We start from the raw sequence: 72,089 nt of genomic DNA on the forward strand, positions 1-72,089 counted from the left end.
CAAAACACCACACTTATTGCACAGGGTCCCCATGGAAAGAACCCCTGTCAGCAGGACAGCCACAGATTCCCCCACAAAAGGGCAGCAAGGTGCCCTCCTGCCTTCTTTCCTGCCTGGGTGGCCACCAGGTTTTTAAATCCATGCACCCTACTAAGTTTCCAGGGTGCAATTCGTGGACCCTTCCCTTTCCCATCCCAGCAGGTGGTCAAGGACCCGCTGGCCTGCAAACTGCCAGTAGCAGGGCTGGGCCAGCCGGCCAGAGTGCGGGCTGTGGAACCCCAGCAGGTGAAATCACCAGGCAGGATAAATCCCTTGGACTTCCTGGGGACCTCGCTGCAGGCACTAGGCTGCTTGGGAAAACCGCGGGTCTGAGCTTTATGCGAAGGGGTAAAGTGGTAAAGGCTTTGACGCCAATGGCGAGGCCTTTCTGCGACCGCCAAGTTAGGGGGCTCCGAAACTCTGCCAACAGAGAGGGCAGAATATGTGGTTCCCTGCTCCACCCTGCGCCACCGAGCCCCAGTTCCCTTACCTGTGGTCCGCACCCCTCCGCTCCGCTCACTGGATGCCGATTGATGGGGAACCAGGAGCCCACGAAATGGGCGTTCCCTGCCGCAATGGAGAGCCCTGAGACCTGGGCCCCCACTGCCTAGGAGCTCGGAGGAGGCGCGCTCCGCCCCCGAAGCGGGCCAAGTATGCTCCGCCCACACGCCGACTCCCAGGAGAGGCCTGAGGCCCTCTCTACTGCCGCCAGGTGATCTACTGCCGCCAGGTGAAATCCATCCAGGAGCGAATCCACCGCACCGAGACAACCCAAGCTTTTTATCAGCTGTGAAGTGAAGTCGCTCAGTAGTGTCTGACTGTGACCCCATGGACTGTAGCCTACCAGGCTCCTCTGTCCATGGAATTTTCCAAGCAAGAGGAAATGGGTTGCCCTTTCCTTCTCCAGGGGATCTTCCCAACCGAGGGATCGAACCCTGATCTCCGGCACTGCAGGCAAACGCTTTACCATCTGAGCCACCAGGGAAACCCCACGCTAGGTACCTGGAAAGGGGGAGGAGGGCGAGGCGCAAGGCTCGCCCCGCGGGCCACCGCCCCGACGTCGACCCCCACCGCGTCCCCGCCCGCGGCCGCCCGCGGGCCTGGGCGCTGCCGGCCCGTAGGCATGGGGGCCCCATCGGGCGCCGGTCGACTGCCGCCCGAAGGCCCACGCTGACGCCAGACGACCACCCCTACATCCCCCCGAAACGGGGCAGAGCCCTCCTCCACCACCTCGCACACCCGTACGGCTGCCCCCCGGACCCCGTCCTCTCCCCTCAAACACCGGGGCCCCCTACCCGCGCCCGCTCCCCAGGCACCCTTCTCCCCCCACCACCAAGGGCAGAGGGAAGGGGCTCCGACAGGAAGCGTGGCGCCAAGCGGGCAGGGGACACGACAGAGGTAAGGGGGGCGAGAGAACCGGACAAGACAGCCGCGGGAGGCGTGGGGAAGGGGGGTTGGGAGCAAGCCCCGAGGCTCGGAGGGCGTGGGGAGGCGCCTGGCGACCGCGCGGCAGGCCCAGAGCAGCGGACGACCGACGACCGGCCGAGACAGACAGGCCCAGGGCCAGCGGCAGGAGGCAACGGGCAGGCAAGCGGCCCCGCGGCGGGGAGCCGCCACCCGTCACGCCGCACAGCCCGCGAGGCGCGACCGGAGGATCCCGGCCCTGTGGTCCGCGGCGGGGGCGTGTGGAGAGGCCGGCGCCACGGGTAAAGGCGCGTGGTGTGGGGCGGGGAGGCTCTGAGCACCCCTTCCCCCCACCAACCCTCGGACCCAACCTCGAGGGAACGTGGCGGGGAGGTCGGGCAGAAGAGGGACACGGGAGACGACGCCACCGGGCGCGGGGCAAGAGTGCCGGGCGGGGCGCCAGGCCGGGGATGGAGGGGCGGGCGGGAAGGCGGAGGAGAGCGCGTTTCCCACCCGACCCCCACTCTGCACGCCGCCCCCCACCTTCTCGCGCGGCTCCTCACCCCCTTCAACCAGAAAGGCCACCGGACCGGACCGCCCGCCCCAGGGGCAACTCCTTCCAGACGTCTTTCCCTCCCTTCCTTCCCATCCCACTGGTGCAGAAGAGGCTCAGGGGCGGGGCGGGGCGGGGCCGGGCGGGGCGATGATATTCTATAGAACCAGAGAAAATTGGTTAAAATAAAATTTTTTCTTGCAAACTGTAAAGCTGGTTCTTTTGCATATGCAATTAAAAACAATTAGCTTGTTAAAAAGGCCTGCCTAGGGCAAAGCTTGAAGTTAACCCTTTCCTTGGAAAACACTGCCCACTTTGCCTGAGACTTCAGCCTTGGGCAAATGAGAGCTTCAAGCTCCCCCCCCCCGCCAAAAAAAGGAGGTCAAAGAGATATTTTAAATCTTAGGCAGAAAACTAGAAGATCTCTGTCTGTCTGTGTGGATTTATGTATGTCTCAGAGTGAGTCTTCTGTTTTTTGATAATATTGCTGAAGTTGTGAGTTCTTATTTAAATAATCTAAAGAAAAGGAAGCCCTTACAAATCAAACAGTTCTAAATACAAGAAAAAATTGACCTAAATGAATTTTAGATTCATATGAACTGGGAAATAGTCAATATTAAATATCTAGTATTTATTTTTTTTTTTTTGCTCCTCTAATATAGACATGTCTAAGAGTCATTAACATTAAGCATAAAATTTTCATAGTGCCTAGGTTTATTATAAGTTAAATATTGCTATAGTGTTATATCTGTCACAAGCTTGTCAACAAAGTTCCTCTAAAAACAAAAAATCTCCTAAAAATGCAAATGTGATATGAGTTTTTAGATAAACTATTAAAAATATTTATACTTTAAAATATCTATCTATAATAGTCTTGATTGAAGGCAGAGGAGAAGGGGACAACAGAGGATAAGATGGTTGGATGGCATCACTGACTCGATGGACATGAGTTTGAGCAAGCCCTGGGAGTTGGTGATGGACAGCGAAGCCTGGCATCCTGCAGTCTGTGGGGTCACAGGACATGGAACAACAGACTGGTTCCAAATAGGAAAAGGAATATGTCAAGGCTATATATTGTCACCCTGCTTATTTAACTTATATGCAGAATACATCATGAGAAACACTGGACTGGATGAAGCACAAGCTGGAATCAAGATTGCCAGGAGAAATATCAATAACCTCAGATATACAGATGACACCACCCTTATGGCAGAAAGGGAAGAACTAAAGAGCCTCTTGATGAAATTGAAAGAGGAGAGTGTAAAAGCTACCTTAAAGCTCAACATTCAGAAAACTAAGATCATTGCATCTTGCCTCATCACTTCATGGCAAATAGATGGGAAAACAGTAGAAATGGTGGCAGACTTTATTTTGGGGGCTCAGAAATCACTGCAGATGGTGACTGCAGCCATGCGATTAAAAGAAGCTTGCTACTGCTGCTGCTAAGTCACTTCAGTCGTGTCTGACTCTGTGCGACCCCATCCCTGGGATTCTCCAGGCAAGAACACTGGAGTGGGTTGCCATTTCCTTCTCCAATGCATGACAGTGAAAAGTGAAAGTGAAGTTGCTCAGTCATGTCTGACTCTTAGCGACCCCATGGACTGCAGCCTACCAGGCTCCTCCATCCATGGGATTTTCCAGACAAGAGTACTGGAGTGGGTTGGCATTGCCTCCTCTGAAAAGATGCTTACGACTTGGAAAGAAAGTGATGATCAAACTAGACAACATATTAAAAAGCAGAGACGTTACTGTGCCAACAAGGATCCATCTAGTCAAGGCTATGGTTTATCCATGTGTCATGTATGAATGTGAAAATTGGACTATAAAGAAAGTTGACTGACAAAGACCTGATGCTTTTGAACTGTGGTGTTGGAGAACACGCTTGAAGGTCGCTTAGACTACAAGGAGACCCAACCACTCCATCCTAAAGGAAATCAGGCCTGAATATACATTGGAAGGACTAATATGAATCTGAAACTCCAATACTTTGGCCACTTGATGTGAAGAGCTGACTCATTTGGATGTCACTTTGATTTCCCTGTGAGTGTGGGAACCCGACCTAGGCGCAGGGCCTCAGGGGCTATTGCCACTGAATAATGACATTAAAGCAAGTGCATTCCAGCCCTCTGTGACTCTCAGCACACAAGAGACTAGGAAAGCTGTCTATCTTGGAGGAAGGAAAGGCAGGCAACAGAATGTGTTTTCAGGGGTTTGGCTCCTCAGAGGTCGGACCTCCAAGCCTGCTCCGAGGGCTTCAATTCCCAAGTAAGGGCCGTGTGTCACCCTGCATGTTCTGAGCCTTGCAAACACATTTCTAGGTCAGCGCAGTACTGCCCATGAGGAAGGAGGCTGCAGGAGTGTGTCTGAGGGGGCCAGGTGCCATGCTGGGGTCACATGGCCGAGGGCACCTGGCACCTCCAATGGGCCCCTGGTGAAGACTGGCAGGTCAGCACCTAGCTTGCAAAAAACTGAAGCAGGTAGCAAAGCTAGCTCTGGCAGGAGGAAGCAAACAGCCATGGGAGGCCTTTGCAAGCAGTTGCTGGGCAGCCCTGTGTTAGGGCTCCTCAGGCGAAAAAAGCCAGTTTGGGACACAGGTCCAGGCTCCAGGGGGGCACCCAGGGTATTCTGCCCGCAGGAGCCAAACACAGTGCAGACAGGCCTAAGCTCACGAGCTCGCTCCTTCAGAGCAAACGTGACGGAACAGCCATGTGGAGGTTGGCTGGACGTTCCCTGGGAGTGTGGGAGCCCTCCCTGGGCACGGGGCCCCAGGGGCCATTGCCACTGCCAACTGACCTCCCAGCCAGTGCTTCCCAGGCAGGGGTGACTCTCAGCCCACAGGCGGCTGGGGACGCTATCTTCCTTGGAGGCAGGAAAGTCAGCCCCAGAGAGTTTGTTTTCAGTCCTCTGTCGAGCGGCCAGTGTGTGGCTCCTCAGACGCCAGACCTCCAGGCCTGCTCCCGGGGCCTCAATTCCCGAGTCAGGGCCGGCTGTCTGCCTGCACTTTGCGAGGCTTGCAAACACATTGTTAGGTCAGCGCGGTCCTGCCCATGGGACAGGGGACTGTCCCATGGGGAATGAGGCTGCGGGAGTACGTCTGAGGGGGCCGGTTGCCATGCCAGTGTCACCTGGCTGAGGGCACCTGGCACCTCCCACAGGCCCCTGGTGAGGGTTGGCAGGCTGGCCCCTGGTGTGCCAAATGGCAGAGCGGGAAGCAAAGCTAGCTCTGGCAGGAGGAAACAACAGCCACGGGAGGGCTTTGAAAGCAGTTTCTGGGCCGCTCCCCAGGTGAAAAATGCCAGTAGTGCCCCTAGGCCCGGGTTCCAGGTGGGCGCCCAGGGTGTTCTGCCCGCAAGAGCCGAGCACGGTGCAGACAGGTCTAGGCTTGCAAGCTCGCTCCTGCAGAGCAAACATGACGGAAAAGCCATGTGGAGGTTGCCTGGACGTTCCCTGGGAGTGTGGAAGCCCTCCCTGGCTGCGGGGACACAAGGGCCATTGCCACTGCAAAGTGACCTCCCCAAAAGCGCTTCCTAGCCAGGGGTAACTGTCAGCCCGCGGGCGGCTGGGCCACTATCATCCTTGGAGGCAGGAAAGGAAGCCCCAGAGAGTGGGTTTTCAGGCCTCTATTGCGCAGCCAGCGTGTGGCTTCTCAGATGCCAGATGGCCGGGCCTGCTCCCAGGGCCTCAATTCCTGAGTCATGGCCGGGTATCTGACAGCACTCTGTGAGACTTGCAAACACATTCCTAGGTCAGTGCAGTCCTGCCCATGGGGAAGAAGGCTGCGGGCGTGCATCTGAGAGGGCCAGGTGCCATGCTGGGTTCATCTACCCGAGGGCACCTAGTGCCTCCCATTATCCCCTGCTGAGGGGTGGTGGGACAGCCTCAGGGGTACCCAATGAAGGAGCGGGGAGCAAAGCTACCTCTGACAGAAGGGAGCAAACAGTCATGGGAGGCCTTTGAAGCAGTTGCTGGGCTGCCCTGCGTTAGGGCTCCCTGGTGAAAAATGCCTGTTGGGGCCCCTAGGCCCAGGCTCAAGGTGGGCACCCAGGGTGTTCTGCTCGCAGTAGCCAAGCAAAGTGCAGACAGGGCAAGACTCAAGAGGTCTCTCTGGCAGAGCAAACCTGATGGAAAACCCATGTGGAAATTGCCTGTACGTTCCCTGGGAGTGTGGGAGCCCTCCCTGGGCCCTGGGACCCAGGGGCTATTTCCACAGCAAAATGACCTCCCAGCCAGTGCTTCCCAGCCAGGGATGACTCTCAGCCCGCAGGCAACTGGGGATGCTATCGTCCTTGGTGGCAGGAAAGGCAGGCCCAGAGAGTGGGTTTTCAGGCCTCTTGTGCAGCCAGTGTGTGGCTCCTCAGATGCCAGACCTCAAGGCCTGCTCCTAGGGCCTCAATACCTGAGTCAGGGCCAGGAGCCTGCCTGCACTCTGCAAGCCTTGCAAACACATTCCTAGGTCAGTGTGGTCCTGCCCATGGGTGAGGAGGCTGTGGGGGTGCATCTGAGGGGGCCAAGTGCCATGCCGGGATCACCTGGCACCTCCCATGGGCCCTCGGCAAAGTGTGGTGGGCTGGCCCCTGGAATGACCAATGCTGGAGTGGGGAGCAAAGCTAGCTCTGGCAGAAGGAAGCAAACTGCCATGGGAGGCCTTTGCCAGCAGTTGCTGGGCTGCCCCACATTAGGGCTCCCTGGGCAAAAAATGCCAGTTGGGGCCCCTAGGCCCAGGCTCCAGGTGGGCACCCAGGGTGTTAGGAAATGCCAAAGAATGTTCAAGTTCAGTTCAGTTCAGTTGCTCAGTCATGTCCGACTCTTTGTGGGAGTTTGAGCATACTTTGGCATTGCCTTTCTTTGGGATTGGAATGATAACTGACCTTTTCCAGTCCTGTGGCCACTGCTGAGTTTTCCAAATTTGCTGGTATATTGAGTGCAGCACTTTCACAGCATCATCTTTTAGGATTTGAAATAGCTCAACTGGAATCCCATCACAATTGCACTCATCTCACATGATAGCAAAGTAATGCTCAAAATTCTCTAAACCAGGCTTCAACAGTATGTGAACCATGAATGTTGAGATGTTCAAGCTGAATTTGGAAAAGGTAGAGGAAACAGAGATCAAATTGACAAATCTGTTGGATCATCAAAAAAGAAACAGAGTTCCAGAAAAATATCTACTTCTGCCTTATTGACTACACCAAAGCCTTTGACTGTGTGGATCACAACAAACTGTGGAAAATTCTTAAACAGATGGGAATACCAGACCACCTGACCTGCCTCCTGAGAAATCTATATGCAGATCAAGAATCAACAGTTAGAACTGGACATGGAACAACAGACTGGTTCCAAATCAGGGAAGGAGTATGTCAAGGCTGTATACAATCACCTGGCTTATTTAACTTATATGCAGAATGCATCATGAGAAACGCTGGACTGGATGAAGCACAAGCTGGAATCAAGATTGCCGGGAGAAATAACAATAACCTCAGATACACAACAACACCAGCCTTATGGCAGAAATCAGAGAAGTACTAAAGAGCCTCTTGATGACTGTGAAAGAGGAGAGTGAAAAAGTTGGCTTAAAATTCAACATTCAGAAAAATAAGATCATGGCATCCGGTACCATCACTTCATGGCAAATAGATGGGGAAACAATGGAAACAGTGAGAGGCTTTATTTTCTTGGGCTCCAAAATCACTGCAGATGGTGACTGCAGCCATGAAATTCAAAGAAACTTGCTCCTTGGAAGAAAAACTATGCCCAAACTAGACAGCATATTAAAAAGCAGAGACATTACTTTGCTGACTCAGGTCCATCTAGTCAAAGCTATGGCTTTTCCAGTAGTAATGTATGGATGTGAGAGTTGGACTATAAAGAAAACTGAGCACTGAAAAATTGATGCTTTTGAACTGTGGTGTTGTAAAAGACTCTTGAGAGTCCCTTGGACTGCAAGGAGATCCAACCAGTCAATCCTAAAGGAAATCAGTCCTGAATAGTCATTGGAAGGACAGATGCTGAAGCTGAAGTTCCAATACTTTGGCCACCTATTGCAAAGAACTGACTCATTTGAAAACACCCTGATGCTGGGAAAGATTGAAGGCAGGAGGAGAAGGGGATGACAGAGGATGAGATGGATGGATGGCATCACTGATTCAATGGACATGAGTTTGAGCAAGCTCTGGGAATTGGTGATGGACAGGGAAGCCTGGTGTGCTGCAGTCCATGGGGTCATAAAGTGTTGGACAAGACTGAGAGACTGAATTGAACTGAAGCTCTTCCTAACTAAGGTCTTGGTGATGACTTTACCTAAGGCCCAGACACTGTCATTAATAACCTAACTGTTTCCCTATATAACACCCTAATTGCGGCCCTAACTCATGACCTGACAATGGTCCTATTTCTCTGATCCTGTTCCTTCATAAGGTCAAGAACCTCCTCCTCACACAGGCCCTGACACTGTCAATAATAATGACCTGACTTTTTCCCTAAGTAACACCCTGATTTTGTCACTAACTAATGCCCTGACACTGGTTCTAACTACTGCCCTGATGCTGGTCCTATTGAAAGCCCTGAGATACCCCTAAGGAGCAACCTTACCTGAAGCCTTGACCCTGTCCCTAGCGTAGGCCTTGATGCTGTCCCTTATAGTCTATGCTGTCACTAAATATCCCTCTGATTCTGTCCATAAACAAGGCACTGAATATGTCCCTAATAAAGTCTCTGAAGTGTCCCTTATGAACAGCCTTAACTGACTCTTACTAAGGCCATCAAGTTATCTCGGAGGTCCTGACACTGTCTCTAAGGCCCTGATTCTGGCTCTAACGGCCTGACGCTGACCCTTACTAAGTCGTTGCCCAGGAGTTTTCCCAGGCTGCTGGTCAGCTTTCTGTTCTCCTCATCTCTCGCCAGCTGCTGGCCATTGGCCATTCTGAGATTCTGTGATGCGGTGGACCCACATAGGGTGTGCCTGAGGAGGCTTACCTACTGGAGGACAGTCACGGCCATTCTGAGATTCTGTGATGTGGTGGTCCCACATAGGGTGTGCCTGAGGCGGCTTACCTACTGGAGGACGGTCACGGCCATTCTGAGATTCTGTGATGCGGTGGTCCCGCATAGGGTATGCCTGAGGAGCCTTACCTGCCAGAGGACAGTCATGGCCATTGTGAGATTGTGTGATGCGGTGGTCCCACATAGGGTGTGCCTGAGGAGGCTTACCTGCCAGAGGACGGTCACGGCCATTCTGAGATTCTGTGATGTGCTTGACCCACACAGGGTGTGTCTGAGGAGGCTTACCTGCCGGAGGACGGTCACGGCCATTCTGAGATTCTGTGATGCGGTGGTCCCGTATAGGGTATGCCTTACCTGCCAGAGGACAGTCATGGCCATTGTGAGATTGTGTGATGCGGTGGTCCCACATAGGGTGTGCCTGAGGAGGCTACCTGCCGGAGGACAGCCACGGCCATTCTGAGATTCTGTGATGCGGTGGTCCCACACAGGGTGTGCCTGAGGAGGCTTACCTGCCGGAGGACAGTCACAGCCATTCTGAGATTCTGTGATGCGGTGGTCCCACACACGGTGTGCCTGAGGAGGCTTACCTGCCAGAGGACGGTCACGGCCATCCCACCCTCCAAGGGACAGTGGCTATGGGTGGGAATCTCTCAGCAAGTGTCTGACCTCAGGTTCTGTGTTGCTGTTTGCTGTAAAACCCTTGGAGTTACTTCAGTAACATTTTTAAATGGATCTCCCCCTTGGCATATTTATAAGATAAATTTTTACTGAATTAAAATTCAGGAACATTATTAGAATGAGCAGGAAGACAAAGGATGTTCCCCAATGATCTATTACTTGGAGGATTTTACAATTCTCATGAGAAAACACTCACTCTCATCACCCTCTAGGCATCAGTATGAGATAGGAATCATCTGCATTCTTTATTTATCCCTCTGAATCTTTCAGAACCTTTCCTTCAGGAGAAATCTCTGGGCTCTTCAGGAACTGTGAGTGGCGATGTCAGGTAAATCTGAGACTGAAAAGCAAGAGGAAAAGAGAAGGTGAGGAGATGAGAATTCTTGATGGAGAAGCAGGGGCATCCATGTTCAATCTCAACCTAAGAGTCTGAATTAGTATCCAGTGAAAGGAAGGACCACCAGGACTTGGCCCCACTGGCCTTGTCACCTGGTGTGAGGACTGGAGACACCCAAACTGTCCTGGCCCCTTTCAGAGAAATAAACACCATGGGAGAACACCATGGGACCCACATTGGAAAAGGTCATTGCTATGAAGTAAGATGTACTTTTCAAGAAAGTGAAGGATGATCCCTTGGTTCTCAAAGACTTGCAAAGATTCCGTGTTGTTCTGGAGACATGTTGAAGCCTCCAGTCTTTGAGGGCAGTGATGAGAAGGAACTGTGCTCAAAACCATCCAGCACTCACTCCTTGAGGGTGCTGAGGATGACCAGTGTCCAGCCCAAGGGTGTTGTGTGCCTGAAACCCCCTTATCATCTGGGATGGAAGGGGCCCCACAGGCACCCCACTGGGTCAGCGGGGTCTCGACTTGTAGGCTACAGACCTTTTTCGCGTACATGATCTGCAAACATCTTGTGCCATTTTGGATGGTGGATCTTTTTCCTTATTCCTTTTGTGCACAACAACTTTTGTTTTGAAGAAGTTTAATTCATCTCTTTTGTCTTTTTTTGTTTGTGGTTTTGGTAGCAGGTCTAAGAAATCATGACCAAATCCAAAGTCATGAAGTTTTTCTCTCATGTTTTCTTCTATGGGGTGTATAATTTTGGTTCTTACATCTAGGCCTTTGATCCATTTTGAGTTGATTTTGAATAGTGAGGGAAGTAGGGGTCCAACTTTGTTCTTTTGCATGTGGGATCTGGTTGTTCCAGCACCTGTACTAAATGTTGGGGAAAATATTTGCAAATGAGGCCACCAAAAAGGCCTAATTTCCAAAATACACAAACAGCACATGCATCTAAAAAAAATAAATAATTAAAAAATGGGCAGGTATAAATAGACATTTCTCCAAAGAAGACATACAGATGATCAACAGGCACATAAAAAGACCCTTCACACTGCTAATTATTAAAGCAATGCAAATCAAAACTACAATGAGGTATCACCTGATAGTCATCAGAACGGCATCAATAAAATGTCTACAAATAACAAATGCTGGTGAGGGGGTGGAGAAAATGAAATCTCATACACTGTTGGTGGGAATTGATGCAGCCACTGTGGAAAACAGTATGGAGGATCCTCAAAAAACTAAAAAGTTGCCATATGAATTAGCAATCCCACTCCTGGGCATATATCCAGACAAAGCTATAATTCAAAAAGATACATTCACCACTATGTTCATAGCAGCACTATTCACAACAGCAAAGATGTGAAAGCAACCTACCTGTCCAACAACTGATGAATGGATAAAGATGCATGTGTGTGGCTGTGGGGTGTGTGTGTGTGTGTGTGTGTGTTTATACAGTCCATGGGGTTGCAAAGAGTCGGACACAACTGAGCGACTTCACTTTACTTCACTTCACTATATATATATGTATCTGCCATACACACATGAGGTACACACATTATTTAACTTATTTGTGCAACTATGTGAAAGTAATTAATATCACAAAACTGCATACTTAAAATGAATTAAATGGTTAGTGCCACATTTTGTATTTTTAATGACAATGAGAAAAAAGTGTAGTGGTCATAATTGTTACAACATAAATGAATATTAAAAACACCCTTAGTGAGAAAAGCCATACCATAAAAGGTCACCCAAATCCCATATTCATCTTGTCTGCTTTAAATCCATCCATCACGGTCGTCCAAATGAGGGGAAACTCAGGAATGGCTCCAGGAAAAGAAAACTGGATCAGGATGGGAAAAGGTACCTTCACACAGTTGGGGCAGCAGGTGAAAGTGGAAGTGGGCCTGTGTATTAAACTATGACACAGAAGTCATGATTTCCTCATGGGGGCTAGGTGTTGGTTCCTCAGGAGAGTGTTACTGTTTTGGGTAAAACACACTGAACTGTGTGAATTGGCAAATATGAGTACTTTTTACCATTATAAAAATTTTCTGTACATTTTAAATTAGTGGAAAGTGAGTTACTTTTCAAAACAACCATGACAATATCATTCAAGAAATCAGGTGAGACAGGCATCAGACTTTGTTATAGAGGCCAAGACTTACCAGACCAAGTTCAACCAAAGTTGTGACACTTATTTCCCTTGTAGGGGTCCATATGTTATTAGTATTAAGAGGCATCGTGGGAAGAGGGTGTTAGTAGCCACTAAGTAGTGGGTCCTATAGATGATCTGGATTGCAGGAGAAACAGTGAGATTTTAGCTTCACAATCTTTCACATTATTTAAAAAAATATGTTAAAAGATAAATTCAGCAAAAAAAAAAAATTACACAAAAATCAATTTTTTTCTATACATGAATAACAAACCATCAAAAAGAATAAGAAAACAATCCTATTCACAATTCAAGAAAAAAAAAAAAACTAGGAATAAATTTAACCAAAGACATAAAAGACCTATGATTAGAAAATTATAGGGCTCTGATAAAGATAGTGAGAACAGAAAAAAAAAAAATATCCTATACTCATGTATCAGGAAAAATATTTTAAAAATATTTTCTACTGAGCCCAAGAGCCTAGAAGCCCATGCTCCACAGCAAGAGAGGCCACTTCCAAGGGAAGCCCACATATTGTAACTAGCAGTAGCCCCACGACCACAACTAATAAAAGCCCAGGCACAACAAAGACCCAGTGTAGCCAAAAATAAAAATAAAACAAAAAATAACTTTTTTATTATTATTATTATTTTTTTTTTTCCAGTGGGTTTTGTCATACATTGATATGAATCAGCCATGGATTTACATGTATTCCCAATCCCGATCCCCGCTCCCACCTCCCTCTCCACCCGATTCCTCTGGGTCTTCCCAGTGCACCAGGCCGGAGCACTTGTCTCATGCATCCCACCTGGGCTGGTGATCTGTTTCACCATAGATAGTATACATGCTGTTCTTTTGAAATATCCCACCCTCACATTCTCCCACAAAGTTCAAAAGTCTGTTCTGTATTTCTGTGTCTCTTTTTCTGTTTTGCATATAGGGTTATTGTTACCATCTTTCTAAATTCCATATATATGTGTTAGTATGCTGTAATGTTCTTTATCTTTCTGGCTTACTTCACTCTGTATAATGGGCTCCAGCTTCATCCATCTCATTAGGACTGGTTCAAATGAATTCTTTTTCATGGCTGAGTAATATTCCATGGTGTATATGTACCACAGCTTCCTTATCCATTCATCTGCTGATGGGCATCTAGGTTGCTTCCATGTCCTGGCTATTATAAACAGTGCTGCGATGAACATTGGGGTGCACGTGTCTCTTTCAGATCTGGTTTCCTCAGTGTGTATGCCCAGAAGTGGGATTGCTGGGTCATATGGCAGTTCTATTTCCAGTTTTTTAAGAAATCTCCACACTGTTTTCCATAGCGGCTGTACTAGTTTGCATTCCCACCAACAGTGTAAGAGGGTTCCCTTTTCTCCACACCCTCTCCAGCATTTATTGCTTGTAGACTTTTGGATAGCAGCCATCCTGACTGGCGTGTAATGGTACCTCATTGTGGTTTTGATTTGCATTTCTCTAATAATGAGTGATGTTGAGCATCTTTTCATGTGTTTGTTAGCCATCTGTATGTCTTCTTTGGAGAAATGGAAACAAAGGACCTATACATAGAAAACTATAAAACACTGATGAAAGAAATCAAAGAGGACACAAACAAATGGAGAAACATACCGTGTTCATGGATTGGAAGAATTAATATTGTCAAAATGGCTATTCTACCCAAAGCAGTCTATAGATTCAATGCAATCCCTATCAAGCTACCAACGGTATTTTTCACAGAACTAGACCAAAGAATTTCACAATTTGTATGGAAATACAAAAAACCTCGAATAGCCAAAGTAATCTTGAGAAAGAAGAATGGAACTGGAGGAATCAACCTGCCTGACTTCAGACTCTACTACAAAGCCACAGTCATCAAGACAGTATGGTACTGGCACAAAGACAGAAATATAGATCAATGGAACAGAATAGAAAGCCCAGAGATAAATCCACGAACCTATGGACACCTTATCTTTGACAAAGGAGGCAAGGATATACAATGGAAAAAAGACAACCTCTTTAACAAGTGGTGCTGGGAAAACTGGTCAACCACTTGTAAAAGAATGAAACTAGAACACTTTCTAACACCATACACAAAAATAAACTCAAAATGGATTAAAGATCTAAATGTAAGACCAGAAACTATAAAACTCCTAGAGGAGAACATAGGCAAAACACTCTCCGACATAAATCACAGCAAGATCCTCTGTGACACACCTCCCAGAATATTGGAAATAAAAGCAAAAATAAACAAATGGGACCTAATGAAACTTAAAAGCTTTTGCAGTACAAAGGAAACTATAAGGAAGGTGAAAAGACAGCCCTCAGATTGGGAGAAAATAATAGCAAATGAAGCAACAGACAAAGGATTAACCTCAAAAATATACAAGCAACTCCTGCAGCTCAATTCCAGAAAAATAAATGACCCAATCAAAAAATGGGCCAAAGAACTAAACAGACATTTTTCCAAAAAATAACTTTTTTTTTTTATATTAATAACATTTATTTCTCTCATGAAGTTACTTTAAAAAAATTGGAATTTAGAAGAGATAAAGGTAAAACAAGGAGTGAAATAACTATAAATGTTCTTCTACTTCAAAAATTGCCTGACATCTGAGCCAGAAGACTTCTGCATTCATCAGTGATTTCCTCTTCATGTGTCATAGAAAGAGTTCAACATGCTTTACAAAATCCATTATATTTTAAGACCATTTCCAATATCTGCTATCATAAATCAAGAAATCCATTTATTCAAGGTTACTTATGGGGAATTAATCACACAGAAAATTTTAACAACTTCTTTTTCAAAAATTAAAGTATAAGTACTTTACTGTATTTGGCATTCCTATACATAATGATGTGAATTCAAAGACTGAAAGCATTAAAGGTATATAATTAAAATTCTTGGGCTTAGACATTTAAAAAGTTTTAATATTTAGAATTCTCACTAACAAATATTACAGAAAAACAAATCAGAATATAAATACAACGTACTCTCCTTCAGATTTCTCCTCTGATTAAGTGGCATTATATAACATACAAAGTTGTTCCAAAATACTTGTACATACTTGTTATACCCTCATAAATATTTTAAAAAAATCTGAAAAAATTGAGGCAAAGTTAACTACCAGCACTATGGACAAAGAACAAAAACTCATGGATTCCTCCACTTCTAAGGACTTCTAAAACCGACCTTCCTAATTTCAAGGAAACATTTACTCAAAAGAGAAAAATTAAAAACAGGTCAGCCATACATTAATAGCTTTGATAGGGTATAGCTATTATGTCAAAATTCAGCCATCAATATACAACCTCATTTCCCATCTAAAGTTAATGAGAATGTATTTTACTTTAAATGGGACATAGTGGCAAAGTGCCAAGAATTAAAGAATAACCTTAAAGTCTTAATTTCATACTTCAAATACCACAAAAAGCAGTAATTCCCAAAATCATGAAAGCATAATGAAATAACTACAGAGAAAAAATGGACATTTAAGTCATTTCACTCTTTCTTAATATCATATAGTGAGAACAGATGTATTTATAACTTCAGCATACGTCATAAAATCATTATTCATTGAAACAGACAAATGTTTATGAGGAACATTTAACTTAAACTTAATAGTTGCTTATAAAATGGCTTTGAAAGACTGACCTAAGCAAATAAGAGTCTGGTCAAGAGGCAGTAAAATATAAATATAAAATATACTACAATGTTGCTTGGGATTACATGTACACACTGCTGTAAATGTATGCATAAAGGTAAAACGCATAACCAACAAGGACCTACTATATGGGAGAGGAGTTTGGGGGAGAATTGATTCATGTATATGTAGGGCTGAGTCCCTTCCCTGTCCACCTGAAACTATCACATTATTAATCAGCTATACTCCCATACAAAATAAAACATTTAAATATATATATATATATACACAGCAATGTTAAAAACCTCATAGTGTTCTATAGGAAAACCAATAAAGATAACAATCTTTCTGGAGGGAAAAGTTTTTACCATTATGAATTTCAAATGCAAGTTTTATACATGAATTCAATAAGGAATACATTTAAACCTTACAGTGCCACATAATCATCATCCATTTTGTGGAAAACAATAAAAATTATGTACTTTTAAAATATGTGTACATCAAAACTGAAAGGTTAATTTTTACTTTTTCCTTTATTGGCAACTTTGGATGCATTTTTAGGTTTTGGTTCCCAAAGGGCATTTTTTACAAATCTTGAAGCCGCACCCCTGTCCAGCTTGCCAGCCTTTTTCTTGTCTGTTATTTCCTTGACTCTGTTCATGTATACTCTGATTCTCTCCAATTCCTGCTTTACTGGATGTTCCTTGGGATTGACTCCCTGGGTTGCCAAATAAACCCAAAACATTGAATTTAGTGTGTAAGCAGAAACTAAATCCACTTTTGCCTGTTCAAGTGGGTCCAACTTCTGCAACAACTCATTTCTAGAAACAGACATCATGGTCTTCAGCATTTCATCCACAGCACCAATGGAATTCTCAAATGCTGATAAATATTCATGAATTTCTACTGGATAGTCTTCATTAATTCCTTCACCTGCCATTACGATCAACTCACGGGCCTTCGACGTCTGCCTTCCGGAAACCAAAAAATAACTTTTAATAAAAGTCTATCAACAAAAGAAAAAATAATGTGGACTTTATAAAATTAAAAATTTCTACTCTATGGAAGACCTTATTCAGAAAACCAAAAGACAAAGCACATATTGTATGTATTCTGTTACTTCAGTCATGTCTGACTCTTTGTGACCCTATGGACTATAACCTGCCAGGCTCCTCTGTCCATGGGATTCTCCAGCCAAGAATACTGGAGTGGGTTGCCACACCCTCCTCCAGGGGATCCTCCCAGCCAAGGGGTCAAACCCACATCTCCTATGTCTCCTGCATTTGCAAGTGGGTTCTTTACCACTAGTGCCATTTTCAAAACACATATCTGAAAAAGGATCTGACTTGAATTATACTAAACAACCTCTTTAAAATTTGGTAAAGATTTAAATACACACCTGGCCAAAGAAGATAGTAAATAAGCATAAAGAGTACACTAAAGATGCTGGTGGAATGCATGTACAGTCAACTTTGGAAGACAGTTTGGCACTTTACTCCAAATCTAAACAGTCTCACCTCAGGATCCAAGAAGTATACCTCTTGTATTTAGACAACTGCTTTGCAAAACTATGAAATAAAAACTAGTATCAAGTAATGTAATAATTAAAAACTTAAAGATATCAGGATGTCCTTCCATAGATGCATTCATAAGTAAATTAGGACACAGACATGTCAAGGGGAGCACAATACAGCACACCCAAAATATGCACATTTGACAAAAGGATTACTTTGGACTGATTAATTTTAAAAAACAGCAGCACCAGGAGAATCTTGGAAAACCAAGTAGAAATGCCATTTTATGAAGCAGATTTACATTTACTAAGGATATCTCCATCTGTAAGGGTGTGTCCCTCTCTGGGACAGGAACTGAATGATGATAAATATCAAGAAAAGCTTGTCTAAGCTGGATGTTAGTCTGCAAAACCACCATACCCTTATTTACCCTTATTTACTGTGATTCACCTTATAAGTAAATTCCCTTAAATGTCTTCTTCCATTCCCTAACCTCCTTCTTTCATTCTTAGCTGATGAAAGTGTTTAAGGTAAAGTCTTGGACCATTCCTTGGACCAGTCTTGGAATACAAAAGTCAAGAGATACCAGGAGTAACAGGCAAACTTGGCCTTGGAGTACAAAATAAAGCAGGGCAAAGGCTAACAGAGTTTTGCCAGGAGAACACACTGGTCATACCAAACACCCTCTTCCAACAACACAAGAGAAGACTCTACATATGACCTACATATGACTCTACATATATGACCTACATCAAATCCCTTATGATTATCCAGTGGAAGTGACAAATAGATTTAAGGCATTAGATCTGATAGACAGAATGCCTGAAGAACTATGAATAGAGGTTCATGACATTGTACATGAGGCAATGATCAAGACCACCCCCAAGAAGAAGAAATGGAAAAAGGCAAAATGGTTGTCTGAGGAGGTCTTACAAATAGCTGAGGAAAGCAGAGAAGCTAAAGGCAAAGGAGAAAGGAAAGATATACCCATTTGAATGCAGAGTTCCAAAGAATAGCAAGGAAAGATAAGAAAGCCTTCCTCAGTGATCAATGCAAAGACATAGAGGAAAACAACAGAATGGGAAAGACTAGAGATCTCTTCAAGAAAATAAGAGATAGCAAGGGAACATTTTGTGCAAAAAATGGGCACAACAAAGGACAGAAGTGGTATGGACCTAGCAGAAGCAGAAGATATTAAGAAGAGGTGGCAAGAATACACAGAAGAACTATACAAAAAAGATCTTCATGACCCAGATAACCACAATGGTGTGACCACTCACCTAGAGCCAGACATCCTGGAATGCAAATTCATGGGGGCCTTAGGAAGCATAACTACAAACAAACTTGTGGGGGGTGATGCAATTCCAATGGAGCTTTTTCAAATCCTAAACGATGATGCTATGAAAGTGCTGCCCTCTATGTGCCAGCAAATTTGGAAAACTCAGCAGTGGCCACGGGACTAAAACACATCAGTTTTCATTCCAATCCCAAAGAAGGGCAATGCCAAAGAATGTTCAAACTACCACACAATTGCACTCACCTCACACACTAGCAAAGTAATGCTCAAAATTCTCCAAGCCAGGCTTAAACAGTACGTGAACCATGAATGTACAGATGATCAAGCTGGATTTAGAAAAGGCAGAGGAACCAGAGATCTAATTGCCAACATCTGCTGGATCATAGAAAAAAATAACAGAATTCCAGAAAAATATCTACTTCTGCTTTGTTGATTATTCCAAAGCCTTTGACTGTGTAGATCACAACAAACTGTGGAAAATTCTTAAAGAGATTGGAATACCAGACCACCTGACCTGCCTCCTGAGAAATCTGTATGGAGGTCAAGAAGCAACAGTTAGAATCAGACAATGAACAAGGGACTGGTTCCAAATTGGGAAAGGAGTACATCAAGACTGTATATTGCTACCCTGTTTATTTAATTTATATGCAGAGTACATCATGTGAAATTCTGGGCTGGATGAAAGACAAGCTGAAATCAAGATTGCTTGGAGAAATATCAATAACCTCAGATACACAGATGACACAACCCTTATGGCAGAAAGTGAAGAACAACTGAAGAGCCTCTTGATGAAAGTGAAAGAGGAGAGTGAAAAAGGCTTAAAACTCAACATTCAAAAAACTAAGATCATGTCATCTGGTCCCATCACTTCATGGCAAATAGATGGGGAAACAATGGAAACAGTGAGAGACTTTATTTTCTTAGGCTCCAAAATCACTGCAGATGGTGACTGCAGCCATGAAATTCAAAGACACTTGCTCCTTGGAAGAAAAGCTATGACCAACCTAGACAGCATATTAAAAAGCAGAGACATTACTTTGCCAATAAAGGTCCATCTAGTCAAAGCTATGGTTTTTCCAGGAGTCATGTATGGATGTGAGAGTTGGACTATAAAGAAAGCTGAGCACTGAAGAATTGATTCTTTTGAACTGTGGTGTTGGAGAAGACTCTTGAGAGTCCCTTGGACTGCAAGGAGATCCAACCAGTCCATCCTAAAGGAAATCAGTCCTGAGTATTCATTGGAAGGACAGATGCTAAAGCTGAAACTCCAACACACTGGCCACATGATGGGAAGAATTGACTCATTTGAAAAAACCCTGATGCTGGGAAAGATTGACAGCGGGAGAAGGGGACGAGAGAGGATGAGATGGTTGGATGGCATCACTGACTCAATGGACATTAGTTTGAGCCAGCTCTGGGAGTTGGTGATGGACAGGGAAGCCTGGTGTGCTGCAGTCCATGGGGTTGTAAACAGTTGGTCTCGACTGAGTGATTGAACTGAACCGAACTTGCACCATTTTAGGAAGTGACTCAGTGTTCCCAGGTATCTTTCAAGTATACACGAATGCATGGCATATATTAAACCTCTGATTTTTTTTTCTCCAATTCATCTCCCTTTCGTTATGAGGATCTCATAAAGAACATCAAAGGGTAGAGAGAAAATTATCTTTACTCTCATATAATGCAACACAATAGTATTCAGAGATACAAAGGAATGAACCACAAACCCATTTATAGAAAAAGCATGCATCTAACACTTACATTACTAAGTGAAGGAATCCGGCCTCAAGTTCTACACACTGTACAAACTTATAAGACATTCTAGAAAAGGCAAAACAGACATAATAAACAGTTTATGGATATGTGGCTGAAATATTTCACATGGTATTGTAGTGACGAATACCTGCCACTGTGAATTTGTCTGAGCACACGGATTTTTGTTTTTAGAACCCAACAAGTAAATTATTACCTATTCACATTCATTTATTTATTCCATTCAAAGACTGGAATGCGGAATTTAACAAAGAATCTGACTGAGAAATGTATGAAAAACTTCAGGACTTCCCTGGTGGTCCAGTGGTTAAGACTCCACGTTGCCAATGCAGGAAAGGTGGGTTCAATTCCTGGTCAGGGACCTAAAGTCCCACATGCCATATATCATAGCCAAGAGATTATTTTTTTAAAGAAGAAAAAGAAAAAAACCCACTCTTAGTGGTAGGACAAAATGAGCTGACTGAAGATCACTGTGGAAATGAATGGAATCTGCAGGCCAAAGGTAAAATGTACCATGCATAAACAATGGACTCTGTAAGTTCTTTCCTATGGGAGGTTGTAGCTAACAGGTCTGAAACTACCGTATCAGTCATTGAATGGAACAAGCACTGAATTTAATAAATGAAAAGTAGTGGAAGCCAGATTTCTTACCACTGGAGTGGGAAGTTACAGGCAGACAAAGAGAGATGGTTACAATCCCTGTGTCATAACAGATCAGGTTGGAGACATCATTATAAACTAGCCTAATACAGAAACACATAGCTCCCTGTGAAAATCTTCATAACTGTGTGTATGCATAGTCTGAGATACATGCATATGTATTTTCATGCATTGTCTACTAAGAATAGTAAGTTCCCACATGCAAGTTTTTACTACCATTCTCTAATAAAAAGGAATAAGGGTTCTTTAAATATGTGGTTGATACTAGGACTGAGACAGTAAATATGTAAAGCAAGATAATCTTAAAATATGAGAAAGAAGTACCAAAAAACCCCATGAAAGCTGAATTATGTAAAATAAAAACAAGAGAGCATAGAAAAAGCTCTCAATAGCCAAAGCAAGAATAAACTAAGCAGTCTAATAACATAGTGCTGGATTATAACCAAAAGTTTAAAATAATTTTCATGTGTCCAAACTGTTTTTTTTTTAAAGAGTTACATAGGTTTTATGAGTAGTGTTGAATAAAAATCGCTATGCAGAAAGATTCTATACAATTGATACAGACACTCAGCTGTCCATCAAGTATGTGAAGCTAACTTCCCTCTCCTCAAGTGTGGGTCCAAAATTATGACTTCCTCCTTAATAAGGCACACAGGATGGACATGGGGAAAATCAATAATAAAGACAAATAACAAATGTTGGCAAAAATGTACAGAAATTAGAACTCCAACTTTACTTGTGGAGATGTAAAACAGTGCAATCAATGTGTGTAAAACTTCAGCATTTTCTCAAAAATATAAAAATGTAATTATCATATGTTTTGGAAGCTCCACTCCTAGACATACATACAAAGAATTTAAAACAGATGTTCAAATATTAAGTTGTACACCAATATTCATAGCAGCACTGTTCTCAACAACCCAAGGTAAAAACAATGAAAATTTCCACCAACAGGTGAATTAATAAGCAAAATAAGGTAGATTCATCCATAAGATGCATTACTCTGCCATATAAAGGCATACAGTAATATATGCCATATAGTAAAATAGAGCCACAGCTGCAGGAAACAATAAGGGGCTCCTCAAAAATGAACACAGAGTTAACAGAGAGCCCATCAATTTCAGTCCAGGGAATACACCCAAAATATTTAAAACCAAGAACTGGAACAGATATGTGTATCCCATGTTCACGGAAGCATTATTCACAGTAGCCAAAAGATGGAAGCAACACAAGCGTTCAACAGATAAATGGATAAGCACAGTGTAGTATAAACACAATGGAATATGATTCAACCTTCAAAAACAAGATAACTGTCACACATGCTCTAATGTGAATGAACCTTCAAGTCATTATGTGAAGTGAAAAAAGGCCAACACAAAAGGAAAAGTGCTCTATGATTCCACCAGTACGAGATATCCAAATAAGACAAATTCCAAGTAGAATAAGGTAGCCAGGGATTGAGGGTGGTGAGTGTTTAATGGTTAGAGTGTCACTTCGGGAAAAAGAAAAGATTCTGGAGACAAATGGTGAGGATATTTTTACAACCTGAGTGCAGTTGATGCTATAGAAGTACATACTTAAAATGACTCAAATGATAAATAGTATATGTTTGTAATCACAATTAAAAAATGATACAGGTTATAACATGGAAAAGCACTGAAAAAATCCTCAGTGAAAGAAGACACACAGAAAAAGCCATGCAGATCATAGTCATCTTGTCACTTTAAATCCACAAAATTTTTTGACAAGAGGGAAAGCCGCAGTGGTGGTCCCAGAAAAAGAAAACTGCATTAGAATGGAGAAAGACATTTGCACAAAGTTTGGGCAGCTGATGCAAGTTGAAGTGGTCTTATGGATAGGATTGTAATGTGGACACCATAACTATCCCCCATTTGGGGGTTATGGGCTGGTCCCCTGAGAAAGCAACCCTGTTTTGGGTAAAACACATTGCATTTTTCGATGTGAATATAGGAAACTTTGTGCCTCTATTGAAACTTGAAGTTTTTGAAATTTTACTAGAAATTTTCAGTACAACCATGTAAGTCACATGCCAGAAAATCAGAGATGGCACCAAACATTACAAAAGAGTCCAAGACTTAACCAGACCAAATTCAACTAAAGTAGTGATGCTAATTGCCTCGTAGTAGTCCACATGGTATTAAAAGTCACCGTAGGAAGAGTAGCCACCATGCCTTGGGTGCTGAGGATGGCCCTGATGGAACTGAAACTGTGAGATGTCCGAATTCTAGTTTTTCATGTAACACTGCACCAAAGCAGCTGTCAGAACTATAGAGTGAATTCAGGGACTTCCCTGGAAGTCCAGTGGTGAAGATTCTGCACATCCACTGCAGGGAGGTCTGGGTTTGACCATAGGTCAGGGAACTAAGATCCAACATGCTGAGTTGCATGGCCAAAAAAATAAATCAGTAGAACTGCAAGATCATGTGTGATTCTCTACACTAATAATGGACTACCAGAAAGAGAAATTAAGAAAATAGTCCCCGTCCAATTGCATCCCCCCAAAACTAGAAATTTAACCAAGGACTTGAAAGAGCTGCAAGCTAAAAACTGCAAGACACAGTGCTCAATTAAACTGAACAGATATGAAAAGACATCCCATGCTCATGGGTAACAATACCATTAAAATCTCCATTCTAACCAAAGTAACGTACACATTCATGCAATCACTACCAACATCTCATTGACATATTTCACAGAAACAAAAATAATGTTAACATCCATGTGGAACCACAAAGGACCCAGAAGAGCCAAAGTGACCCTGAGAAAGGAGAACAGGCTGGCAGCACCTCCATCCCTGACTTCAATCTGCATTAGGCACCTAAAGGCACCACAAGACGTGTGGAATTGTATCAGAAACAGGCAGAGATACCAGAGAGCCCAGAAATAAATCTACAGGTTCACAGTAATCAATTTACAAGAAAGGAGCTAAGAACATACATCCAGGAAAGGACAGTCCCCTCAATAAGCCATGCTGGGAAAAATGGACACCACACAACAAGGAACAACACTGGACACCATTCTGTACCACAGACAAAAACTGACTAAAAACCCACAACTTTCCACATCAAGCCCTAACTGTCCTGGGTCCCCTGAAGATAGACACTCAGCAACAGCCATACACAGAAAGCTTCTTCCCAATTTTCCTCACCTTTTCCTTCAGCGGCACCACCTCCCTGCAGGTCCTGAGGAAACCAGGCTCGTGTCAAACTGAACTGAACCCCACAATGTCCCAAAGCCAAAGCCCTAATGGGTCCTGGGGGGCCAGACTCCCATCACCCTGGATTGAACCCCAAAATGTATCAAAGCTGAAAACCCAGTGGGTCCCAAGAAGACCAGACTCCCATCAGCTTAAGCTGAACTCCACAATGTCCCAAAGCTGAAGCCCCAGTGGGTCCTCAGTGGCCAGACTCCCAACTCCCTGAACTGAACCCCACAATGTCCCAAAGCTGAAATCCCAGTGGGTCCTGAAAAGACTCCTGTCAGCCTGAACTGAACCCCACAAAGTCCCAGAGCTGAAGCACCAGCAGGTTCTGAGGAGACCAGACTCCCATCAGCCTGAACTAACCCCACAATGTCCCAAAGCCAAAGTCATAATGGGTCCTGGGGGGCCAGACTCCCATCACCCTGGATTGAACCCCAAAATATATCAAAGCTGAAACCCCAGTGGGTCCTGAGGGGACCAGACTCCTGTCAGCTTCAACTGAACACCACAACGTCCCAAAGCTGAAGCCCCAGTGGGTCCTCAATGGCCAGATTCCCATATCCCTCAACTGAACCCCATAAAGTCCCAGAGCTGAAGCACCAGCAGGTCCTGAGGAGACCAGACACCCACTCAGCCTGAACTAACCCCACAATGTCCCAAAGCCAAAACACCAGTGTGTCCTGAGGAGACCCATCTCCTGTCAGCCTGAAGTGAACCCCACAATGTCCCAAAGCCAAAACCTGAGCAGGTCCTGAGGAGACCAGACTTCTTGTCTTCCTGAACTGAATCCCACAACGTCCCAAATCTGAAATCCCAGTGGGTTCTGAGGAGACCAGACTCCTGTCAGCAGCCACACACAGCCAAGTACTCAGTCAGAGCGGGATTTCCGCTTGGGGTGGGGGTGGGTCAGGGAGGCGGGCTCCTTGCTCCCTGCCAGCCAATGAGAACTGCAGGTCAAGCTTCCCTCACTCGCGCAGGCACAGCTAAGTGGAGACTCCGCCCCTCAGGGCAGTTCTGCTAGGTTCATTAAACTATGGAAATTCAAACTGAAATATTGCCAATATCCAAAACTTCTCCAAAATAGTTAAGGAATAATTAACTCGAAACTCTATAGAATGAAATGTAGTCACCAAATTCACTCAAATTTATTAACAGATATTTAAATTTTGAAACTATCAAAATTGTGAACATAAACTTAGAAAATATACATGCCCCTTGGTTTGGCCTGTATATCATGAGCTTTGAGTTTTAACACACAAGCTGTCAGTCCACAAAAGAAAAATATTGTGGACTTTATAGAAATAAAGATGTCTATTCTGAAAGAACTCATTCAGAAAATCAAAATACAAGCCACAAACTGGGGGAAAAATATTTGAAAAATTCATATCTGTTACAAGATTTGGACACAAAATAGACAAAGACCTCTTGAACAACCTTATAAACAATAAGTAAAGATCTAAACAGACACCCAGCCAAACAAAGTTATACACACAGTATAAAACAGAAACACGCTCAACATATACACCATTAGGGAATTAAAAATTAATGTCATGAGCTATCACACTATACAGTTGAAGCTTGGAGTCTCCCACAGCCCAAAACCCTTAATGAACATGCCTGTAAAGTTAACGTGTTAGTCACTTACTTCTGTCTGACTCTTTGCAACCCCATGGACCACCAGGCTCCTCTGTCCATGGGATACTTCAGGCAAGAATACGAGAGTGGACTGCCATGCCCTCCTCTGGGGATCTTCCCCACTTAGGGATTGAACCTGGGTCTTCTGCTATGGGCAGACTGTTTACAGTCTGAGCCACCATGAAAGCCTGAACACGCCTGTACCCATAGATTAAAGCTTCCCCAACTTTGCAGTTTAGAGAGATACTGCTCTGGAAAGCTGCGTGGTGTTCTCCATGGTTCTGCAAGTAATACACTTTTCCTTCCCATCAGCTTTGGCTGGGTTGTATCTTCTGACTCAACACCCACCAAGAGGTAAACTCACTTTCCTGGTAACATTTCTCTGTCCAGACTTGCAACCACCACTTGATACTAATTTTACAGTCAGTTGTTTTGCTTCCAATACATGGAAATCACGTTATTTTTCTGTGAGCAAATCTAGCTAAGGGCCAGAAACAGTGTCCCTAATTTCACCTTGTGAAGCCAGTAGGTGTCAAGCAAACTCAGCTCTGTGGCTCCATCCAGTTCGATGCCTCGTTTTACAGAAAACACGTGCAAGGCTTTGAGGTTTTCTTTATACCTCATTTCTGAAGGCTTTTAATACCTACAATAAATATACAAATGACTCATCAGTGCCACTTCTACTTTGAGGTTTAAAATCCTCCAAGTTTTTTCTAACATACTTACTCCATGCCTTGCATTTAAATCTTTGACCATACGTTGTTTATCCTGTGTCTCATCAGAATTTACTTACACAATTTTCCCCTGAATAATGCAGTACTCATCACATAGAGTTCTTGCCAAAACTGGATTTGGCAAGGTAGGGCACAGGTGGGCCTAGGAGAAAGTCTGGGAGCACGACTACACTCTGGTGGAGCCGAGATTCTAGTTGAGGGCACTGGAAGGAAACATCCAGCCTGAGGACAACCCGCTCACTTGAGGATCCAGGCCTAAGAGGCCATGCCTGAAAACAAGCAAAGAAAACAGCCAAGATGCGCCTGCGCACTGGAGCTACTTGACAGACACGCCCTCAGAGCAGCCAATCCCTGAGCGGTGGGGCGGGGCCTCCATCGCGCTCCGCACCCTCCCAGCGCCTATTGGCCAGACTGCCTTGGTCGCTAGGCCGATTGGTCGCTCGTGCCTGACAGGGTACTGGCGGGCTGCTGGCCCTTCACTTCGCCTCAGCGCGGGAGGACTGGACGTCCCCGAGCTACTAGCGCACCCCAAGCCGGGTTGGGCAGCGTCGCAGGACAGCGGCGAGACTGACGAGAACGCACCCTGCACAACCCTCATAAACCCTTACCTGACGACTTCAAATTCCAGGGTGAGAGGCCCCAAATCACGTCAGCTTTGAGGAACCTGAGTCCTAATCTGAAGGAAGCTAGCGTCTCGTCAGCTTCAGGGACTACAAGTCCCTTCACCCACAGAAACACCGAATCCCCTGGTGCTGCGACCCTCAAACACCTAGAGTAACCCCAGTTCCCCTCAGCCTGAGGCACCCTAAAAATAGCACCCGCAGAGACACCAAATTTCCTTAACCTTGGAGACCCTGAATACCTCAGCCTGGGAGCTCTTAAAGCTCTTCATCCTCAAGACCCCAATTGTCCTGCCTGTCAGAGACCTAAAGCGCCTTAGTAAGAAACCCCTGATTTCCTCAGCCTGAAAGATGCCAAGTTCTCTCACCCTGCACATTCTACATCAGCCAAAAGATCCCAGGTCCCCTCTGCCTGAGGACCCCAGTTCCTTCAGCCCGTGGGACCCAGATCTCCTCAAGCCAATTGACCTGTTCCTTAGATATAGAATCCACGTTATGCCCAGATTTTTCTGAGTCCCCAGGCGGAGATCCTCAAAACCTTTCTTGGAGAAATAATTCCTCTCCTGCACTGGAACAGAGCCCTGATTTCAGCCTGACCCCAGTCCAGCATTTAGGGGCTTCCAGGTCTCCTCAGGAATCCCTCTGTCACCCACAGAAATCTCCCTCCCAATGCCTTTCCTTGGAGGGGCTGAATTGTAGGGGATCCAAAGAAACCAAATCTAGTTCACATTAGGCTGGTCTGTCATAGCTAGTCAGGATCCCTCCATCCCACCAATACCCTCACCCCGACTTACCCCTCACCTTCCTTCCCTGGACACTCCACCCAAAGAAGACAAACCAGGCTCTGGACAGTGGTCTGGGCTATCTCAGCACCTTCTTCTTCCACAGGCACCTTGGCCTTGAGCACTCCAATGGCCATGAGGCCGAACAGGTCTCCAGAGGAGAGCACTGAGGGAGATGCCAAGAGAACAGAGTGGAAGCCCACGGTGAGAGGTGGAGGTGGCAAAGCTGGGCTCTAAGCCAGCTCTATAGGAAGGACACGGCGCTGGTCCCTGAAGCACCACAGACTGCTTGCCTGGGCAGCTGAGTGAACGTCTCTGTGACCGTACACAGGATGGGCATGCCTGGTCCTGTCTGAGATGGTGGGGAGGAGTGGGACAAAATAGGACACTAGATCTGTCAACTGCTTTGTGTCCAGAGAGAGTTAGGAAAATGCCCAGTGTTTGTTCAGTTAAGCAGGACACAGTCAGGAAGGAAAGTCTTCATCTCTGTCTCACAGAGACCATCCAGTAGCTTCAGGCTACTCCCTGCACAAAAGGTGGAGGAGAAGGCCCAGCTCTAAGGTCTGACTTAGATTAGTAAATCACTGATGAAATCTATTATTTTCCTTAGGCCAAAGATGCTTTCAAAGACATCTGCGTATACTTCTCCAAGGAAGAATGGGAAGAGATGGGAGAATGGGAAAAAATCCGTTATAGGAATGTGAAAAGGAACTATGAAGTGCTGATTGCTATAGGTTAACAGGAAGTGCTGGGCGCCTGTGAGCCTGGGAAACATGAAACAGGTCTTCACCCTCAGTGTTCACTTGGCCTGCTCTTAGGTGGCTTCATCTGCTCACAGTTCCCTTTTTTGTGGAGACTAAACTGCAGGAAATGTTTACAGTTCTGTACCAGAGGGAGGTTGACCCTGCAGTGCAGAGCTCACCTCTTGCCTTGTTCTAGATTCCCCCAGACCATCCTACTGGTTTCCCTGACTTTGTGACACTTTCCATTGCTTCTGTGTTTTGTTCCTCCTTCTTAGGACAAATATTTTGCTTCTTTCCAGGTTTCAGAGCCACTCAACCAACTTTCATGCATCACCGCAGGCAGGTCATCAAACCCCAGGTAGATGACACTGAGGATTCTGATGAAGAATGGACACCAAGGCAGCAAGGTGAGGGGCCAGGGGGATTTAGAGGTGTCTTTCTGAAACCAGCCTGGGCTTAGGTCTCAACTACATCTCAGCCATTAGCAAAGAAAACATAATTTTCAGCGTTCCAAAGTGGTTGTGGCTGAATATTGACATCAGCCTGAATGAAGATGAATGTATAAGTTTTCCAGTGTAATTCTCAAAAGTTTTATGTTTAAAATTTATTATTCTTTTTAAAAAGAATTATTTTTGCTAAACATTCTTAGTGAAAGGCAGTTAAAGAAACCTTAGAAATAAATTCACCAAAGAGATTTAATACTAATCTCATAATTGGTTATTGGATTAAATCTCTTAGAAGAGGAAATGATTAACATATTATGTCAAGATACATTATTTATGTATGTATATAAAACAACACATGATCTTGTTACCCTAAGGTGAAACTAATTCTTTGTTTTAATTCTGGGAAAGGGTTTGAGAGAACTATTTATTCTCCCTGATCTTTCCCACATTTCACTGACCAGAAACAGCATCAGGTAAATAAAATGAAGTACACTCATTGTAAAATAGAAGTGAGCAGCTCACTTCCTCTTCTAACTGCTCAGACAGTTTAGACGAGTTAATATTCTAGATTGGAGAAAACAGTTTAGATAGTTCTATGATTCTCCATCTGTGAATTTCTGTTCTCCCAAATTTTTTAAAATTATTTATTTATTTTTGGCTGCACTGGGTCTTTGTTGCTGTGCACAGGCCTTCTCTGGTTGCGGTGAGTGGCTTCTCATTGCAGAGCACATGCAGGCTCAGTAGTTTGTGACACACAGGCTTAGTTGCCCCGCAGAAAGTGGAATCTTCCTGGACCAGCAATCGAACCTGTGTCCTCTGCATCGGCAGGCAGATTCTCATCCACTGTGCCACCAGGGAAGTCCCTCTGTTCCCTTAGGTTATTAAAACTAGTGAAAGGGACATGAAAACAAACATTTGGTTGTCTGCAAAGGTTTTGACATAAGGAGAGATTCTTCATAGGGAATATATATATGTCACATTTCACCATACCTCTGCACATCTTAATTTACCTTCTTAACAATTTCTGAGTGTATGGCACACTCTTGCTAACTATGTACACATTAGTGTTAGTGGCCATAGTGTTCATCACTCCATCGTGTCCAAGTCTTTGCGTACCCATGGACTGTAGCCTGCCAGGCTCCTCTGCCCATGGGATTCTCCAGGCAAGAATACTGGAGTGGGTTGCCATTTCTTGCTCCAGGTGATCTTCCCAATCCAGGGATCAAAACTGCGTCTGTTGCATCTCCTGCATTACAGGCAATTCTTTACCACTGAGCCACCGGGCATATATATACACATTGCTCTACAACAAATCTGTAGAACTTTTCCATCTTGCGTGACTGAAGCCCTAACCCACTGAGTAACAATTCTCCAATCCTTCCTCCTCATAGCCCTTGGCAACCACGATTATATTTTCTGTGTTCATGGATTTGATTAATTTAGATACCTCATAGAAGTGGAATCAGGCAATATTCTTCTTTTTTGGATTGGTTCATTTCACTTAGCATATCATCAAGACTCATCCCTGATGTAGCATAGGACAGAATTCTTTTTTAAGGCTTAAAAACATTCCATTGTGTGCGTGTGTATATAACAGATATAAGATATATCTTATATATAATTTTTATCTGTTTATCCACCAAAGAGCATTTAGATTGCTTCCACATCTTGCCAACTGGGAATAATGCTGCAATGACCATAGATGTGCACACTATTTATTCAAGATCTTGCTTCCAATTTTTTATGGAAATATACTCTTGAGTTGGATTGCTAGATCATACAGCTGAGGAAACTCCATACTGTTTTCTATAAAGCTTGCAACATTTTACATTTCCAACAATAGTGTATAAGGGTTCCAATTTCTCCATATCCTTACCAAACTTGCTATTATCTTCTTATTCATATTGCTTATCAAAGAAGGTTTCAATTTGTATTTCCCTATTAATTAGTAATATTGATCATCTTTTCATATGTTTGTTGGCCATTTGTGTATCTTCTTTGGAGAAATGTCTATTGAATTCCTTTTTCCACTGTGTTAGTCAGCTCAGACTGCCATAGCAAAACAGATTGCATTCCTTAAACCACAGAAATTTGTTTTCTTACAGTGCTGGAGCATGGAAGTTTGATATCAGAGTGCCATCGTGGTCAATCAGGTTCTCTTCCTGACTTACAGGTAGGCTTCATATTGGTGTATGCTTATTAACCCCTTATCAGATACATATTTTACAAACATTTTCTACTGTCCTGTAGGTGGCCTTTTCAACTCTGTTCACTGTGTCATTTGCGGCACAGAGGTTTTAAGATTAATGCAATCTCATTTGTCTATTTTTACTTTGTTACTAATACTTATGCGCTTGGTACCATATCTAAGAAATCATTGCTGATTCACTGTCATGAAGCTTCACCTTTGTTTTCCTCTAAGAGTCTTATCAAGTCTTGCATTTAGGTCTTTAATCCATCCTGAGTTGATTTTTCTTCATGATGTAAGATCTTCGTTATTTTGCATATGGATATTTTGTTTCCCCAGCACCATTCCTTATAGGGATTAAACTTTCCCCATTGTCTTGACACTCTTGATGAAGATCATTAGACCATGTATACAGGAGTGTATTTCTGTTTATTTCTGGCTGTCTATTCTGTTCCATTGATTGGCATGTCTGTCTTTATGCCAACGGGCTTCCTCAGTGGCTCAGCAGGTGAAGAACCTGCCTTCAATGCAGGAGACACAGAAGATGCAGGTTCAATCCATGTGTTAAGAATATCCCCTGGAGAAGGAAATGGCAACCCCATCCAGTATTCTTGCCTGTGAAATCCCCTGGACAGAGGAGCCTGGTGGGCTACAGTCCAAAAGGTCACAAAGAGTCAAGACGACTCAGTGACTAAGCACACACTTTATGCCAAAACTACACTCTTTTGGTTCCTGTACCTTTGTAATATGTTCTGAAATCAGAGACCTCCAGCTTTGTTTCTAAGATTGTTTCTAAGATTGTTTTGCCTATTTGGGGTCCCCTGAGATTTGGTATTAACTGTAGGATGGATTTTCTGTATCAGAAAAAAATTCCATTGGGATTTTAATAGGAATTGCATTGAATCTTTAAATTGCTTTGGGTAGTATGAACAGCTTAATAATATTAAGTCTCCAAATCCATAAACATGAGATGCCTTTCTATTTACTTATGTCAGATTCCTTTCAGCAATACTTTGTAGTTTTCAATGTATAAGTCTTTCATCTCCTTAAGTTTACTCCCAATTATTTCATTCTTTTTGATGCTATTATAAATAAGATTATTGGGACTTCTCTGCGGGTCCAGAGGCTAAGACTCCACACTCCCAATGCAGAGAAATTGGGTTCAGTCCCTGGTCAGGGAACTAGATCCCACATGCCGCAACAAAGACCTGGCACAAATAAATAAATAAAAATAAATTATTTTTAATTTAAATTTAGATCTTGACTATAGCTTTAAAAAAATAAAAAATAATTAGGATTGTTTTATTATTTTCCTTTTTGGAATGGTCATTGTTAATGAATGGAAAGATATTTGAATGCTGATTTTGTACCGTGCAACTTTCTGTACAGGTTTTTTTATGTGTGGGTGGAATTTTAAAGATTTTTCTGTACATAAAGTCATGTCTTCTGTGAACAGACATAATTTTACTTCTTTCTTTCCAAATGGAAGCCTTTTGTTTCCTTTTCTAACCTAATGCCCTGGCTAGGACTTCTAACATTATGGTGAATAGAAGTGTTGAGAATGGGCACCCTTGCCTCTTTATGGATCTTAGAGAAGTTTTCAGCTTTTCACCGATGACTATGATGTTAGAGGTAGACTTTTCATATATGACATTTATTATATTGAAGTCACTTCCTTATGTTTCTACTTTGTTGAGTACTTTTGTCATGAAAGGCTAGTAAATTTATTAGATACTTTATGGGCATCAGATGAGGCACAGATGAAGTTTCATATTTCTTTTTAATTCTAAGAAAATTATGTAATGCTCCCAGTGGAAGCATAGGAGTTGATGATACAGAAATCATTTCCAATTCCTCCTTTGATAATCCTTGTCCTTGTCACTCTCTGGCTCAGAATTATGTGTCCTTAATTAGAATGCCCAGAGTTTGGAAATATTTACCAACCAAAACACTGATTCTCATCATTTTTACGTATACCTTCTTCGATAGCCTTCAGAGTGGAGCACAGTAAACACCAGAAGGTGAGTATTTCCCAAATCCTGTTGCAAAAATATCCTCCTCATGGATCCAGTCACAGGTGAGAATAGGAGAAAACACAGAGATCCTGGAGACAGCTGCCTTCCTGTCCTGGATCTTTAGCACACTGTCTGATATCATCACCACCTTTATAGTTAGTAAGAACAACAACCATAGTATCCTGTTCTATTGTTACATTATTTTCACAATATTTCAGACTTTAAGCATTTTATGTGAATAAACTTACTTAAACCTTAAAACAATCCTACAGTACCTATAAGTAGGTATATAACTATCACCATTATAGATCACAAAACTGAGGTTAAAAAAATGATTGACTATATCCCCGAGATCACAGTATCACTGGTAGTGCAGTCTAATCGAAAGCACTTTTTCTAAACTCCTTACAAAATGATTAAAGCTTCCATAGTTCTATGAAGTTTATTCATACATCTTTATATCATTCATCTGAGAGATGTTTTCAACCTCAGTTCTTTTGTGCTATGCTAGGGAGGGATATGCTAAGACATCTGATTAAGAGAAGCTTAAGGACATGTTGGGCAGTTTTTAGAGCAGATGGCCCAGAAGCTTAAGGACGTGCTGGGCAGTTTGTAGAGTGGATGGTCCAGGATGAAGAAGCTTAAGGACATGCTGGGCAGTGTGTAAAGTGGACAGTCCAGGATGAAGAAGGTGACAGGATCCCTACCTCAGAGCCTCCCACTCCAATAAGAGGAAGCAACTCGCAACCCTGACAAGCCTCAGGTTTATGACTGAAAAGCAACGAATAAGAAATTAGCTGAAGGACTTCACATAGATTACCCACTTTTGAGTAGAAACCCATCATCTGGGCATCATTTCAAATGCTCATTCTTGCAGGAGGGAGTAACAGCTCCTTCCTCTGAGCTCTAATTCGGCAACTCTCCTGTTTGGAATCATGTGTTTAGCCTAACCCTGTGTTGTGAGCTTTGAGAGCCTAGCCCATACCCATTAATTCTCAAAAGTCCAGGCCCAGCTCAAAGCCCCTGAGGGACCCCTGAATGTTTTGTGAATGAGTGACTCCACATTTAAACATTCATCTAGGAGTAGGAAGGTCAAATAGTGCTGAAGATAGTGTCTGTGAGCTAGACTTCAAGTATACATGCAGTTGAAGGGATAAATTGATGGCAGGGATGTACACTCACATTCATACTATATTAAATAGCTCACACAACAATTTGTTGAAATGTTATTAAATTTCATGTCCACTGTAACATTTAGAATTAGCATGTATACCAATTTATGGATCAGGAAACTGAGGAGAACCAGCTAGTCATACAGCCTTGTTCTAGCAGAATTGATGAGACCAGCTACTTTAATTCCAAACATTGTCTCTAAGAGGACATGGCAACCTGCAACTTTCATCTCATTTTCTTTATTGTCTAAATGTGTTTCTGCCGATTTTTTATTGTCTAAATGTGTTCTGTCTTTTCTCTTCTCAATCTCACTGCTTTGTCACCTTATTTTCCAGATGTGTTTTGTCCCCTCTCTAATTTTCCATACTTCCTCGTCCATCAAAGGACCACTAATTAACAGAAAACCCCCTGGATTTCTCTATGAGCCCTTACCCTCTTCTTTCCCTGACCTCCAGCTATTATCCCTGCCTTGCTCTCACTTTTATGCAGAAAGTTGCAGGGAAAGAACCTTAAGATATGAATTCTAGTTTTGATTTATTACCCACTTAGGTCCTTATTTTACACTCCAGTGTTCAGACCACACCTCCACCAGGTATTTCCAAGAATTGTCAAAGTATTAACTAAAGTAATGCATGTGAAAACACTTCATAAAGTCCTAAAGAACTAAAGAAATGCATGTTGTCTTTTACTCACATGGAAGAGAATGTCCAGGGCACCATTAAGTAAGGAATCTAGTTTGAAGGAATTGCCGGGAGCAGCAAAATTGCTGAAGACAAGTGGCTCCAAGCAGGCTCAGAAACCAGTGCCCCATCACAGAAAAGCAAGGACCCCTGGACAGTACCCCAGACAAAACGTTGGTAAGAGAAATTTTGGGGAGTTCCTCTAATTAGTTCCTCTAATCCCTGTAGAAAAACTAATAAGCATGGTCTAAGTGTGTGGCATGGACTTTGGGTAGGCGAGGGTTTAAGCTGGACTGATCTGAGACATGAAGTTAGCACTGGGGCCTTGGGAAAATCTTATACATTTTCTGAGGTCCTGATTGCTATCTGTAAAGTGAAGATAAGGATACATAATTCATACAGTGCTTGAAAGCCTTACATTAAATGTAAAAGTCTGACACCTACAAGTAGTTCAATAAATCCAACTGTGATAAGAGGAACCATGCTTTGTTAGTGTTTATGCCCAGACCTCTGCTCAATGCCTTACTTGTCATGTGCCCTTAACATCTATTTTCTGAGTAGATGTGTCGGTGAACTATTTCCTAAGTAAGAAGGTTGTGAAGTTAAACCTACTAACGGGACGTGCAGGAAGCTATCACTGAACTGGGCATCTGTGGTCAGTGTGGAGCCTCAGTCTCCTGAACCAGTAGTTAAAGGGAAATGAAAAAAAGTATAGAGAAGGGACTTCCTGGGAGTTAAGTGGTTAAGACTCCACACTTCCACCACAGGAGGAGTGGGTTCCATTCCTAGTCTGGGAACTAACATCCCACAAGCCATGCAGTGTGCCAAGAAATAAATAATGTAACATTAAAATTACAAAAGTAAAAGTTTGAAAACTACATGTAAGAAAGTTTTAACAAAGAGTATAGATGAACAGGTAGGAGATCTCACACTTTTTGATAAAACAGGGACTAATTCTCCAGACCCCATCAGCCTTGCTAAGCTTCTGTTCTCCATCTTAGAACTCAGAAGAAAGGAGACTGGAGTGAAGAGGTACAGTCTACAAGAAAGAAAGGGCCACATGTACCAAGAGGTCATCGAGCCCCAGGATGACGACTACCTCTGTGAGTGACCCTGCTGGCCCTCTCACGGAGAAGGGGCTACGAGGTCTTGGTCCACTAACCTCACCTCACCATTTGGTCCCCCGGCCATCCCCTTCCTCTATGACTTGGGGTGCAGGATCGAGGCCAAATGCCATGAATGCCCCAGTTCTTTCTGAAGGTCGTTACCACCAGCAACTTCACTATACCTCCTCTCATCCCTGTTCTCACCTCCAGATTGTGAGGAGTGTCAGAACTTCTTCATCGACAGCTGTGCTGCCCATGGGCCCCCAAGCTTTGTAAAGGACTGTGCAGTGGAAAAGGGGCATGCCAATCGCTCAGCCCTCACTCTGCCCCCTGGGTTAAGCATCAGACTGTCGGGCATCCCTGACGCTGGGCTTGGAGTCTGGAATGGGGCATCCGATCTGCCGCTGGGCCTGCATTTTGGCCCCTGTGAGGGCAAGATCACTGACGATGAAGAGGCCGCCAACAGTGGATACGCCTGGCTGGTGAGAAGCACCCGTTTCCCTGTCCTCTGGCCTCTAATTGCTTCTATGTGGTGGGGGGTACTTCATGTCTACATGCAAGGACGCAGATGGTGATAACATGGATGGCAATGACACAGTCAGCCCTGTGTACTGTGTGCCCTGGGCGTGAACACAGGACTTCCATCTAAAGGTCAGAGGAGAGGTGGGACCACAGTGTACAGACACTCAGGACCTCTATCTAAAGGTCAGAGGAGAGGTGGGACCACAGTGTACAGACACTCAGGACCTCTATCTAAAGGTCAGAGGAGAGGTGGGACCACAGTGTACAGACACTCAGGACCTCTATCTAAAGGTCAGAGGAGAGGTGGGAACACCTTGGTACACACTCACAGGACCTCTATCTAAAGGTCAGAGGAGAGGTGGGACCACAGTGTACAGACACTCAGGACCTCTATCCAAAGGTCAGAGGAGAGGTGGGACCACAGTGTACAGATACTCAGGACCTCTATCTAAAGGTCAGAGGAGAGGTGGGAACACCTTGGTACACACTCACAGGACCTCTATCTAAAGGTCAGAGGAGAGGTAGGAACACAGTGTACAGACACTCAGGACCTCTATCTAAAGGTCAGAGGAGAGGTGGGAACACAGTGTACACACACAGAGGACTTCCATCTAAAGGTCAGAGGAGAGGTGGGACCACAGTGTACAGACACTCAGGACCTCTATCCAAAGGTCAGAGGAGAGGTGGGACCACAGTGTACAGACACTCAGGACCTCTATCTAAAGGTCAGAGGAGAGGTGGGACCACAGTGTACAGACACTCAGGACCTTTATCCAAAGGTCAGAGGAGAGGTGGGACACAGTGTACAGACACTCAGGACCTCTATCTAAAGGTCAGAGGAGAGGTGGGACCACAGTGTACAGACACTCAGGACCTCTATCTAAAGGTCAGAGGAGAGGTGGGACCACAGTGTACAGACACTCAGGACCTCTATCTAAAGGTCAGAGGAGAGGTGGGAACACCTTGGTACACACTCACAGGACCTCTATCTAAAGGTCAGAGGAGAGGTAGGAACACAATGTACAGACACTCAGGACCTCTATCTAAAGGTCAGAGGAGAGGTGGGAACACAGTGTACAGACACTCAGGACCTCTATCTAAAGGTCAGAGGAGAGGTGGGAACACCTTGGTACACACTCACAGGACCTCTATCTAAAGGTCAGAGGAGAGGTAGGAACACAGTGTACAGACACTCAGGACCTCTATCTAAAGGTCAGAGGAGAGGTGGGAACACAGTGTACACACACAGAGGACTTCCATCTAAAGGTCAGAGGAGAGGTGGGACACAGTGTACAGACACTCAGGACCTCTATCCAAAGGTCAGAGGAGAGGTGGGACCACAGTGTACAGACACTCAGGACCTCTATCTAAAGGTCAGAGGAGAGGTGGGAACACCTTGGTACACACTCACAGGACCTCTATCTAAAGGTCAGAGGAGAGGTAGGAACACAGTGTACAGACACTCAGGACCTCTATCTAAAGGTCAGAGGAGAGGTGGGAACACAGTGTACACACACAGAGGACTTCCATCTAAAGGTCAGAGGAGAGGTGGAACACAGTCTACAGACACTCAGGACCTCTATCTAAAGGTCAGAGGAGAGGTGGGAACACAGTGTACACACACAGAGGACTTCCATCTAAAGGTCAGAGGAGAGGTGGAACACAGTCTACAGACACTCAGGACCTCTATCTAAAGGTCAGAGGAGAGGTGGGAACACAGTGTACACACACAGAGGACTTCCATCTAAAGATCAGAGGAGAGGTGGGAGCACAGTGTACAGACACACAGGACCTCTATCTAAAGGTCAGAGGAGAGGTGGGAACACTGTGGTACAGGCACACAGAAGTGACTCCTCCTTGCGGAGCCCTTGCCTTCAATGAACCAAGAGACTCAGACTTGGAATGATGAGTAAGGAGCTTGCCGTGTGGTCTGACTAGCAGTTGAATCTATGCAGGCTGAAAAGCACCAATGACTACAGAGGGAAATAGCTCTTCTCTTGCTTCCTACCAATAAAAAAGAAAAGAAAGAGGAAAGCTTGTAAGTCTTTTTCTGACACTCAGATCACCAAAGGGAGAAACTGCTACAAGTATGTGGATGGAAAGGACACGTCTTGGGCCAACTGGATGAGGTGAGTGCAGTGAGTCTGCAGTGTGTAGACATTGATACTCCCTCAATCCCATGCCCCTTTCCTTCTCAAACCAGCTCCCTCAACAGCTTTCACATCTTCTTTCCTCTTTTCCCTCCATATCATGCTCTTTCATTTCAAAAGACACTAGAAAGAAGGAAATAAAAATATGGCATGTGCCATCAAGATAGAAGTCTACATGCTGAACAAAACTGGTGAACTTGAAAACAACTTGAGAGTCTAGATTCAGCAGGGACACTTTAACTCACTTAATGGACACTTACCAGGCACTTTATGTTTCAGTTTAGATAGTGAACTTCGTTACTGAAGCAGATCACACAATCCATGTCCTTTGGGAGAACATACTGCAAACAGACATTAGCCTATTGATTTTAGGAACAGTAACCTTATTTTTTCTATCTTTGAGTAACTACACAGCGCCAAGATAACCTAATACAGGAGACCTTGACTCCACGTGGGCAACAACCTCCTCAGGCTTGGTTCCAGTGAGAAGTGGGCCCTGAGACCTCAGAAGGAATGGAGAGCAGGATGGCCCTGAGCAGGGCCGTTCTCTGAGGGCCTCTCCTTTCATCAGGGCAGGCAGACAGTGAACAAATTATTACTGTTCTGTGTCTCAAGCTATATCAGAGCTCTCTCTAATTTTCTGTGGGAGGGGGTAGGCAAGCAAATAGGACACTGGATACACGTGGGGAGATGGGAGAAAGCCTCAGGAGAGAAGGCAGGCTGGGGTGAGTGCTGAGGGCTGTGTGCTAGCGAAGGAGCACCAAGTCCTGTGGATGAAAGAGAACTTAATTCAGAGTTTAGAGGAGCTGGAGGTCACCAGCCTTACGGACAGTCCAGGTGGAGATGAGTCTGGAACTGGGCTCTGGAAAATGGCTAATTAGGTAAGGAGAGAAAAGCATGGGAATTCACATGGCCTGGTTGAAGGTGTGAACAGAAGGTCCACATGAGGGGCAGCCTCAGAGGCAGAAGGCAAGGAGGTGGGCATGGTTGGAGAGTGGAGGGCACTCATCACCTGAGGTTTCTTTCCCTTTCCCGGCCTCGCCCCCAGGTATGTGAACTGTGCCCGGGACGACGAGGAGCAGAACCTGGTGGCCTTCCAGTATCACGGGCAGATCTTCTACCGAACCTGCCAGGTGATCAGACCGGGCTGTGAGCTGCTGGTCTGGTACGGGGATGAGTATGGCCAGGACCTTGGCATCAAGTGGAACAGCAGGGGGAAGAGTGAGCTTGCGACTGGGAGAGGTGAGTGTCACCCCTCTTCCAGCACCCCACCCCATCCTGGGAGCCTCCATGGTCCAGTTTCGAAGCAGAGTACAATCCAGTCCAAAGTCAGTTGAGTTGCAATTAAAATGCCTCAGAATTTGATCCTTTTCATATGATTGTTAGGAAAAATTTTTATATTAAAAATGTTAGTTCTAATTTTTAATATTTCATGCAAAATAATATGTAACATCACCTTCTGCTGAAAGGCTTAGAGCAAAAAGCGACTTTTGTATCACCTGCCACTTCTCTGCCCTTTACTGTTTCTTCCTCATTTCCTCCCATTTCTAAGCGACACATGTACAGTGATGTGCATTCAGTTACTGTTCCAGTTTATTGTCATGTGAGCTCATGCTCTGTGCCAGATGGGGCTCCACGCACCGAAACAGACAGGACCACTGCCCTGGGGCAGCAGAGGCTTCATACCAAACAGGGGCTGGTGCTCTGAGGAAAACCAGCGCAGGGAACGTGCCTCGGGTCAGCGTGAGCAGAGGGTGGGGTGTGGTGCGGGATGGTGCGGCAGGGTCTCTGCAGAGATAACACCTGCGGGGAAGGATTCCAGGCAGGGGAGCAGCCAGTGCCACAGCCCCGGGGTCTGGAAGAGAGGCTATGCCAGGGGTCGCGGGAGGAAGCACAGAGGGAGAGTAAGGAGGCTGGATGGGACACGGAAGCCTCAAGGCCTGTGTCCACATGCAGGCCCCAGGGGTCTTCCTGGATGACACAGAACAACCGTGAGGCTTTCAGCTGCAAGCAGCATGTTCTCTGTTCTGTGACGATGCTTTGGTTCATTTTTGGGAAGAGACAGCACTGGGGAGTCCCTTCAGGGGTCAGTTCATTGCCAGACATGAGGGGAGAGTGGGTGGCTAAAGATGTTGGGAGTGAGGGTGTGAAGAGTCTGGCTGGAGATGTATTTTTAAACAGGGCTTCCTAGTGCATGTTAAATGGACTAAGCCTGAATGAAATAAATCATGTATGAACACTGATGAGGCTTTAGAAAGGACATGCCTTTATTTTCTGATTTATGGGAAACTGAGAGAGGAGCAATTTGTGAACCAATTGGGGCAGCAGGAGCCAGAGACCTGTAGTCGTGGGACCTGGGCCGCTCGGTCTCATCCAGTCTCAAACCCACTTCCTGCAGAGATTGGCACAAAGGCTGCTCTTTGAACAAGGAGTCACAAAGTCAGCTTTACTCACACCTGCTCTAACCAGCCCCCTGTGCTGCCTCCCATATGCAGAAAGCTCTAGGCCAGGCGCCCCTAACTTAATAGACCCTTTCCCCTCACAGGGAGCCATTTAGGAGAATCCATTTAAGTCATCAACTCTTATCTCTCAGTAGGGTAAAACACCTGTGGCCACTGTGATGTGACTTTTCCGATAATTACACGCAGGGAAAGTCCATGCAGATCCATCTCTATCAGGAGAGATACTGCCTCTGATGCTGCTAGAAGGTCCCTATCTGGGTGATATGTAAAAAAGGCCCTTGACACCAGCTTCCTGGATTTCTGTAGATGTAGAGAATAAGAGTGGAATGGAAAAGTGGACCATAAAGACACACTCGATGGGAGACAAATCCTGCCCTGTCAACACTTAGATGATTAGTGGGGCAGGCCTGACCATGGCAAACCAGCTACCTGACCAAAAGCTTCCTCTCTCAGCAGAACCAAAGCCCAAGATCCACCCATGTGCCTCCTGCTCTCTGACCTTCTCCAGTCAGAAATTCCTCAGCCCACACTTCCAACGCAGTCACCCCTCTCAGACCCTCCTGAGACCATCTGAAAGAGACCTCCTCCAACCAGAGGATCCCTGCCCAGGCAATCAAAATCAGCGATATTCCAATCCACACAGCCCGAGTGACAAACCTGAGGGTCAGAAGGCCAAGGACAGGCCCCAACAATTGCTGAAAAGCATAAGGCTGAAGAGGATTTCAAGGGCCTCTTCCTACTCACCCGGAGGACAAGTGGGGGGTTCTGGGGTGCATGAGAGAATGAAAGACGAGCCCAGCACAAGCCAGAAACTGAATCCAGAGGACACAGGCACACTGCTCACGGGGGCAGGGGTCTCAGGGATTATGAGAGTCACGTACAGAGAGTGTGGGCAAGGCTCTAAGGACAGGCCAAGTCTCACCACACACGAGAGGACACACACAGGGGAGAAGCCCTATGTTTGTGGGGAGTGTGGGTGAAGCTTCCATCATGGGTCAGTCCTCATCAGACACCAGACGACACACACAGGGGAGAAGCCCTATGTTTGCGGGGAGTGTGGGCAAAGCTTCCATCATGGGTCAAATTTCATCACACACCAGAGGACACACACAGGGGAGAAGCCTTATGTTTGTGGGGAGTGTGGGCGAAGCTTCAGTAAGAACTTCAACCTCATCACACACCAGAGGACACACACAGGGGAGAAGCCCTATGTTTGCGGGGAGTGTGGGCGAAGTTTCAATCAGAAGTCAGATTTCATCACACACCAGAGGACACACACAGGGGAGAAGCCCTATGTTTGTGGGGAATGTGGGCAAAGCTTCAGTCAGAAGTCAGATTTCATCATCCACCAGAGGACACACACAGGGGAGAAGCCCTATGTTTGTGGGGAGTGTGGGCAAAGCTTCAGTCAGAAGTCAGATTTCATCATACACCAGAGGACACACACAGGGGAGAAGCCCTATGTTTGTGGGGAGTGTGGGCGAAGCTTCCGTCAGAAGTCAGCCCTCATCATACACCAGAGGACACACACAGGGGAGAAGCCCTATGTTTGTGGGGAGTGTGGGCGAAGCTTCAGTGATAAGTCAAATCTCATCTCACACCAGAGGACACACACAGGGGAGAAGCCCTATGTTTGCATGGAGTGTGGGCAAAGCTTCATTCAGAAATCCGTCCTCATAAGACGCCAGAGGACACACACAGGGGAGAAGCCCTATGTTTGTGGGGAGTGTGGGCGAAGCTTCATTCAGAGGTCAGATTTCATCATCCACCAGAGGACACACACAGGGGAGAAGCCCTATGTTTGCAGGGAGTGTGGGCGAAGCTTCAGTCGGAAATCCATCCTCATCAGACACCAGAGGACACACACAGGGGAGAAGACCTACGTTTGCAGGGAGTGTGGGCAAAGCTTCAGTCAGAAGTCCCTCCTCATCACACACCAGAGGACACACACAGGGGAGAAGCCCTATGTTTGCGGGAGTGTGAGTGAGTCATGACCAACAAACCACATTTTAGCCACAAGAGGATTACTGCAGCCACCCCATCCTCAGCTCTAAGGGGGCCTCAGAGGAGGTCTGTGACCCATTACTGTCCCCAAGAGTATGAGGAGAGACTTCCCAGGTGGTCCACGGGTCAAGACTCCAATGCAGAGACCCACGTTCAATACCTGATTGGGGAACTAGCTCCCACAGGCTGCAACTAAGACACAGCACAGCCGAATAAATAAATATATGATAAATATTTTAAAGAAAGAGTGTGATAAGCACACACTTACTTGTTAAATAGACCTTCCACTTTCATGACAGGACAGGAGGTAGATAAACAGCAGAGGGTTTCTTGAGTGTTCTGAAGATGTTCGTGCCAATTGCCTTCATGGGTTTTGTACTCCTCTTCTAATAAATTTTGTCTCCAAACAAATCTGAAGCCCAGACTATGCACCCATTCCACACTTATTACTGACAGCAGTGGGGTCCAGTGGTAGATGAACACTTCAGAAGGCATAATTCTGGAGCCAACTCAGTTAGGTCACTGGATAGTCAGTTCCTGAGTCCAGGGAGAGGAATCTAGGGTTTGAGACAGACTCACTGGGGAAAGGGATTCCCCAGCCTCCTGGGAAGTGTGGCTTCTCCTCCTTATAGACCTCGACTGTCCTTTGGCCTCTCCTGGTGGCCCTCTGGTTCCCTCTGACTTCTGTAGCCTCAAAGGTGAAGGCCACGTGCACGTGTGTGTGTGTGTGTGTGTGTGCGTGCACGCCTGGCTCAGCATGGGCCATCTGATCTCTGCCGCTCCCTCAGGGTCATCACAGCATCTGGACTCCAGATTCGACCACAGAGGTCCAGTTCTCAGCCCTGCCCTCAGCAGCTGCGTGAGCTGGGGCAAGACGTTCAAGCTCTCTGTGTCTCTATTCTCATCTGTGATACGGGGTGGGAGCACCAGCATTTTGGTGTGATGCATAAGCACACGCGGAATCTGGCAGAGGCTGGCTGAGAACGCAAGCCCCACCATTGCTGTCCTTTGTGTTTTTTTCTTCAATCTTTTTTTATTTTTTAATAGAAGGATAATTGCTTTACAGAATTTGTTTTCTGCATGTCCTCCGGCCCCCACACCTTCCAGGTCTTCAGAGCTAGATGAGGAAAGGGCTGTTTAGGCACTGGGCTGCCCTGATGAGGGGGTGTGAGATCAGGGGTGCTAAGGGAGGGCGACCTCCCTTCCCACCCGAGCCATTCCTGCTGAGTTGGGCAGCCCCACGACCCCTCCACAGACAGGAAGTGCCCACAGTCGTCACCCCTGCCGAGAACAGAGCCTGGAGCCGTGTTTGCAGGAAATCCCCGTTCAGCCCCAATCCCACCCCCACACGGAGGGTCCTTGAAGCCCACACCACGGCTTCTCTATGCATGGGCCTGGTACTTTTGCCCGTGCACTCTGGTCAACGCTGTCACGACCTTGAAATTGTTAACCATGGAATAGTTCGTCCTTACACTTCCCTTTCATGAGTGAAGTCTGATGGGCCCCAGGGTGCGCTGTGAGCAGAGCAGATGCTCACACAGCACAGGTCCCAGGGTGACCAGGCTGCACGAGGGGACAAGGTGGACAAAAAGCCCCCCCACCCTGGGTGAGTGAGGGTGGTGACCGCCCCAGGAAGCCACGCTTGCTCAGACCCGGGAACCGAGCTCTGACACAGAGTGGGGGCAATGGGGTTCTTAAGGTCGACCACACCCTCCCCTCTGTGAATGACCTCTGCCCTGGCCTGATCCTTCAAGAAGGGGTTCAGGAGGCTGAAGTCCGCCCGGCCACCAGAAGACACCAAGGGGAGAGTGGGCCATGGGGAGGGGGGCGGAGTATGCAAACTCCAGGACTTGGGCAATGGCCCTCAGTTCCCTTCGTGTGCCAGGCTTGTGAAGCGTCTCTACATGAATCGTGTCAGTAATAACCACCCACTATTATTTTCCGGTTTCTATGCTTTCTTAAAGGAACGTGTTTGTCTGTGGCTTGGTTTCCCTACAGGAAGGGAAGCCACGTAATTTCCCCATCTTCTGTGGCTTCAGGCCAGGGCCACGGGAGGGAGAGTTAGCGGTGGTGCAGGCAGAGGGGCTTCAGCTGAAAAACGGTGGGGACCCAGAAACCTGCAGGGGCTTCTCACCTGTACCTCCCACCAGAGCTGGGCCTGGAATCCCCTGGAAGGCTGAGCAGGTCAAAGCTTCTCCCTCCCCTCCCCTCAAAAAGCTGACTCCTGGGGCCAGCCCACAACACCCCCAAATCCCCCATCACCCACAGCCCCACACAGGCCCTCCCTCACAGAAGTGGGATGACCTGGATGGTGGCACAGATGGTATGTGACCCCAGAGCTGGGGGTCTCAGTTGACCTTGAGCAAGGAGGCTGGTGCTTTACACAGCCTCCCAGCCCAGGGAGCTGCCAGCAGCCACAAGCCATGATCTGAAGCGGAGCTGGGAGATGGGGAGTGGCGATGCAAGCTGTCTGAGGTCCCATCCTGTCCCCACGACAGCGGTCAGGCCCCACCTGACACTGGGACTGCCCTGCACGGGCACACAGGACACCAGCAGTCATGGGATGGACAGCCAGTTGCCTCTGCTGCATGCTCCACCATGACCACAGCGGCCCCACGGCTGTACCAGCCCCGCCTGTGCGCGGCTCTGCTTGACTGCCAGGACTTGGGGACCCTGGGTTAGTCGGTGAGGGCAGAGCTCCAGAGGCCAAGCCTGTCTTCTGCTGCCAGGCCCACCCTGGTCACCAGACTCATGAGCCCAACTGGTGTCTGAAGCCTTTGGGAGAATGACGCCACAGACCCTGACCTCAGAGCTCAGACTCCTGAAAACTTACTAAACAGATTATTTTTAGTCTTTTTTTTGAAGTGGGATGTTGGCAGGAAAGGGGAAGGGGAATGACTTCCTTCGTGGTGCTGTGGTTAAGAATCCACGTGCCAATGCAGGAGACACGGGTTCAATTCCTGATCTGGGAAGACCCCATGTGCTGTGGAGCAACTAAGTCCATTCACAACTACTGCAGCCCAAGAGCCTAGAGCCCGTGCTTGCCAACCAGGGCAGCCACCACAGGGAGAAGTTCAGCACAGAAATGAGAGAGTAGTCCCCACGCCCTACAACCAGAGAAAAGCCCGCACATCAGCGAGGACCCAGCACAGCCAAAAATAAGTAAATAATCTTTTTTAAAGTAGGAGGTTGCAGCATTCCCTGCTGGTCCAGAGGCTAAGACTCTGAGCTCCCAACACAGGGGGCCACGTTCAATCCCTGGTCAGGGCACTAGATCCCACATGCTGCAACTGAAGGCCCTGCATGCCACAGCTAAGACCCAGAGCAGCCGGTTAAATGAATACTTAAAGATAGGAGTCTGTTCATCTGTCATCAAGAGAAAACTGCAACATTTTAGAGAAAGAAAAAAAAAAAAAAAAAAAAACACAAAGATCTTATTTTGCAAGTTCTTATGGCTGATTGCAAAAATTTTCTCATAAGATTCAGCTGTTTAAAAAAAAGAAATTTAGAAAATACAGAAACTAAAATCCACCCGTAAATGTGTAGGGAACACCAGTTACTGCAGCATCTGACCACCACACACAGGAATACATGTGCATCTTTTTCTTCTACAAAAGCTTTCAGCCTCTACCGCGCTCCCCACCAGCCTCTGCTCTGCTCACCAAGAAGACTGCGCTTTGGCCTCCTGACCAGCGGGTTTCTGTTGAACTCAGGGAGGAGGAGGAGCAGGGCTGTGTGGCTGGGGGCATCTTCTGGCCCTCAGTGAGGAGAGAAGCACGAGTGCTCTGCCTCTGGGTCCAGTAACTGCAGGGGCCTCAGGGAAGCCTCCTGGGAAGAAGCCTCTAAAATGCTTTCCCTGCAGTCTCCACAGTTACAGCACGTCCCACGTCTCAGGATTCGGCTGTGAGTTAACAAATCCTCTCTTGTTGGACGGAAAAGTGTTTCCACGGAGAGTCTGCCCAGATCTTGGCCTAGTTTGGTTCTTTTGGGCGTGAAGTGTTTCCACAGAGGATATCTCTGGATCTCAGCCTCTGTTGGTACAGATTGAATAGACAGTACATTCAGGGCTCAGGGAAGTTAGTTCTCAAGCTCCCTGGGTTTAGGGCTACAGCGCTTCCTCACCTCCACCCCTTCCACGGTCATGGAGCCTTCTCTTCCAGAAGAAGGTGTTTGGCAACATCAGCCACAAAGACACATACTAAAGAGGAGAAAGGCCACGACAGGCAGGGCTGGGTGTTCCTGGGTGAGCAGAGGGGCCTTGGACACTCCATGCTGGACCCCTGCCCCACCGGCTTCTCCTCCTTCTTGCTGAGCATGCAGCTTTCACCTGCTGTGTGCCTGCCAGTGATGGGCTCCCAAGGCACAAAGCTGGGGTTGGCGATGGGGGAGGTGGATGCCAGGGAACCCGAGACCCTGCAGCAGGTCAGTGCACTGTGGACGAGCGCTGGCCTCACTGACCGGTTAGGCCCTGTGCACTCAGGACACCCTCTCTGGACCCCAGGTGGAGGTGCTGATGCCCCCAGTGCCCACCTGGGTCTCAGGAGGTGGAAGAGAGACCGGGTTGTCCTTCCCACCTCCTGCCCAGAGAATGACAAAGGCCAGTTCCCAAAAGTGGGAGCAGGGTGGGCAGAGTGAGTCTTGGGTCTCACAGGGTCCCTGTGAAGAAGGGTTTACTGCTGCCTGGATCCCTCTTGGCTTGTTCTCCTTCTGTGTTGTCTTCACATCAAATCACAAGGACGAGGCAGTCCAGGTGCCCACAGCATCACTCGCCCAGGTGCTGACAACCCTCCTTATTTATTATGGGCAGTGAGACAGGGTGGCTGGTGTGACGCTCCCCTGGACCAGAGAGGAGACCCCCCAGGCTGTGTCTCTTCTACTCCTGAGACCCAGGTGGGCACTGGGGGCAGAGCACCTCCAGCTGGGGTCTGGAGAGTGTTCTGAATGGACAGGGCCTAACTGTCCAGTGTGGCTTCAGGGGGTATGGGCAAGAGGGGTACTAACTCCTTTTTAAATATTTCAGACAACCACTCACTTCCTTTTGGTTTTTGGTTTCAGATCTTTTTTATATGATCCATTTTCAGAGTCTTTATTGAATTTTTTACAATATTGTTTCCATTTTATGTTTTGATTTTTTGATTGCAAGGCATGTGGGATTATTACCAAGTCCAAGCTCACTCTGCTTTCCTCACAACAGGCCAATAAATCAGAGGCAAGGTGCTGAGGCAAGGAATACGACTTTACTTGGAAAGTCAGCAGACTGAGAAGATAGCAGACTAACATCTTGAAGAAACCATCTTGTCAGGGTCTGGATGCCAGTGTCTTTCATAGAACACAGAGCTGGGAGGTGAGGAAATAAAGTAAAAAGGCCATTAACCTGCCAAACATCTCCTGGAATGGCCAGCCTCGGAGGGAGATGTGTTACTTTCTCCCTTCCTGTAGCCATCCACAGGTGGACAGGTCCTGGATAAAGGCAGAGGGGTGGGGTTTCCTGAGGCAGGCCATTATGTATGGACAGTATCCCTGTAGCAAACAGACCAACAGGAAGCAAAAGTTGAAGTAAAACATTCAACATGGAGTCAGATTTTGTTCTTCCCTGTACCAATTCCCCAGTGTCAGTGTCCATCCCACAATCTTATGGGAAAAGGGGTGATGATTGTTCTAACTGCTCCACTAGTTGCATCCTTGGGGGAGTGCCCACCACTGGTGCCAGTGTTCTGAATGTTGAGATTTGTCTTTTGTTGTTCTTTGGAAAGTCTCTATTTCATATGTATAGACATAAAAATATTTATAATCTAGGTGTTGAGAGTTATGTTTTATTCAGTAAGAATCTTTTAGGATTTCAAAACCAGGAGGCAGCATCTAAAGTTAAGGAATTTAGCACTTCTCTGTGTGTGGGAAGATGCACCAGCCATCTCACTGTAATCATCCCCTTTGGTACACACCTTACCACCTGGGACCAGCATCCTGTCTTCTCCTTTCTGACTTTCCTCAGGGACCACTGTGGGAAGTGGCTGCAGTCTGATGGCTGCTAGAGAGCAGGCATTCTTCTCCTTCTCAAGTTTCTTCAAGGGCTCACCAGGAGAAGTGGCTGCAGCCTGATGGCTTCTAGAGGGAAGGTATTCTCCTTCCTGCGTTTCCTCGGGGCTCACAGTGGGGAGTGGCTGCACTTTGATGACTGGTGGAAAGCAGGTATTCTTCTCCTCCCCGAGTTTCTTCAGGGTTCACCATTAGAAGTGGCTTCAGTTTGATGAGTTCTAGAGAGTAGGAGGGGGAACCTGGGTCCCCATTGAGATCATCTCAGCAGAGAGAGCAAGCACGTCCTGTGACTCCAGACAACCTTCCAATGTTCAGGGCTCAGCGTTCAGCCTGCAGGATCCACAGCCATCAGCTCAGCCACCATGCTCTGCACTTAGTTGCTATGTAGCCCTGAAACCTACACTGCAGGAGGCCCTCTAAATGTGGAGTCCTGTCCAGCAAACTCTCGGTCACACCCTCCAAGCCTGACCCAGGCCCAGCTCTGCTGAGAGGGTCTCAGTGGGGACCCAGGTTCCCCCTCCTGCTCTCTCACATTCCATACCTGAGTGGGGAGAAGGCAGGGGCTGGGGGCACAGTGCCTCCAAGCAGGTAGGGCAGACGTTCTCCCATCACCCCTTGAGGTCCATCCCTGGGAGCACAGTCTAATGTCACTTTTAGCAGCAGAGAACATGTGTCCCCAGATCCAGCACACTCTCTAGGGGGTGTGAACTGTGAGCACTAACACAGGAAACCCCGAGTGACCTGCTTAGGCTGGAAGACTAGCTCCTGGAACATGAGCTGAAGTCTGAAAGTAGCTTCTCATTAGGATTAGCCTTCTCCAGACCTAGCTTGGGGGTAGCAAGAGTGCAACAAGTGGCCCCCAGCTGGGGCAGCCACACGGTGCCTCTCGACAGCCCTATGAAGACTGTGCAGCAGAGTGACCATGAGCCCACATTCACTTAGCAGATGGCTTCTGAGAGGTCTGTGACAGACTAAAGCAACCATGAGCCTGTACTCCCAGCAGACAGCCTCTGACAGGTCTGTGACAGACCAGAGTGACCACAAGCATGCATTCACCAGCGGACAGCCTCTGAGAGGTCTGTGACAGGCCAGAGTGACCACGAGCCTGCACTCGCCCAGCAGATGGCTTTTGAGAGGTCTGTGACAGGCCATAGTGACTACAAGCCTGCACTCACCCAGCGGACAGCCCCTGATAGGTCTGTGACAGACCAGAGTGACCACAAGCCTGCACTCACCCAGTGGATGGCCTCTGAGAGGTCTGTGGCAGAGCAGAGTGACCACAAGCGTACATTAACCCAGTGGACGGCCTCTGAGAGATCTGTGACAGGTCAGAGTGACCCCAAGCCTGCATTCACCCAGTGGTGAATTCCTCCCTGGAGAATCCCATGGACAAATGAGCCTGGTGGGCTACAGTACATGGGGTCTCAGAGTCAGACACAACTGAGCACCTGAGCACACACACATGAAACAGAAACGGACTGAGGGACAGAGGGAAAAAACAGACTGGTGCTCTCCAAGGAGGAGGGGGCGATGGAGGGATGGAGTGGGAGGCTGGGGTCAGCAGATGTAGCTTTTATAAGTAGAATGGATAAAAAAGGCCCTGCTGCATAGCAGAGAACAATATTCATTATCCAATGATAAACTCTAAAAGAATATTTTTTTAAAAAGAATGCATATATGTGTATAAGTGTATCCCTGAGCTATGCAGCAGAAATTAACACATTATAAACCAACTATATTTCAAATATATATATATATACTGATTAAAAAAAGAAAAGAACAGACCCTAGCCAATTACAACAGATACTCAACCCAGGAGCACAGAGTCCCGAGCAGTCAGAACACGGACCAACCAGTCAGAAGAGGGGCTGACAGGAGAGCCCTGGGCGCCGTAAGCCATGAGTGTCACTGGAGGAAATGAGAACTCTACCCACATGACTCCTCCTGCAGCTCAAGACGAAGTGGCTCTGCTTCCCCTGATCACATAACTGAAGGGGCCCCGGGACATCCTGGCTTGGTGCTGGGACCGGGAATGTACTGGTCAGACCCCAATGCAGGGGATGTCTGTGAGGGCAGCTCTGGAGCGGGTGGGCCAGGATGAGCGCAGCAGCTCCTCCCGATCCTCGAAGTTCAGACAAAACAGAGCCCAGGAGGCCGGAAAGTGTCCTAATGGAGGGCAGGCCCCCATGTTGTTGCCCCCATCTCTGGCTGAGGCCCAGCGCTGACCCCCTCTGCCGGTCTGCAGCGCGTTCTGCACACACCCTGATGGCTCAGCTGCTGAGCCCCAAGGAGAAGGCTTGTGATGGCAGCCATGCCCACAGGCACCAACAGCACTGACCGTCTGGCTCCCGGCCCAACAGCGAGGTCCAGCTGAGACCAGTGGACACGTGGTCAGCTGTGCTCCAGGGTGGGCCCCGTGTCACCAGTAAATGGCAGTGTCACAATGCAGGCCAGCAGGACAGCCTGGCGGATTGCTAGAATCAGCGGGGACACACCGACCCATGAACACTCCCGGCCCTGGGTCAGGCAGAGACCCGAACAGGCAGACAACTGCAGAGAGCAGAGCCCACGGCACAGACAAGGAGCACCCGACCCCGGGCAGGGAAGGGGCCCCATCTCAGGGGGCGCCCTTGGGATCCCCCAGCTTAAGCATAAAGAGGCTTCAGGCACAGGTGGTAGGAACAGCCTTGGAGCTGCTTTTAAGTCATGCAGGGCAGGACATGCAGGTGAGTGAAGGCCAGAGGGAATGTGCCGTAGAAAACAGAGTGTCTGGGGAACAGACGGGCTTGGGTGGAGCTGAGCCCAAGGGGGCTGGGAGTCTGGACTCAGAAACCCTGTACGCCTCTCTCCTAGCTCGGCCTCCTAATCTACTTAACCCCCACTCTGCAGCCTGACGCCGCCTGTCCTGTGCATCTCCACACTCGGACCGTCCACTCATTCACAGATATTTGCTTAGCACCTGCCTCTGGCCAGGTCGTGTTCCAAGCACGGGACAGCCGTGAGGAGACAGACAATAACCCCAGTCCTTGGGGAGCAGAAACGCTACCAGAGGCCAGATGCACCGCTCCTGAGGCCGAGCCCCGGCCTTGCCCTCCTCTGCCACCGGCCAGCTCTGCTGGAGCTCCGGGCCCAGATGCAGTTCTGTCTGAGCATCCCCCCTCCTCCAAGAAGGCGCCTCTCTGGACTTGCCGCCCGTCAGCCCTGGCCTCCCCTAGTCCTGTGTGTCCTTCTCGGCACAGACCACCATCTGAAACGGCCTCCCCGCCACCTGCGTGACCTCAGTGTACCTGGCGATGTCACGTCCTCGGTGAAGGAAGGTCCCAGCTGCCCTCACGGCTTTCTGCTGAGTTCCCACCACAGATTCCTGTCACAGTGGCCTGGAAGGGCTCTCCAGACGGGTGTGGAGCACCCGTTCAGTGTATTTAAACACTTTCTGAGACTTCCTTTTGGACCCATAAATTATTTAGAAGTGTGTTGTCTAGTTTTCAGTGTTTAGAGTTTTCTTTTTCCTTTTTTTTTTTTTGCCATTGATTTCAAGCTTGATTCCACTGTGATCAGAGAACACACAGTATATGATCTAATTACTTTAAATATGCTGAACCTTTTTATGACCTGGATAATTGTCTCTCTTTATGTATGTTCCATAGGTGCTTGAAAAAAAGGTGCATTCTGTTCCTGTTGGCTGGAATGTTGTATAAATGTTGATTAGATTTTCATGGTTGGTGGTGGTGTTGAGTTTTCCTATATCTTTATTGATTTTTTGTTTAATTGTTTCATCAGTTGTTGAGAGAAATATTGGGGTCTTCAACTGTATTTGTATTGCCAGTATTTTTGTTTGCCACTAACTTAATAGGTGAAATATCAGTTCAGTTCAGTTCAGTCACTCAGCCGTGTCTGATTCTGCGACCCCATGAATCGCAGCACGCCAGGCCTCCCTGTCCAACACCAACTCCCAGAGTTTACTCAAACTCATGTCCATCAAGTTGATGATGCCATCCAGCCATCTCATCCTCTGTCGTCCCCTTCTCCTCCTGCCCCCAATCCCTCCCAGCATCAGGGTCTTTTCCAATGAGTCAACTCTTCGCATGAGGTGGCCAAAGTATTGGAGAGTTTCAGCTTCAGCATCAGTCCTTCCAATGAACACCCAGGACTGATCTCCTTTAGGATGCACTGGTTCGATCTCCTTGCAGTGCAAGGGACTCTCAAGAGTCTTCTCCAGCACCACAGTTCAAAAGCATCAATTTTTTGGCATTCAGTTTTCTTCACAGTCCAACTCATATCCATACATGATCATTGGAAAAACCATAGCCTTGACCAGACAGACCTTTGTTGGCAAAGCAATGTCTCTGCTTTTTAATATGCTATCTAGGTTGGTCATGTCTGATTCTTTGCGACCCCATGGACTGTAGCCCACCAGACTCCTCCATCCATGGAATTTTCTGGACAAGAATACTGGAATGGGTTGCCATTTCCTTCTCCAGGGAATCTTCCCAACCCAGGGATTGAACAAGGGTCTCCCGCATTGAGGGTAGACACTTTACCGTCTGAGGCACCAGGGAATCTCATTTGAGACTTTCAGAAAGACTAAAGCTGTTTATCAATTTTAGCTCCTCTTTTGTAAATTAGCTGTCACATCTTTTACCCACTTATGTGTTGGCATCTTATGTGTTGTTATTTTTTTTCTTTCAATTTCTGCTTCACCTATTAGTTCTAGTTCTATGTATAATAAATATATTAATTCATTAATTTTCAAGGGGTGAGATTATGAGTTGTTTTAATTTTCTTATTTATTCTGACAATAAGGCAATTGATTTTCTGAAAAATCAATAAAGTAACACACAAAAATTAACTAGGTCTTATTTTCTTGGAAGTAGTCTCGTCACTGGGGAAAACCCATGTTTCCTTCTACTTTTTAGTAGGACTTTGTGTCTTTGAGACCTGGGCTTCTTTTTTCCTTCCGGAGAGTGAACAGGTCTTTGTCCATGAAATCTTGGCTTGTGGACGAGATTAGGCTGCGCTGCCAGAGAAGACAGGGTTGGGGATGTGTGACTTAGTTGAGTAGATGAAGATGTGGAGTGGTCCAGTTGTAAAGGAGCCTTCTTGATTGGGTCATTTATTTTTCTGGAATTGAGCTGCAGGAGTTGCTTGTATATTTTTGAGATTAATCCTTTGTCTGTTTCTTCATTTGCTATTATTTTCTCCCAATCTGAGGGCTGTCTTTAAATACTGAGAAAGGGCAGCAGGTTTCTTGGCATGGTAGAAATTAGGATTTCTAATTAAGCGTGTTCTCAGAAGTTGTAAAACCATGTTATGGTTACTTTTCTGTGTTTCTGTTTTTAGCATTGAATAGCAGTAAACAACCAAGCAAACACTAAGGGATTTAGAGACAGTTAAGAAGGGTGAATGCTTGACGAAAGATGATTGATTATTCCTCTTGCCAAAGGCTTATAAAACCATGAGATGTAGACTCCTGCCTCTAAATTATATCTCCAGCTCCAACTCTGTCTTCTTGGACAGTGCAGCCCGATGTCTTTCTCATTGTATTACCTGGGCTCTGTTTCCAAAAATCAGTCAACTATATATGAGTGGGTCTATTTCCAGGCTCTATTATGTTCCACTGACATGTGTATCTATCCTTACATCATTTCCACACTGTTTTGTCATATAGCCAATTATAGTCTCTAAGTTTAATCCAGTCTATATTTTGTTTCGTACAGCCAATGGGTTAAAAATGGCTTTTGTATCTTTAAAGAGTTGTATATGGTACTCAAAGCCTTAAATATTTACTCTCTGGCCTTTTACAGAGAAAGTTTCTAATTTTGTGGCAAGTCTTGAAATTAGCTGTATAATGTTGTTCTATGTCAGATTTCCTCTGGATATTCTGGGTATATTGCATTCAGATACATTTTAAAATCATATTAATTTCTAAAGAAAAAATTGCTGAGATTTTGAATGGAATTACATTGACTTTCTGGTCAGTTTGGGGATAACCGACATTTTAAAAATATTGAATTTTCTTACTTCAAGGGCATTTTTTTGCACTAAAAGAAAGCTGAACTTCTAATAAATAAAGTGTGTACCACTAGGGATGGTTAAATAAAATAAAATAAAATAAAAATATTGAATCTTCCAGCCTGTAAACATGAATTATCTCTCTATTTACTTAGGAATTATTTAATTACTCTCAAAAGTGTTTTATAGTTCTCTGTATCCTGGTCTTACACATATTTTGTTAAATTTATCCCTAAGTATTTTGTGTTGTTGATATTATTACATATGGCATTTTAAATTTTATTTATAAATTGTTATTATTAAATATAATTGCAATTGGGTTTTACTGATTACATTGTTTCCTAAATTTGCTAATTCTGGAAATTTTTTTGAGTATTTGTTATGATTTTCTATGCATGTAATAATATCATCTGAGAATAAAAACAATTTTACTTCTTCCTTTTCAGTCTGTATTTCTTTCATTTCTTTTTCTTATCTTATTGTATTTACTAGACTCTTCAATAGATTGTTAAATAGAATTGATGAGATTATCCCAGTCTTGAGAAAAGCATTCAGTCTCATATCACTGAATAGGGGACTAATTGAAGGGTTTTGTTTGTTCATGTATTTGTTGCAGATTACCCTGACATGTTAAAGATGCTTCCTTTCAATTCTAGTGTTCTGAGAGATAGATGTCATAATTTCTCAAATACTTTCTCTAGCTCAAAAAAAATACTTGCATTGTTTTTTTTTGTTTGTTTTTTGTTTTTTGTCTCTCAATACTGTGAATTATATTGCCTGATCTTCTAGTGATAAACCAATCTTACATTCCTGAGATAAACCCTGTGTTTTGTTTTTTTTTTAAACTGTATTTTCCAAGAGTCAATTCATTCAGGTTTATTGCTTTTATTTAAAATTTCTACTGTGTTATCATTCTCTATCTCATTGATTTCCACTTTCATTTTTATTATTTTCTTTCTACTCCTTACTTTGGGTTTAATTTGCTCTTTTTTCCCTCATTGTTCTTAAGGTGAAATTTTAGATAATGGATTTTAGGCCTTTCTCTTTTTAAAAACTGTAAGAATATATAGGCACACATTTCTCTCTAAGCATTGATTCAGCTGCATCCCACAAATTTTCTTATGTTTTACTTTTATTTCATTCCATTAAATTTTTCTAATTTCTTTTATGATTTATTCTTTGGCTCTTGGAATATTTACATGTTTGTGGCTTAATCTACAAATATAAGGTTTTTCAGGTATCTTTTTGTTGCTGATTTATACTTTAGTTTCATTATGTCAGAGCATATATCCATGTGATTGCTGTCCTTTTAAATTTATTTAGTCTTGTTATAGCCCAGCATATCATCTAAGAGTGTTTCCATGTGCACCTGACAAGAATATATATTCTGCAATTATTGGGTATTGTCTAGGGTCTACTGAAGGTCATCAGTTTTCAGTATGTTCTCTCCGCTCTGGCTCGTAGAAACTCAAATGTCTCCCAGCTATGTGTGAGCTATGGAAATTGTTCCATTTAGAGCTCTCCAGCAGCTGTTCTTTGCACAGTCCTGTAGAATTTAACCCTGTGCATACACAAATTAGTGTTCATCCAAAGACAGAAAAGGGAACCTTATACAGATTTGGGGAGGATTGTCTCTGCTTAGCGCTCTCCTTTCTGTTATTCTTCCTCACAAATTCCAGTCAATCAGCTCTGTCTTCTAGTGTTCTTATCCTAGTCTCTTCAACTTAGCAAGATTTTAATTTTAGTTTGGGCTTTTTCTGCCTCTTGTAAGTTCCAGAAATTAATCCCAAACAGCCAATGCATTCATAAAGCTCATATAATTTTATTCAAACTCAGCAGAAAGCCAGTGCCTTCCTAAAGCTCATCCTTACTATTTCCTACTCTCAGTAACTTTGCTGTTTATTGTCCAATGTCTACAATAAGTTTGTCTTGCTTTTTAGGTGTTTATGGTATAAATATGGGATAATTCTTATATGTGTGCTTTGGACAAAAACTTTAATGAAATGAACAAGCAAGCCATGTAGATACCGATCTACAGGAAAAAGCATTCTTGAAAGAAGCAAGAATGGGTTAAAATCTCTGAGGCTGACCCGTGTGTGACTTAGGTTCTACTATTCCTGCTTCATAGTTAAGAGCCCAAGAATCAAAGAGGTTAGCCATCTATCTAATCCCTTTTACAGACAGAAAATGGCAGTTTTGGCCCACATTTGAAAACAGTATCTGAACTCCTTCTCTTGGGTCTTATTACCTTCCTTGAAGGCTGTCCTGTTAGAGAAGGGGAGATTTATGGACTATGACTAACAGGTGGAACTTGTCATCCCAATAGGTTTTATGAGCTGAAAAATATAAATTGCTTAAAAATGTGCTTAGACGAACTCAAGGTTGGTAGATTTGTAATGGCTTATGGGCACCAAGGGACTTTCCAGTGAACGTTTGTTAGTTCTGGGAATGGCACCCTCTCAACACATTTTTTCTCTGCAGTGCTTTCAGCTTGCTTCCTGGGTGGAGGCAGAGCACCTCTCCGACTCAGTAGAGATGAATGAGGTCTGCGCATTAACAACAGCTCCAGAACTTCAGAGTCCAGCGTGCTCCAGGTGCTTTACATGGATTATCTTGAGTCTGCCAACAGCTCTGTGCAGTAGCGTTGTTACACCAGTTTGCAGAGCAATAAAGGAGAGCTCTGAGAAATAACTTGTCAAGTCCATCCAGTTTGCAAGTGGTAGAATCAAGGCTGAATTTTGCTTATCCTCTTTTTGCTACATTTTGCTCCAGTGTTTACTAAACACTAGACAGAAGGATGTTGGGACAGAAGAATACAGAGGGATTATATTCTGAGTCACTTTATCAGGTATGAGACTCTACTTTTTTTCTCTTATTTTTTCTGTGATTTCTGTGAGAAGGTTAATAATGAGAAAAATAAATGGCAAATTCAAGGAAGTTGAAGAGACGTGTTTCTCCCCTCTTCTAAGACTGTGGATTTTTGCTGTTGTTGTTGTTTATTTTGTGGGGAGAGATTGCAGGTTTAGGATGATGAATCAGGAAGAGCACAGAGTCCAGGTTATATCGTATGGGAGAAGAGTTATCGTAGATTCTCAGATGTGTGAGGTGGTGTAGGTGCCACAATCCCAGAAAAGAGAGAGAGGCCAGATCCCAGCCAGTCGTGTGTTCACCTACTGCGGAGAACAGAAAGAACCCGCTACTGGATTTCTTCTGCCCCCGGCAGAGAGGAGAAGGACTGTGTGGGTGACTCTCAGCATCCATAGATAATGTGATCACTGGGAAGTTTTTCACTGTTTCTTTTGAAGCATAGTATTAGGACTGCTTTCAGTGCTTGGGTACAGAGTGAATAAGGAAGAGGACACTGCTTGTTCAAGCTACGAGACATTTCTAGGTATACCATGTGTGCAAGCAATGTGAGAAATCTCTAGAAGTAATAATACTTTTACAGACCAAAGGAAGACATCAAGGTCACTTTTTTTCTTTCCCCACTTATCATTTATGAGTAAGGAGCTTTCTCTCACTTTATGGCATTCCCTCCCTCCTTTTCTTCCTCCCTCTCTCCACCCCTCCCTTCCTTCCTACCTTTCTTCCTCCTCCTTCCCTCCTCCCTTCTGTAATATTTATTGAATTACCTGTTGTGTGCCAGGCCATGTCCAAAACATAGCTACCTCTCAGTGTTCATAGATGTACACCGCAATCTGGACTACACTACCGTGCCACCACTGAGCTCAGCACCCCTTTCCTCGTGGCAGCAGTCCGCAGGCCGTGCTAAGTGCCTGGGAAGTAACTGAAAAGGATGAGAAGCAGAAACTCACAAGACCCGTTAAAACGGGTCTTCAGCTGGCCTATGGCCTATGAGCAGTTTGCAGATGGACCTGGGATCTTTGACATTATGGCAAAGGAGGGCTGCCCTGGTCCTCCATCATTAATAAATAAGATCAACATCAAAACTGCAAAAACCTTACACATCAACCAGGGGAAAGGCGGGGCAAGTTCATTGACAATGGAATATTGGTGCAGGCTTATTGCTCAATGGCCTTTTTTTTTAATGTAAGAAAATGCAAAAACTGAGAGGAGAGAATACACTGCCGTCACCTGGTCAATTGACCAAAGATAATTTAACTCTATGCTCCTGTCATTTGAACCACGGATTTTGACTATATCTTCTCAACATTATCACTTATTTTAAAAAAAAAAAAAGGTACAAAGTAATTTACAGTAAAATCAAATTAAAAATAAGGTGAAATACAATAACAGGATAAAGAACCTAGTGAAAAGTACCCCCAAAAATATGAAAAAAAGTGTCTCTATAAAGTCTGTAGCATTTGCACACAAAACTTAGTTGTGAGCTTCCTGACAACTTTGGAAAAGAAGGAAATGTTAAGGCTGACACAGTTCTGACAGTCTGGTGGAAGGATAGCTGCAAATTATTCAGAATCACAGCCCTGAGCTGTGGGAGAATTTTTCACATGACCCCCTATACTGGGGCATTGAACTCTATAATCTTGTGGAAAGATTTATTTGCAAAGATACTCCATGCAACTAGTGATCTCAATACTGGTATGCAATGAAAATACTAGTATTTCTGTGTTCATTTCATTTAATACCAAGCTATATTTTATTCTTATTTGAATTAGCTAATTAATTTAATTATTAATATAATGATTGAAATTCAATTGAAGTAAAAATGAATAAATGCAACACAGACATTTACCATAATTCACATAAAATTTATTCACATTTCAAAGCATAAAGTCAAAACATCTATAAAAATGCTACATCCATTATGGGCTTCCCAGGTGGCACTAGTGATAAAGAGCCTGCCTGCCAATGCAAGAGATGTAAGAGATGTGGGTTTGATCTCTGGATTGGAAAGATCTCCTGGAGAAAGGAATGGCAACCCACTCCAGTATTCTTTCTTGGAGAATCCCATGAACAGAGGAGCCTGGCAGGCTAAGGTCCTTAGTCACAAAGAGTCAGACATGATTGAAGCGACTTAGCATGCAGGCATGTAAGGAGTATCAAGCATAGGAGAAGGGATGAAGGAGAGAAGAATTATAGACAGAACAAATGGTGAACAGAATTAAAATATGTGGCCCAGAAATATTGTTTTGTCCATAAAAATGTCATTGTTTACTAGAGTCAAAAATATTCAAAGTTGCATTGCAATCACTAATTGCACCATTATCTTTAAAGAGAAATAATTTATAATCTTGCTTAGATTAGTATGTGTCCAGATGACGAAATATTCAATGACCATTGGCATATAATGTCAATTTTTTATGACCTGAAAAATGTTCACAATACAACTTTAAGTTAAAAAAGTCAGAGTTGAAAACTCTATATTCATCATGATCTAACCAAGAGGATCTTGGAAAAGATTGGGAAAAGTAAACCAAATGTAACCATGGAAAACAAAAAGGGGGAAACTGAGTTAAAGAATTTGAGCCAAAAAAAAATTGAGCCAAAAAAAATTAAACCCAAGAATTGCCATCAGGGGCTAGGCTAGGACCTTGCCCAAGACCCAGAACCATACCTGGGACAAAACATGTTGGCCAAGTTTCTATGGCCTAGAGCAAGAAGCCAAGGCAGTATGGATTTCTGCTTCTCCATTCCTAAGAAGACAAAAAGAGGACTACATCTCCATCATCTTGGCACCACTTTAATGGGTGTCAAGCACCATTTGCTCATGATCTCAGGGGTAATGCAGCTTTTTTACTGTCATTTAAACCATGGGTTTTGATTACATCTTCTCAACATTACCACTTATTTAGAAAACAGATATGAAGTAATTTACAGTAAAATCAAATTTAAAATAAGGTAAAATACAATAACAGGCTAAAGAACCTAGTGAAACTTGACTTGCGTAGGTTGAGTCTGAAGGTGGAAAACTTATAATACATTTCTGTCCCTGACTTTCTTTGTTCTAAGAATGCAGCGTCCTAGACAAATAAAATCATCTTAACAAAAACATGTTCAGTTAAGTTCTGATCATTTAACATGACTATGTAGGCAGTGTCACATTCTTGACTCCTACTCAGACAAGCATTACATACACCTGGTCCCAAAAACACCCCCAAGATTTGTTTTATCTTTGAAGCTCTGGTCAGGACTTCTTTTTCTGACTTTGGCCACTAGAAAAATTCAATCCTGTGGGACATGGTTGAGGATTTAAAACAAGTTCTTGGCTTTTAGGATCACAAGGTCTACATTGTATTCTTCTCTTTTAGCGTAAGTTCCTCCCATGGTTCTTGGCACCTATCAGAAGCTCAGTGGAATCAGTTATTTCTGTAGTTACCATGAGGGCTCAACAGAGTTCATATGCCATTGCCTGCTCAATTGCTCAACCTAGCTTGTCCAAAACAGAACTCTAGACTTCCACCCCAATTACTTCTTCCTCAAGTTTTCCCTACCTCCATTCAACCAATGGTTCAAACCTGATCCTAAGAGTCACCCCTGACCTTGACTCTTCTCTCCTTCATGTCCAGTCTATCAGCAAATTTTGTTGGCTCTGCTTCCAATAGATCCTAAATCTTATCACTTCTCTTTGCAACACCATCGTCACTCAAATAGACCATGAACTACTTGTATTAGTTTGCTGGGCTGCCATAACAAAATACCAGAAATTGTGTGTCTGCAGCATTAGAAATTTATTTTCTCATAATTATGGAGGCTGGAAGTCCAAGATCAAATTTTCAATAAGGTTCATTTCTTCTGAATCCTCTCTCCTCAGCATGTAGATAGCTATCTTCTCCCGGTGTCTTCACATAATCATCCCTGTACGTCTGTGTCTTAATCTCTTTGTAGTTAGTATTAGTCACTTAGTCCTGTCCGACTCTGTGATCCCATGGACTGTAGTCCACCACACTCCTCTGTCCATGGAATTATCCAGGCAAGAATACTAGAGTGGGTAGCCTTTCCTTTCTCCATGGGAATCTTCCTGACCCTGGATTGAATCCTGGTCTTCTGCATTGCAGGCAAATTCTTCATCATCTGAGCCACCAGGGAAACCCAGTCCCATCTTATATGGACACCAATCTCATGGAAATAGGGGCCATCCTAATGACCCCTTTTAACTTAATTGCCTTTGTAAAGATCCAAATACATTCTGAGGTACTAGGGGTTAGGGTTTCAAGATGTAAATTTTGGGAGGACACAATTCTGCCCATTACACAGGTATCCTTGCTTTGATTCTTGACTCCTAAAGTCTGGTTCCATAGTGAATTAGAGTAATCTTTATGTATCTTGGCACTCTGCCATTCTGAAAATTCTCTGGCGGTTTCCTATTGCACCTGTATTTACACCAGAGATTCCCTGGTGGCTCAGATGGTAAGTGTCTGCCTACAATGTGGGAGACCTGGGTTCGATCCCTGGGACAGGAAGATCCCCTGGAGAAGGAAATGGCAGCCCACTCCAGTATTCTTGCCTGGAAAATCCCATGGATGGAGGAGCCTGGTAGGCTACAGCCCATGGGCTCACAAAGAGTCAGACACTACTGAAGCGACTTAGCATGAGTGACTTCACTTTCTTTACATTTAAGACTTCTTCCTCGGCCTGTGAGGCCAGCCCTACCCTCTTCAAGCTCATCTGTTCTGACCCTGGTCTGCTCAGCCCTTCTGGCTTCATTTCTCTCCCCCACACATGCCTAAATCATCCTCACCCCAGCGACTTTGCACCCACTGTTCCTGTTGGGCAAAGCACGCTTCCTCCAGCTGTCCCTCAAGGCTGGCATCTGCTCACACTCTGGTTCACCCCAGAGTTGCTATCACTTTCCTGGGTGCTCCCCTTTCCCTCCTGCCCAGCCAGTGTCAGCTTCAGCATGCAGACCCTACCGAGACCCTCATCCTGTTTGATTTCTTTCATAGAATAATCACTTTCTGAAGTTTTCCAATGTTTACATTTGTTTTTTTCTAAATTGTCTACCTCCCCCATATTAATGTAAATACTAATGTAAATTCATAGTTCAGTAAGTAATAGTTATTTAATTAACAAAGGGAACCTTCAAAATGTGGACACAGCACTTTTCTTTTGCCAGTAAACCAGCATTTCTTTACTGATGCTCTTCACAAATGACATCATTCATTAATTCATTCAACAAGTATTGGCCAAATGAAGGATGGTAGAGCAGAGAGAGCAATGGATTCTGCAGTAAGCAGATGGGGAATTTAAATGCTATTTCTACCTACAACTTTGTCATGTTGCCTTTTGCAAAATGTTTAACCTCTCTAAAACTTTGTGAGTCTGTAAAATAAAGACTGAAAATATGTTTGTCCTTACTTTAAGATGCACCAAAAATAAGGTGGATTGACAAATATATAGAAGGATGAACAGATGGAGAGTGTGTGATAAAACAAGCAAGCAACCCCATGAATAGTCCATGGAATTCTCCAGGCCAGAATACTGGAGTGGGTTGCTATTCCCTTCTCCAGGGAATGTTCCCAACCCAGGGATCGAACCCAGGTCTCTTGCATTGCAGGCAGATTCTTTACCAACTGAGCCACAAGGGAAGTCCATAAGCAAGTATGACAAAATGTTAATTGTAGAATCTGAGTGGTGAGTCTATGGGTATTCATGAAAAAATTCTTTCAACTTTTCTGCATGTTTAGAATTTTTCGTAATAGTATATTGGGGCGGGGGGGAGCAAATCAAACAACAATCTTGCAGGTTTGTTTTCAGGATTAAAGGATATGGAGTTTATAAGGTACATAGGCGTGGTTGGAGTGCTGTCCGTTCTGTTCAGTTCAGTTCAGTCGCTCAGTCGTGTCCGACTCTGCGACCCCATGAATCACAGCACGCCAGGCCTCCCTGTCCATCACCAACTCCTGGAGTTTACTCAAACTCATGACCATTGAGTCAGTGATGCCATCCAGCCATCTCATCCTCTGTTGTCACCTTCTCCTCCTGCCCCCAATCCCTCCCAGCATCAGGGTCTTTTCCAATGAGTCAACTCTTCACATGAGGTGGAGTGCTATAGGATTCAGTAAATGCAAACTGCTGTTGTCTTTTTCCTCAAATATGCTAAGTAATATGGGAGGATCCAAGAGGAATAAGACCCCATATCCTCTCCTACTGGGGGAAGCAGATACAAATACTCCCAGCCAGGGAAGAATTGCTCTGCTAAAACCGCTGCACCGGCTAAAGGCTGAGGAATCACAGGAGAGGGAAGGACTGAGCATGCTCCTGTTGGGAGGAGGAAAGGTACAAAGAGACTTTGAGGTGTGCCTTGAAGGGTGAGGAGATATCCACATGGAGCAAGAAAGGCACTGGGCTTTGTTTAGTGGACAAGTTAAATGATATCCCTTCCCAGCCTGCAGTAGATTAGAACTCTCCTTTCCACAAATATTTCTTTGAGTTTTTAGCCACATCTTTCCAACTTGAATGTCAGATATTCCATTTCATATCCTGCTATAGTTAAACTTGGAGCCCTATCTTGGGATGCAATGAAATTTAAACTTGAGGAGTGGAAACTTGAGTGATTAGAGAACTTACATCTACTTCTGAGTTGTGTTTTGGGAAAAAGCTTGTTTTTAAAAAGTTATTTATTTTTGACTGTGCTGGGTCTCCATTGAGGTGATGGGCTTTCTCTAGTTGCTATGTATAGGCTTCTCATAGATGGAGTCTTCTCTTGTTGCAGAACACAGGCTCTAGGGTGTGCAGACTTCTGCAACTGTGGAGCATAGGCTTAGTTACCTTGTGTCATGTGGAATCTTCCCAGACCAAGGATCGAACCTGTGTCCCCTGAGAGGTGGATTCCTAACCACTGGGCCACCAGCAAAGTACAAAGACTTGCATTTTATTAGTGTTAGGTACTTTAGCATACAGTCACCTAGGACGATTTCATGATGGTCAAGCTTTCTGGAAGACCCAAGCTGACACTCCAATACTTTGGCCATCTGATGCGAAGAGCTGACTCATTTGAAAAGACCCTGATTCTGGGAAAGACTGAGGGCAGGAGGAGAAGGGGACGACAGAGGATGAGATGGCTGGATGGCATCATCGACTCAATGGACATGGGTTTGGGTAGACTCCAGCAGTTGGTGATGGACAGGGAGGCCTGGCGTGCTGCGGTTCATGGGGTCGCAGAGAGTCGGACACAACTGAGCAACTGAAGTGAATTGAACTGAATGTGGCAAGCAATAGGGAGGGGAGTGGGGTGGGTAGATTTCCTATATGCCTTTGCCCTCTAAATAAGGAAGATCTGATCTGATCAGATCAACAGAATTGATCATGGATGAGTGTTTTCTTCCAAAGAACTTGCAAATGAATATATTCATTTCTTACAACTGATGTTATTTCTTCCTGGAAGACCCAGGCAAAAGAAATGTCTAAATGCAGCATAAAATTCAAGGCAGCCAACTGTCAGCCAGGGAAGATGTGAACAAAATCTTTCCAGGTCATGTAGCTGTAGCTATGTTCCAGGCATTCCCTCATTCCCTCAGCAAACTTGCACAACCTTCTGTTCTGAGTCAGGCCCTTGTGCCAGAACTTGAGAATGTGAAGGTACTTTGTGGGGGTTCAGAACAGGCCTCCCCAAGATGTGCCACCTTGACATGTGGCCATTGAGACCCTCTGGACCCAAGAGAAGCTACTTTCCCTCCCTTAACTAACCTAGAAGAATTTAAACTGGAGATTTTTCCCAGGAAAACAGTTCTTTTCAGGGATAAATTTGATCTAAGTTACTCTCTGTAGGGCAGGGCAAACACTTAATTACCAAACATCTGCTCTTCTTCTTGCTGCCCTGTGACTGACCCTCCTGTCCTTGAAAGCCCCAAGTTCCTATCTCATTCCTTAGCTCAGGATGGCATTTTTACCTGGTTTTACTTTTCTCTGAACCTCTCACACATGTGGGATTCTTGTACCCAAGAAATTAAATTCAATTTTCTCCTGTTAATCTGTCTCATGTCAATTTAATTCTTAGACCAGCCAGAAGACCCTACAAGGGTGAAAAACAGTTCTTTTACATCCTAACAACTTAGACACGTGCCAGTTCCCCAGGAGCCCACAGGCTAATGGGGTGGACCAGTGCATGTGGACAGATATTAACTATGTGAAGAGGGCCAGCATACATACAAAACATACAAAGGGGTGGGACAGAATGAAATTGTGTTGGACATGTATAAAAACTATAAATTCATTCTTATGAATCAAAACCAGAATATCTTTGCTTTTTTCTTTTCCTTAGAAAATCATCAAAAGGAAAGGCTTTGTGCCTGTTTTCAAGAAGGCCATGTAAAACATGCCAAAAAGAGCTTTAAGACCTAAGGGACTTGAAAAAAGATTTCACCAAGGTTGTGCTGATAAAAGAAGGGAAGGGAGACCCAATGAATACAGAGCATTCATCCTGGGCCAACTCTTAACAGAAAGCATTTCATATCATTCTCACAACAACAGTAGGACATATCACAGGAGGAAATGAGGTTCAGGGAGCTTGGGTGCTCCTCTCAAGCACATGGACCAGAGCTGGGATGCTAACACTAATCTTCCAGTCCCCAAAGCCCATACTCTTTCTGCCAGACCCTCACCTCCAATTTTAGAGAGAATTCTTTTTTTTTGGGGGGGGGGGTGGGGAAAGAAGGGTGTTATCATCTTTCCAAATCTGTCTTGTGAGGTTGCTTCAGAGGTCAGGATAAAGGTCACTGCCCTTGACCATGAGCCACAGTAACCTCTGGAACCTGAGGGGAGGAGGTATAGGGAGAATTGAATGGTTGTATCTTTAGGCAAAGGCCCCTCCAAACTAGGGTTTCCCATGGGGTACTAGTGGTAAAGAACTCCCCTGTCAATGCAGGATACATAAGAGACACAGGTTCAATCTCTGGGTCGGGAAGATCCCCTAGTGGAGGGCATGGCAACCCACTCCAGTATTCCTGCATGGAGACTCCCATGGACAGAAGAGCCTAGTGGGCTAGAGTTCATAGGGTCGCGAAGAGTAAGACATGACTCCAGCAACTTAGCATGCATGCCTCCAAACAAGGCTGAGATTTAGAGCTCTGTTGTTTCATTTCAGAGTCTCTTTGGTATTTCTCTTTGGGTTTCCCTTGTGGCTCAGACAGTAAAGAATCTGCCTGCAATGCGGGAGACCTGGGTCCATTTCCTGGGTTGGGAAGATCCCTTGGAGAAGGGAATGGCTACCCACTCCATTATTCTGGCCTGCAGAAGCCCATGGACTATATAGTCCATGGGGTTGCAAAGAGTCAGACCCGACTGAATGACTTTCACTTCACTTCACTTAGTATTTCTCTGAAGAGGTTCAGGGAAGTAGACAACTAAAGAACCCCCGGGTCAGCTGAGATGTAGTCATTGTTAATTGGGGTGCTTAGGCATGAAGGGAGGGTAATGTTGATATGGGAAGGTACTATGGACAAGGACCGAGGCAGGAGTGCTCAAATCCCATTCTGTCAGTCACCCTCCACCTCTGGAAAAGTACCTAAGGCAGCTTTACACTGAACATTAAGAGAAAAGCTAAAATTAAACCACCACTTTGTCAATATCTGATTAAGTATGTGAAGAGATTTCTGGGAAAGGTTTCTCCAAACCAGCTCCTCTTCTTCAGATCTAACTGAGGGACCAGAATGTCCATGTGGGCTTGATAGGAAAGAGAGAGCTACCCAGACCCATGGGAGGTCAACTTCTCTGAGTGGTAGAGAAGAGGCTGACATTCCCTGAAGAACTAGACCCATTAGGAGATGTGAGAGCATGAAGAGGAAGCATTTAAGATATAGCTATGGTTTTTCCAGTGGTCATGTATGGATGTGAGAGTTGGACTATAAGGAGACCTGAGTGCCGAAGAATTGATGCTTCTGAACTGTGGTGTTGGAGAAGACTCTTGACAGTCCCCTATCCACGTGGAAGTAGCCAGCTCCACATAAATGTGAGCAGAACTTACATATATTTTCATGGGAATAAACTTAAAAAGCAGGTTCAAGCTTCATCATATTTTTTAACGTTGAGTACTGGTGACAGGTCATATTTCTGCAATGAACTGTTGCCTGTCTATATGAAGGATTATTATATAAACATGGAATTTTGAAACTTATATAACTCTAGAAATAGAACACACAACTAATAATTGCAATTTTCCATGTCCAAATTTATTGTCTGTTATTTTGATTACCTGAATAGCACAAACTTATTATAATAAACTGAACAATCTCAAAAAAAAAAAAAAGGGAAAAAATAGAACAATTTACTCTGTGGTTTCCATAATTAACAATGATGATTGTTTTTATATTGATCATTTCTAATATGAGTATATATGTAAGGTTTGAGGTGTACAACACTTGTGCTTTTATAGCAGATACTTACTTTTACAAAAATTTAAATCCTTTCCCTTCCCCCCTAACTTTCCTATCCCCACTATCATCTCTAGGAAAATGTATTAAAAAACCATGACTTGTGAATATTTTTCCAGTCTCATCTTATACATGTAAATATTTTAATGATATCTTTTGTTTTATAAATTCAACAAATCATATTATTATTTACCCTGATATACACATAAATGATGCCTAATATTTATTAATATCATTGTGCAGCATCATTTGTTAAACTACATTCCCAATAAAAGGTGATTTTTACTCTAAGAAATAATTTCCCTGTAGAATAATTGCTAGGCCAAATTATATGTAATATTTTAATTAAGGTCCATTACCAACTTAGTTTTAAAAATTTCTGCAACAACTCTATGGAAATGAATAATATACTTTCCAATAAGTGATATAACTGAGTCTGTATTACAACTGGGCTTGTTATAGCAATTCTTGTCTAAAGTTCTTACCACAAGAGAACATTTCACAATAAGGTTACAGAATTCCCAAACGAATGATTTGCTATTTGTTAACCTATATACAACTGTATAACTGCAGACAGAAATATCTTTTAGAGTTACAAGCAATTTTTATTTTGGTAATAACTACCACTTTATAGACAGATAAATTGAGTTTAAGATAAATATTTATTGAAAATTTATAACAAATATATAAGAAATCAGTTTCCAAAATGCAAGTCACTTTTTCAATGAACTAAGGTATTTGCCAAAGCCTTTGACTGTGTGGATCACAATAAACTGTGGAAAATTCTGAAAGAGATGGGCATACCAGATCACCTGACCTGCCTCTTGAGAAACCTATCCAGGTCAGGAAGCAACAGTTAGAACTGGACATGGAACAACAGACTGGTTCCAAATAGGAAAAGGAGTATGTCAAGGCTGTATATTGTCACCCTGCTTATTTAACTTATATCCAGAGTACATCATGAGAAACGCTGGGCTGGATGAAGTACAAGCTGGAATTAATATTGCTGGGAGAAGTATCAATAACCTCAGATATGCAGATGACATCACCCTTATGGCAGAAAGTGAAGAGGAACTGAAAAGCCTCTTGATGAAAGTGAAGGAGGAGAGTGAAAAAGTTGGCTTAAAGCTCAACATTCAGAAAACTAAGATCATGGCATCTGGTCCCATCACTTCATAGGAAACAGATGGGGAAACAGTGGAAACATTGTCAGACTTTATTTTTGGGGGGGCTCCAAAATCACTGCAGATGATGATTGCAGCCATGAAATTAAAAGATGCTTAATCCTTGGAAGGAAAGTTATGACCAACCTAGATAGCATATTAAAAAGCATTTACATTACTTTGCCAACAAAGGTCCATCTAGTCAAGGCTATGGTTTTTCCAGTGGTCCATGTATGGATGTGAGAGTTGGGCTGTGAAGAAGGCTGAGCGCCGAAGAATTGATACTTTTGAACTGTGGTGTTGGAGAAGACTCTTGAGAGTCCCTTGGACTGCAAGGAGATCCAAGCAGCCCATCCTAAAGGAGATCAGTCCTGGGTGTTCATTGGAAGGACTGATGCTGAAGCTGAAACTCCAATACTTTGGCCATCTTGTGGGAAGAGCTGACTCATTGGAAAAGACCCTGATGCTGGGAGGGATTGGGGACAGGAGGAGAAAGGGACAACAGACGATGAGATGGCTGGATGGCATCACCGACTTGATGGACATGAGTTTGAGTGGACTCCAGGAGTTGGTGATGGACAGGGAGGCCTGGCGTGCTGTGATTCATGGGATCGCAAAGAGTCGGACACGGCTGAGCAGCTGAACTGAACTGATACCATGTTCATATTTTTATACCTTATTTCACTTTAGTCAAATTTAAGATATCCATGTGTTCATGCTAAGTTGCTTCAGTCATGTCTGACTCTGTGCAACCCTATGGACCATGGCCCACCAGGCTCCTCTGTCCATGGGATTCTCCAGGCAAGAATACTGGAGTGGGTTGCCGTGCCCTCCTACAGGGAATCTTCCCGACCCAGGGATTGAACCTGTATCTTTTACATCTCCTGCATTGGCAGGTGGGTTCTTTACCATTAGCACTACCTGGGAAGCCCAAGACATCCATATGTATATATTAACATGAAAAGTAAATTTAGAAAATGTATTGACCTACAAGATATATGCCAGTTTTTCCCACACTCATGGATGTTCCAGAAGAGATGTTTCCCCACAGCACCAGCCTTGTGGAGAATAAAGATCAGGACTTCCTTAGTTTCTTCTGGGTCATGATTTTCTGATCTTAGCATGAATTTTACATAATGGAGGGCTATGGGAAAGTTTTATTTTTTAATATTTATTTTTATTTATCTATTTTTTTTTTTTTTTTTTTGGCTGTTCCAGGTCCTAGTTGCAGCACACAGGATCTTTAGTTGCAGCACATGGAATTTAGTTCCCTGACCAGGGATCGAACCTGGGCCCCCTGCATTGGGAGCTTGGAGTCTTAACCACTGAACCACCGGGGAAGCTCCGTGGAAAAATTTTAACATGAAAATGCTATTCTCAAATTCATTAAGTTCTAGGATTTTTAAAAAATTTTTATTCTACTTTTGGCTGTGCTGGGCCTTCACTGCAGCACATGGTCTTCTCTAGCTGGGACACACATGCTCTAGAGCCCACAGGCTCAGTAGTTGCTGCTCTTGGGCTTAGTTGACCCACTGCATGTTAAATGCTTAGTTCCCTGACCAGGAATCGAACCTGTGTCCCCTGAGTTGGAAGGCAGATTCTTAACCACTGGATCACCAGGGAAACCCCAAATTCTGTGATTTCAATATTGGGTCTTGATTGAAAGAGCAATCTACCCTACCTTTACCACAGCTGATCCTGATTTCTATTCACTTCTCAGTTCATCCAATCAGAACTGGCTACATCATTTGCAAGGACCAGTGCAAAAGGAAAATATGGGGCCCTTTGTTCAAAACTTAAGAATTTTAAGACAGCAATATCAGAGCTTGAAATTAAATGTGGGGCCCTTCTAAGCACACTGGCCCCATGCAACTGCATAGCCTGTGTGCCTGTGAAACTGACCCTGGGCATGTGTATTTGAAGTGATCATACCAATTACACATTTTGCAATGGCGAAAATATCATTAAATTGCTTATGTTGGTAAAAGTTTTAGTAGAGGGTGCAGGGCACAGTAGACAGATCTCCCCAGTGGTGTATGAAACAAGGA

The 72,089-nt window shown here is 44.8% G+C and overlaps 1 protein-coding gene and 1 pseudogene across 1 annotated transcript; one reads left to right on the forward strand and one right to left on the reverse strand.

The window, feature by feature from the left end:
* Window positions 1-15,080: 15,080 nt before the first annotated feature.
* On the reverse strand, window positions 15,081-16,792 carry LOC133065911 (nuclear nucleic acid-binding protein C1D). The gene has a single exon (XM_061156386.1). It carries the CDS (start codon window positions 16,752-16,754, stop codon window positions 16,329-16,331), a length of 426 nt encoding a protein of 141 aa, XP_061012369.1. The 5' UTR covers window positions 16,755-16,792; the 3' UTR covers window positions 15,081-16,328.
* Window positions 16,793-28,187: 11,395 nt separating this feature from the next.
* On the forward strand, window positions 28,188-44,404 carry LOC133065882 (histone-lysine N-methyltransferase PRDM9-like; annotated as a pseudogene).
* Window positions 44,405-72,089: the final 27,685 nt, after the last annotated feature.

This window comes from Dama dama, chromosome 12, assembly GCF_033118175.1.
Source record: "Dama dama isolate Ldn47 chromosome 12, ASM3311817v1, whole genome shotgun sequence".
In the NCBI taxonomy this organism is placed as follows: Eukaryota; Metazoa; Chordata; class Mammalia; order Artiodactyla; family Cervidae; genus Dama; species Dama dama.

Excerpts from the sequence above, each read along its gene's own strand:
- LOC133065911 (XM_061156386.1), bottom strand. The coding sequence starts at position 16,754 with ATGGCAGGTGAAGGAATTAATGAAGACTATCCAGTAGAAATTCATGAA.